This window comes from Acanthopagrus latus, chromosome 21 (genome assembly GCF_904848185.1).
Source record: "Acanthopagrus latus isolate v.2019 chromosome 21, fAcaLat1.1, whole genome shotgun sequence".
Lineage (NCBI taxonomy): Eukaryota > Metazoa > Chordata > Actinopteri > Spariformes > Sparidae > Acanthopagrus > Acanthopagrus latus.
The window spans coordinates 22,207,714-22,275,213 of record NC_051059.1 but is presented as its reverse complement, the minus strand read 5'-3'; the positions used below and the strand labels follow the sequence as shown (position 1 = coordinate 22,275,213).

Genomic DNA, 67,500 nt, shown 5'->3' with positions numbered 1-67,500 from the left:
TCCGGCCTGAGATAGAGTGACTCTACTTTTTACTGACTGAGACTTTGAGTTTGCGACGGTACAGCAGCGCCTGTTCAAGGCCGAGCTTACAGGACAGTAAACTGCCTGCTCTAATTCGCCCATCGGAAGAACCAAACTGCATTTTTCACTCAGCCGGTGTCTCTCCGCGACTTTTACTCTTGTTCACGCTGCTTCGTGAAGGCAGCCCGATAATAACGGCCGTCGGCGGAGTGTAACATTAACTGCAGTTTGTTTCGGACTGTTTATTTTTCTGCTTCCTGCTGTTGACCGAGAAACCTTATTAGGATGAAGTGAGGTGTCGCAGAAGCAGGAAGGCAAACAGAGTGTCTGTGAGCAATTAAATATGACACGTTCTCATGTTTGCATTTGACGGAGAAGCCCCTTCAAATCCAGTCGCTCAAGACTGTTTTTATGACTTCTAAATGAATCCATACCCGGCGGAGCGGTCTGTGGTCACAGTGACGACGAACCCTCAAAACAGGAAAATGGGACGGACAAACCTTCAAGGACTTTGTATCCATCAGCAGGTAAGATTTTTAGCCATTTAAAAAGGAAGAGATTCAATCATGGCAGAATTCAATTTGAGAGTTTATTTTGAAGAGATTGAGAGAACGACTCCAGGGATGACTGCGCCAGACTCAATAATGAGGCAAAGCTAAACGCTTATTCATTATGAGTGTTAGTCCTATCAGACGCAGGCAGCTGAGACAGAGAGCGAGACGGGAAGTGAAGCAGAAGGACCGACACCGCGAGCGGAGGAATGAACAACAGGCGGGGGGGGTCACATCTGAGGAAACACGGCCGGGTAAAGTAAATTAAAGCAAGCCAAATGGAAAGTGAAAGGCCAGGATGAGGAAAACGGGGAAAGTGTGAGACAGAATAATTTATCGAGAGAGAGAGAGAGCGAGAGGTGGAGGAGGTGGTGAGGAGGCCGGGAGGTCGTAGTAGAGCGGCGGAGGAGGCCGAGACTGCGGAGGAGTTCTCACCCGCTGGTTGTTTGCCCTGAGATAGAGGCGCACTCGTCTATTATTGACTGGGATCGCGCCCTTTATTTTACGACGCACATGTGCAACAAGACCGGCGGCCGGCATCTTATAAGCCTTTGATAACCTCTGTGGACACATGAACGCACGCGGCAGCGATATTACACACTCGCTCGTGCTGTTTTAGCCGAACGGTACTGGAAGCAACACCATTAAATTCAGCCTCTGACGCAACGACAAAGCTCTGGTCTGTAACTCCACGCTTTATTAAAGACTGGCGTTTTATTGAGTGTGTGTATTAACATTGAGTTGTGTATGTACTGTGTGTAGATGGCTGTGGGCGTCGTGCCCTTGTCCATCCGAGCACCTCAATCACCATCAGGCAATCTAATCGTGGCAACCCCCCCGAACAGGACATCCTTAACAACCCAAGGTGCATTTTTCAAGGTCAACCATCATCCACGCACACACACACTGCACACACACACACACACACACACACACACACACACACTGCACACACTGAGATCAAAAGCTCCTTCAGCACGCCCACATACCTCCGGTCACCTTCCCAATCAAATCCTCTCACCACACAGCCCATCGTAGCTCCTTCTCTCCTCTCACACTGTCTCCTCCAGCAGAAACATCACACTCACATTTTGCCTCCCTGAAGCTCGACCCGGAGCGCTTCACAAACTCCCATGTCTCCTGAACTCCTCACTGCGCCGACGGTTTAAAGCCCCAAAGGGGGAATCTCTGGTTTCATAAAACGCGCTTCTTATTTTCCACAGCTTTGACCGCCGTTGCCTCTCGGTTTTAATAAAACAGCACACAAGAATTCAGACCGGGCAAGAATGAGGAGCGCTCAGATGATCATACACGTTCTGAATAAATGTAATATATGTAGGTGATTTTGTGCACTTGAGACAGCAGCAGACTTGAACTTGAACAGTTTCCAAGGTTATAGAGACCTTTGAGCTCATTTGATGGGTCACATGTTGCTCATACAGTCAAATAAGGTAACACTCAGATACATATAAACATTTGTGTGTGGCATTGAATGTTTCTTTGAGCCTGAATTAATTACTCGACGTTTCACAAGGCTGGTTGTTGTGTATTTTCACATCCAGCTGACAATCGTTATCATTCATTTCTGTTCGCCGCCAGATGAATGCAATATTTGCTCACCTCCACCAACTCAGGAGGGAAATATCTGGCTCTGCAGCTGCTGACCGCTGCAAAATGTTCACCAGCTAGTCGCAAACTGTGTACGGCTAATGTTTTTGTGCTATACAGGAAGTACACAGTCCAGTGTTTCCCACACGTATACTTTAAACGAGCTTGAGCGCAAAGTGTGTTTTTAAGTCTGTTTATGAGAGTTATTTCACCGGCTGTAACTCGAAACAAGGCTATCAAATGGACGAAACTGACCTGGAGGACGATTGATGCACATGACATGACACGACAAATGGTTCGTTACACAGAACCATCTGAGAAGTCGCTCCTAGAAAACTGTTTAGAAAAGGGCAGGCACCTTAAAAATATACTTGGTAGGGGATTGGACGAACCATCCGTCTTTCAGCGTCTACCACGGGCCAACTTCAACCAATCAGGTCAACAGCAGGAGGGCCTGTTTGCTCTGACCGAAGCCAAGTCAAGAGAAGAGCGAAAACTTCTCGTCCACCTTCCATTCTTTGCTCTTAGTTCAATATAATATACTCATCGGATCTGATGAAGCAGCTACACAAACCTCTCGAGGAGCAGCCGTTGGTGTTCGAGCATCACTCGCGTCTCTTGCATGTCGTCACGACTAAACCACACCTGCAAGTACTTCGTCAAAGGATGATGATTTGTTCAACACCAGAGACCACACCACTGTACTGAAATGAAAGGCATATTGTCGCAATAAATGGTTAAAACCTCAAAATTAAGATAATCTAGCTACTCTACTGTCGGTACTGTATCGTGCCTCTTCAGACTTTTCAGTGTAAATGACGCCAAGGTCTCTGGTAAGAACCCATAACACTGATGACCGGAATCACAGGAATACGACCTGTAATGAGCAGAAATGATTTTCCTAAGCGGTGCAGCACAAACTTTCATACAGAAATCAAACACCCCTCTGCTTCCTGTGCTGATCTATGACTCTACCTCTCCCTGTCTCTCTCTTCATCTTCTCTCCTCACGGGTGGCTGAAAGCTCATCACTTCGCCGCTGCGTCCATCCGCTGGAAAAAGACATCAGCAATCAGCAGCTGTCAACGCGGAGGCCAAACATCTTCCCCCCACATGTTCTATCACCTCCGTCCCATCCATCCCTTTTGACTCATCGCCTCCTTCCATTATCACCTCAATCTTCTTTTTATTTAATCTTACGTCACTATTCCCATCTTCCCCTCTCGGTTAATTACGTCCTCTTCCTTGTTATCCTTCTTCCTCAGTGATCCTACAATGTCTTATTTTCAGTCTCTGACTCCACGGCTGTCTCTTCGCAACTATTTTACAAGCCTGGCAGCAGAACGGACAGTGATGCTACGCTTCAGGTAGCTGTCACACTTCTGTGCTAAAAGGGTTATGCTGGTGGTGGGAGTGTGTGCATGTTATTATGTAAATGTGAGTGTGTCTGTGGGAGTCGTACCGTTGTAATAAAGAGGTTACACGGTAGGATCACCACCAGCTTTAAGGATGAGGGGTAAGATACAGGGAGTGATAGCTGGACCAGGACTCTGTGGGGAGGAGAGGTTGTGATCGGGAGGCTTCAGCTTTCTCTGGCGAGGGTTTCGTCTCTCAGACACAGACAGCGAGTTCGCCCGTACGTTGGGAGCAATCTGCCCGCCAGCTCTGTGGGCTGAGCTCTTGTTTTCGAGTCGCCGAGACTGTGAACAGCGATAAAGTTAGAAACCCAAACAAGTTAATGAGGCGCAGGAAATAATGAGCTGATTGCATGATCAGAGGCATAATTCTTCAGTACGCTGAGAAGCCCCCACAGCCATTTCCGATTTACATATCGGCTGCTCTGTTCGGGCTCCACTGAGGTTGCTCTTTGCTGAAGGATCAGGCGACTGTAGTAAAATGGCCATGAATTCCCCGCCCATTGCTCACTTTGATTGTTGAGAGGGCAGACAGGAAACTAACCAGCCATGCTGTCCAGAGGGGCAGAGTCAGGTAAAGGTAATTGCTTAGCAAGAGAATGAAACAGGAGATACGATCAGGAGGAAAGGGAGCGAGGTGACAGGCTATAATTGGAAACGGAGAAAAGGAGGAAGATGGTGGAGAAAGAGGAAGGCTTGGCTGCTGCACCTCATGCAAACCTGCTGTCAGAAGCCATATGCACTCTGCCATAACGTGACATAACACATGGCCACACATGTCAGGTTACCACACATGGCAGTGCAGCACGGGGGTAAGCAGAGCTATACATGTCTCGGACCGAAGGGGCACAAACAAGTGTTCAGCTTCTCACGGTCGCCACGCAAGTTTCCCCCCCACCTTCAGATTGTTTTAATGTTCACGATTTACAGCTGCAACACAAGACAAGTCGGGAGTCGATGTAGCAGCCAGGAAAACAAGTGTTCGGACGAGAGCGATGTTGATGGTTCAATTTGTCCGGCGACGTGGAACATGACAACATTCCAGCAGCGCAGGTTTTATTTACATGCCTCACTCTGACAGCTCACGAAAGCCATTATGAAATGTCGCTGGCGGTGTGCAATAATGTTACAAGAGGACGTGGATGGTGAGAAAAGCATGACCAGGCTGAGACACACACACACACACACACACACACACACACACACACACACATATAAAATCTCTCCTCCTCGTTCTCTCTCCTCTGCTGCAAGTATCTGAGGGCAAGTAGGGAGACCTGTCAGTGTGGGTAGTCGTCAAACCGTTGAGATCTGCGAACATGCACTGTACGTTTCAAGTGTTTCTGCACCCTATTGGTACAAATAAAAACACATCAGCCACTGAGGATTAAATACACATTGTACATCTGTGTGAGAGTGTGTGCAGTGTGAAGTGGACGTACCCAGGACTGAAGTGTGGTCCCTGATGCCTCCTCATCTGTCCAGCTGTGTGCGTATGTGAATCTATTTTTCCTCTCTCCTCTGGGTCCACAAGTTGCAGACACTGTTCCACACGTGCCGCTCCTCCTCCTCCCTCTCCACCTCCTCCTCCTCCTCCTCTTCCTCCTCGGGTCGCCCTCAGTCTGTCTCCGTCTCACTCTGACACCCTGGCATCAGCAGCTGTACCAAACCTGCCACTCATCCCCCTCTTTTTCTCGCCTTCGCCCACCCTCCCTTTCCCCGCCGACAGCCTCCCGTGTACACACCTCCCTTTCACTCCTTGTTGGTTTATTGTCCCAGGAAAAAAAAAAAAAAAAAGAAAAGAAAAGAAAAGAAAAGCAAAATGATCCGGTCGTTCACTGGAGGAGGTGGGGGCTCATGTAAGATTCTCTTCTTCTCCTTCAGACAGTGCTCCCTCAGCGGGTCAGGGCGCCCTCCATCTCCCCCCCTCCACCCGGCGTGGATGTGAGATTATGAGGAAAATAACGGAGAGGGAGGATGGAGAAGGAGCGTGCTGTTGCTGTAGCTGTTGCCTCTGCCTCCTTCAGTATGAGCGCCTCTCTCTCGCTTGGCATGCTTTTCATCTCTCTGCTCTCTCTCTCCCCCACTCTCTCTCTCTCTGCTCTCTCTCTCCCTCCCCTCCCCTTTTTTTTTTCTCAGTCAGTGTCTATCTGCTGCTGCTCCAGCTGTTTGGATTCACAATTTCTGTGTGCTGCAGGGCGTTCGGCTTAGGGAGTCTCGCTAAACAGCCAGGCGGGAAGAAAAGCGAAGAGACCGAGAGCAGAGATTCAGGAAGCGGAAAGAAAGAGGACAGCGAATACGGTGATTTTAAAAAAACAAGTCATGGAGTGATCTACACAACACAAACCCAAGGAATGTTGAGATTACATTAAATTAAAAAACAATTTCTGAATATATAATTTAACAAATCAAATTCTAAAAATACTGCTATTATCCCAGCTTAACGCTGATATGCTGCTATTTAGCATCCATCCTTCTAGCAGTAAACAAAATCCTAGAGATCATTTGTGTTTTGCTGTACGGAGCAGAGAACTGGAGAACAAGTGACACGAATACAATTCAGACATTTACCAACAACTGCCTCGAATCCGCTGGCCAGTTATTATCAGCGACCAGGAGACAGATCCTGCAGTGCAGAAGATCCAAATGTTGGACTGGCGACACTGTGTGTAAGGTTGCAACATGAACCGCAAGATGTGGAATCCAGGAAAAAAAAAAAAAAGGAAAAGAGGCAGACCAGGAAACACCTGATACTCTGACCTGGTGGCAGACATGAGGATTGACTGGTTTAACACGTGGACAGCTGGAGACATTGGCCCAAGCCCGGCTGTCTTTAGAGCCTTTTGTTGGTGGGCTGTGTCCAAAGTGGGGCCACAGGCAATTGACCCTATTGACACAGTGGACATTTTTCTTTGACATTGTGCTCAGGGCAACTGAAATGTTATCTGACAACGAAAATGAGGAGGGAATTCGGCCCAAAACCATTATTTGATTACCCATTCGCTAAAGTTAGCACTGAACCACGTCCCAACGTGTGTTTCACTTCCAGGCTTAAATAAATTAGTCCAACATATGTGTAGATATATTACAGCTTAACATCACCAGACAGTAATGTTAGCTATGAAGTTGTTGAATGCTAACAGAACCAAAAGGTAATCAAATATTCTGGTTTGTATTTTTGTGAAAAATGGCCCAAATATGAGGAAACGCTGAACATGAAGTGTAGCTGAATAATGATGTCATTAGTTTCGTAGGTAAAGAAGTTAAATTAAAAGCTTGACGTGACTCTATAGAAGAGGAGTTCATCCCGAGGGAGACATGACTGTGTGTACTACATTTTATAGTAATCCATCCAGTAGTTGTTCACACATTTCAGCATTTCATCTGCAAATGTTAATGTCACGGTGGCACTAGATGAAAAGTCATAAAGTGATAAGTCACGGATGTCATTTTAACGGTAATAAATTTATTATGTGTTGAGATATTTCAATCAGGTCCAAAGCAAAGTACAGACGGACCAGCAGACTCTAAGAGAAGAATACATTCATCTTCCGTCAATAAGGAGAAGAAAAAAGTCTCCTGCATCAATGTTACATGTATTTGTCTGTATCGATGTTGATTTAAGGTGCATTGACACAGAAATAATGTTTCTTATTTTGCATTCTGGGAAGCGGTTAAACTGTGCCACAGAGGAAGTATTCTTTCATCCCAACGTTTGGAAACGTCTTTGAGGATTGTGGAAATACCTTCAGAACAGCAGTAAGTGCTGTTGAACTTGAAACCTTTAGGGTTTATCAATGATTTCCAAGGATTTAGCTCTCAGAAAAAAAAAAAAAAAAACAGAAGCTCGGCTCTGTGACCTGAATATAATGACAATACGTGAGATGGGGAAGAAAATGGGGACTGAGGAATGAGCAGAAACAGTGAAAATGTGATTCAGATGAAGAGGAAGCATCAACCCGATGGGAGCCTGAAAGGAGATCAATTAAAAATCATACAAAATCCTGCGACAAGCGCCGGCTATCGATCCAGAAGTGCAAACATTTCGGTTACATTCATTCAGCTCTGGAGTCTTGTGGGGTAGCCTCGCTGCAGCATCCTGAACCAAACGGCATCACACCGCTCCTGACGTAGTACTCGTGAGTGTGACATACAAAAAAGGGGATTAAGGATCCAGAAATTGCTCTTTGGGGATGTCATTCCTCCAGTAGGTTTGTTCTGTTTAATCACCTCCCCCATTCTGCCTGGAGCACACAGGGAGAGAGGGAGCAAACGAGAGAGAGAGAGAGAGAGAGAGAGAGAAAATAGACATTTTTATTGTTCGGTCCTGTTGCCTTGTCAGGGTAAATCAGATCACAGGCTGCCGAGGTCCAAACACACACACGGAGACACACACGGAGGAAACACACTCTTCTAGCCCGACTGACTGCCCCCGAGGTCAGTTAACAGCTCATCGCAGGAAAGGAGAAGTCTGGCCTGCGACCCTGAGGGCCAGGGGTCGGTCACGTCACAACGCCTGGTGAAGACCAAGTCCAGCAGACACCCACCGCTCTGACCCGTCCGTACGACATCACGTGGTTTTCATCTGAGCGTCCGCACGGTTTCAAACACACACCTGTGAATCTTTCCTCTCTCGCTACAATAGGGACTCGATATTAACACCCGGACACTCCTCCGCTCCACTCGCACGTTACTAAAATATGTCTAAATGCTCTGATTTCATCTCAGTCCTGACAAACAGCGGGCAGGTGTTAATATTAATGACGGCTCTGTTCTATTAAAGGGAGCCAGCGTGAGTAATACCAGGACCCTGAAACTGAAGCAGCTAAATGGAACCCAGCCATCATTCATTTTATTATTACCACATGTGCTTTCCCTGCTCTCCTCATCGTAATCCAGTGCAGTCATTACTCATTGTTCTTTATTATATTTCATTTTTTCCCATTACGGTGACTGTTTTCTCACAAGCTCTTTGTACTCAATTCACGATGGCCTTAAATAAACTGCACTGTGTGACTCTGACCTCTTCGCTCCTGCCAGTTGTCTTTGTTGGCAGCTTGGATACGTTTCATTACATTAACCTTACAATAATACTGACCTGGCTCTAAGCAGGAACAAAGAGTACACTGGGTCCCAAAAGTGAAATACTCCCCAACTATACATAGTCGTAGTCGTACATAAGGATATTACTAAAATATCCGTATCTGCATCGCGCAGCGCTTAAACCAGAAGAAGTGGTTTGGATTTACTTGGGAGTTGTTAAGTCCTCTACCCAGTAAAGTTTTCCTTCACGCAAATAACATGGTACTAACTCAACTCCAGTTAAAACTGACATGTTGTGAATGTCAGAAATATCTCCTGGTATCTTTAAATCAGACTGTCATACTTAATGATTCATTGATACAAATGTTTCTTTACTTTTACTTATGAATAAACAGCAGAAACAATTAGTTTCTGTACGCACATTTAGCCTACTCTGTATTTAACGCTTTTAGACACAAAATACTGTGGCTTAATAAGCAGCCAGTCAACAATTTGAACTGTATTTACAACCATGACTCAAAGTTAGCATCAGTGACTGCAGTGCTAAGAGAAACCTAGGTCGATTCTGAATGTCGGAAATTACCAGAAACTTTGTTATATATTTATACTTTACTATTCTGGTACGACAACAAAACACCTCTCAAACTGGGTTAGCTTGCTTAAAGTCAAGGATAATAAGTTAATTTAAAATCATGATTTTTTCCCTGTCTAATCCTGCTCCAGACCAACGATCGAACCGTTCAGTTAGATTTGTGTTCATGCTGATAAGATTTAATACTTTGATTCATGAGCAGCAGGAAGGATCAGTGAGCCTCCCCTGCCTTTAAATGAGAGACGGGAAGAAGTGAGTGGCACACAAACACGTTTATCAATTAGAGGTGTTTTATCGATGGATAAATCCACTGCGGCGGCGGCAGTCGCGACCCAGTCGGATCAGGGCTGCTCTTATCTGATGACAGTGACACCGCTGTGCTTTGAATGAACGGTGCGTGTCTGGCCTGTTGTTGCCCAGTTGAGGAAGCAAAATTCAAAAATACAAGGAGCTTTTTGCTGGTTATTAGATGGGCTCATTTTAGTACTGATGCATCTATGACCTGCGTTATCAAACAAGACCATCAGCGACATGACTAGCTATATTATAATTATCGTCATTATCTTAGACAGCCACAAATACATGGATAACATCATCACTTTGCATCCTGCAAACAGAAGGGTTTTAAAAAGAAAAATAATATAAAACAAACACTTTCTGCGTCTTTCTTTTACTTACTTCAAAAAAAAAACCTACATGTGCAAAGATCTTTGGACCTCAGGCGATGGTGCTATTCTGCTTTTGTCCACAGGGGGCGCCAGAATAAATGCAAAAACAAAAGTTCCTTGTAGCTGCTTTAACTTTCTCACCTGGAGATAAGAAAGTAGGTGTTGGTTAAGTATTTATGCGCTCCTAAACAGATAAGAGAGCCTGATGCATCAGTTGCTGCAACATTTGTCAGCCGTGCCGTTTTTATTTTTTAATATTTCTGAATTATTTTAGTGTTATTGATGGGATGCCATCTGACTGGAACACCGGAGGAGCAGGTGGTGTTTTCCCTCTGCTGCTTACTTTATGAACAACCCTTCCACTGACAGCACATGATTAATGAAGTACCGAAGGAACAAACAAATCACGAGCATAACTTCCTCGGTAAACCACATTCTTAAATTTAATAAATGCACTTTTGTCTCGGCTCTTTAACGAGACGGATGCATCTGTTCATTCACACAAATTGTTCTGAAATCCCCGATCTTCCTGCGACCGCACCTTCTGCTTCAAGGTCGATAAAATAATTTATGTCGCCCAGGTCCGCAGAGAATTCTTTTATTTGTTTCGTGGCTCCAACTTGAAGGAAGGCGAAGATATCCTGGTGGATGTGCAGATGCCTTCACAGCGTGCGCACCCAGTGAAGATTACGGCTGCACATGTAAGAGTTTGATACCAGCGTTGGGTCACACATGGCAGCCAAGTGACAGTCTCCTTTTTTCCATAAGCCTCACTTTTCGGGAGGACTTTCATTTGCACTGACATTTAGGACAGAATGGGATGACATTTGAGTTGTGAGCGTATGTGGGACGTGGGTCAGACATTAATGTATCAGATGTAACAGATGGAATACAGCAGGAACGTCCCTCCGGTGCAAATCAGCCCGCTTTAAGGGAGCTGAATGTGGAACAACTGCTTAATGGTTTCATCAAGAATCCAATTTATTCATTAGAGAAGCAAATATATGAAAATGATAAATGAAGCGACTGAGTCTGTTTTGTTTTTTTTTGTTTTTTTTTTTAAATCAACAAGATTTTATTTCAATCAGGGGAATGATTCATGCTCACACTTACCTTTCACTGTAGTCTCCTGCTCAAGTGCCAAAATATATGCAAATCGATTCCATAATAAGAGCAACTACTCAGCGATGAAACGGGAAATCTGATTTAAACATGCATACATTACGGATGGCTTTCTTTCTCCTCCAGCCCACACCCTCTCTGTCAGTGTTCGGCAGACTAATCACAGCCTTGTTCATTACTGTTGTGTTCGGCAACTTCTCTGTGCATTTCAGCCTGTTGAGAAAAAAGTCAGACGGCAGAGAGCCGAGTGGAATGACGACTCTGACCGCGGTCACACTCACAAAAATACCGCCCGCTTCTCATGTGACCTGAGCTGTGAACCCGCAGGTAACTCTATACCGAGGACGTGGCACTCTGTATACGTGTGATATTAAAGGGTCAGTAAGAGCTTTCAGCAATTTCTGATTGAGAATAGGTTCAGATTCTGTCATGTAAACACTGAAATCATCTTGTCGGTTGCTGTAATCGTCTCTTTTGTTTATGTCTAGTCCTCGTCCTGTACAGAGCTCGTTCTACAGCAGATATCTCCAGCGTTATTACAGCACTACAATGACAATTTTAAAATGAACACTGTTACTTAACTTTTGAACATCTGTGAATATTGGATGTTGTATGCATCAGTTTTAAGAGTCACCCAGAAACGCAATGAGATGCAATATAATACGTAGCCCACTATAATGATGCTGCAATAATGGATACGTTACAAGATGATTAAGGCAAAAGTTTATTCACTGCATGGTGAGTTCAACATTAAGTGAAGTGGAGCGTCTTATCTTAGTGCCTCTATATCACACGCACCTTCATAGACAATGTGATCAATATAAACGCAGATGGTTTCATTACTCTCCATCCATTACATCATGCAATCAATATCTAAGTAATATGTTGAAGCAGACCAGTTTTGTATTTGCAGGTTTTTTCTTCAAAATTTGACATACGTGCGGTCAAAGGGGGGAAAGAAGTTTTCGTCATTCGCTTTTGTTTTATCTGTCTCCATGAGTTGAGTGCGTTCAGCTCCACCGATGTAGCTCACAGCCTCATACTGCCTCAGCTGAACAAGGACGCCGCTGTCCAACATCTCTTACATGGGAGATGAGTCAAGATTGAATCTCTGAAATCAGAAAATTAAATCTAGACTATACACAGTAGCTGTAGTGTATATATATATATATATATATATATATATATATATATATATATATATATATATATATACAGTATATATATATATATATATATATATATATATATATATATATATATATATATATATATATCGTTTGTGTGGGTCAGACAGAAACACTTCATCTGTGTCTGACAACAAACCGACTTCCCTGTAGTTCAACCTCTGGTCTCACAACGAGCGCCTTATTCACCGCTGCCCCCACCTGAGCCGGCCATGACATGTCGAGTAATAACTTTTTGTTTTTTGGTTCAGCCCCAAACAAAACGGATTTGCCAAAAAAAAAAGAAAAGAAAAGCCTTTTCTTCCTCTCCTGCCAACCTTCTCCCTCACTACATCTCTCTTTCTCACGCGGCTCGGGGAGAAAGATCACTTACAACACATTCATTAGTGATGTCATTAGGGGGAAAGAGGAATCACAGTTAGCTGTGATGCTAACTATGTTGGCAATGCAACATCGTTATCTCTTCCTCTGTGTGTGTGTGTGTGTGTGTGTTACCAAGAGTCTTATCAGTGGAAACAGACCTGGACGTGAGCAGGGTGGTGAGCAGGGGAAGGATGTGGAGGGTTGGGGGTGGTGGAGGAAGGGTAGGTGGGGGTGTCGAAAGAGCAACAGTGAAATTGAAGGATAAGAAAAGAAATAGGCGACTGGGAGCAGGCTGAGACTGGGAGATGGACGATAGACACGTAGAGGATATATAAAAAAGGTATAATACGGCGTGAACGAGGAAAAAGGGAGATAAAAGACAGAAAAAAAGGAGGAGAGTAGGAGGGGAACGGGGGAGCAAATGGGACGTGAGTCGGGTGGAAAGTGGGAACGGTGGGGGGGGACTGGGAGAAGGAGGACATCTGAGGCTGGGTGAGAGAAAAGATGCCTAAATGGTGATAAGGAAGTCTGCTCAGGTGAGAGGAGATGGGACTCAGAAATGTGGTTTTTGATGGACTAATCTTTGGCGCAGGTGGCCCAAGGGTGGACAGAGGCCGGTTATCTCTCGTGTTCGGCTCAGGTTATTACCTGAAGACAATGATGTGTGATGTCCAGCATACTTTGAATCGAGATATTCGACAGTGGTGGCAGATTGACATTACAGGGTGCTGTTTTCCCTTTCTATTTGACTTACTTCTTGCCATTTTATTTAAAAGTCCAAATTGATGGCAGAAATGAACACAATATTCATAATCATGCTTTTAATTTGTGCAGAATCACCTAAAACTAAGAACTGCCGTGTGTTCGTTAACTGAGAATGAGCCTTTTATATGTCCTCTTTCCGTTAATAAGTTCCACCATGTTTCTACAGTAGCCCAGTATGGACAAATAGAGGGCTTGGGTGAAATGAGCGTTGTTAAGTAGGTTCTACAAGGTCCTAAACACTTCACCTGTACTCATTTTAATCCAAAAGTGCCATCAGATTCTTACTAATCAGCAAAAGAAACATAGCCTCCACTGTGCAGTTCAAAACCAGAGACAGCAGTTTCCCACTGGAAGACATCTTTAACTTAATCTGTACTCACAGCACTGGTACCTCACTCACCTCTGTGGGCCACTGAACAGGTTCACGACTTCGTTTTTGAACAGCCTGCGAGTCAGAACATGTTTGCGAGCACCGCGCGCAGGCAAGTGTTCTGCTTCAACCAACCCTGTGTGAAAAAACATCTTGTCCAGGTGCTGAGTCAAAAAAAAACAACAACAAAAAAACTGTAACTTGTGATTTATATCTCCCGCTGGGCTCCTAACGCCGCCGTCTGCTCCCGGGGAAATTTACTCTCTATTATATGGAGAAAAGCATGATTCTTTATGAGAACAGATTGGAGTCGTGACAAACAAATGAATGTGTGAGCTGGTAAGAAACCATTAAGTGTTGTTACAGCCAGGTGGATAAGTGCTGAAAACTGTGAGATACAAAGAACGACTAAAACTACTCGTGAAACTAATGTAGAAATGTCTGCTGGACCATCCTGCCCAGTAAACATGACTGTATACAGCGTCTTTGCAAGCTGCTTATGGTTACCAGTTTCTATGTTCGTTGTTAAGCAGAGACCTCTAGTGGCCGCACAGCTTGTGACAGGAGCAAAGGAGGAAGTCAGGTGACCTTTCCACAGTGTTAACCACACGTATGTCCACTTCAGCCGTCGCTGATTTTCTGCGACGGTTGTGAGGAAATGTTGAACAAACTGGCACACTCAAGGCCACTTTTACCATGTGTTGTAACGTGGAGTCAATAAAACCTTCTACACTCAGTATTTACTTACCTTTGGATTTTTTGTCAATATCCCAAGGTCTCCATTAACAGATGAGGTTTGTTCAGTTGTCACTGACTTAAAATGTGCTATTATTCTGAGACACATCAAGGACTTCTCATACGCATACGTGAGGATTTCTTTGGTCTGTAGGTTACTTTGTTAATTGACCTGTTGGATTTATTAGATTCTTTGTGTACTCTCTGCACAGTGCGATACAACCAAGGTTTATCGCTGCCGCTGGGTGCCTGGTGGTCAAAGACGTGGGCCTTTGTTACATGTGGTCTTCTTGTCCTCTCTTCCTGTGTTAATCATTATCATTAAAGGGCATAAAGAAGAAATACAGGCATAAAAAGCTGTGCCCGAGCATGAAAGGTATTATCACAGGACAAGGAGAATATATATCAGATATATATCAGAATATATATCAGTTTTTTTGACATATACCAGATTGAGGCTGCACATGACCTGTAGCTGAATAATTGAGATTCTGACGGCGTATGTGTCAGCTCCTCTGCGAGCATGTGCCATCCAAATCCCTGTTTCCTGCGTCCCCGTGCAACAGTGTTGTTATATCTTTGCTGAAACATGTTTCAGCCTCGACAAGGTCTTACACCATCACTGCAGGTGGGATTGTGGGTCTACATGTGACTCCTGTGAAGTGTTTCTCTCCTTTACCTCCACAGCAACAGCTCGGTCACACCAACCAGCAGCTACGAGTGGTGAAAAAAACTCCCTCTGAACTGGATGTAAAGCTTTAGCATGGCAGGGGCTCGCGTTGTGTTTTTCTCTGTGTTACCATCAGAGAGAAAAGGGCATTATCAGCGTTTTGCCCTACAAACACTCTGCTGCTATGCAGCGCCCTGAAGGCACTACAAACACACATCGCCTCGCTCAGAAAGCCCCAGCAGGCAGCCAGGGCAAGTGTGTGTGAAGTCCAGCAGAGAGCTCGGACATAAAAGCAGAGGTGAGGAGAGGGGAGATGAAAAGGAGCGTCGGAAAAATTCATAAAGTGAGTGGGACACATGAGGAGGGAGGTGGAGAGGCTCTTCATGTTTAAATGAGGATTGACAGCAAAGTAGGAAAAGGAGATTAATAACAGTAATCATATCTGGAAGGGAAACAACGGTGTGTGTGCCTGAAGGAGATAGCTGGAGATGATAGAGAGGGAGAGATGGTGTGTGTGTGTGTGTGGATATGGAAACAACGCTGCAAGGTGGAGAGAGATGGAGTGAGTGTGGGAATTAAGAGATATGGAGATATGACAGGAGAGGCCTCGCGAAAATCAATACGGCATTGACTGGAGAGAGAGATAAAGTGGACCGGGGGAGAGTTGGGAGCAGGGGAGGAGAGAGACGACGGTGACAGCACAGCTGAAAAGGAGGGTAAAGGAGGCAGAGGGGGAGAGAGGGAACGAGAGGGTGATAAGGAGAAAAAGAGAAGGAGAGGAGAGGGTGTGATGAATGTAAGAGAGAGCAAGATGATGTGAGAGGAGCTGTTGTTTGTCCTCAGGCTGCTCTCTTCGAGGAAGGACAAGGATGTGGGGGTGGTTTGCAACGTTTACTGACACAAACTGTGAGTGTGTGTGTGTGTGTGTGTGTGTGTGTGTGTGTGTGTGTGTTCATTTTTCACAGCAACCAGCCACCAATAACATTATATAAGAATGATCAAAACAGAAGAAACCATGGCAACTGTAATCCAACAGCCACTAGCTTCTCACACACACACACACACACACACACACACACACACACACACACACACACACACACACGGCGGGAACACATAATATGAGGTGTGACAGTACAATTACAGATGCAGATTCTTTTCAGATCTCCAAAAACACACGGCTGATGTTATGTTATTTTATTTTTTTTTACCGTGAGGAGAGAAGAGCACGCAGCCGAACAGGAAGGAGATGTTTTTTTTGTTTTTTTTTTTCCGTTATCGTGCCGCTGCAGACCACGAGGCTCTTAGTCAGAGAAATTCCTGACGGGAGCCCAGACAGTGACGGGCATAGCTGCCGGGAGACGAGCGTATTTCGGGCCTGAAACGGAGGCGTGATGGACAGAAAGATAAGGGCATCTGGGTCGGCGTCCCAAATGACTCCCCTCGCTTCCAAAAACTCAGGCACGAGCCTCCGATGGCTGTCTGGATCCCCAGCTTAGGAGAGGATGAGGGGGGATAAATGAGGTAGCTCCAGAGAATGCCGTTTCACCAAGCCACGGCTTAAAAGCTCATTTACATCTGTTTCACCCGAACGTGGAGCTAAACTGGGCCTCAGATGGCCTACATACCAGTTACCCCACCTGTCTTTACTCTTCGACCCACAGGCCAGCACACTGGTTTTCTTTTTCTTGTGGCTTCACTACATGTCTGAGTGTCTCTGCTTTCTGTAACTACGATTCTTAGAGTAGATGCAGATGCAAAAAGGATTGTTTTCACCCTATGCCTCCAAGAGTCGATTACTAAGGGAGATGAGGACAAATCGCTTTCAGCGTCCAATCTGGAATCACTGCGTCTCATTCTCAATTCATCAACCACTCGCGCTATGGGGCGGTAGATCACGCCAGCCGCAAACCCAAAGCATCAATATCGAACAGCCCGGGAATGAGACGCAACAATCAGCTAGCTTACAAATTGGATGTTTAACTGAGACTTCTACTTCTTCTAAAGACTTCTGCAGCTCACGCCAGCAGCTCTGTGGGGATTTAGATGGGCGACGTGTTTCCACTTCCGCCTACTACATAAAAACAAAGCAAAACATGACGGATACGAACTCTGCCGTCTTACGCTGGAGATATGATGGAGTTGGAGTGATATGATCCTCAGAATCAAGGTCCCATCTCTTCCACAGTCCGACTCAACGGCGAGCAGGACTCAACCGTCAGTCATGATGTCACATCTTCTTTATAGCATCAAATAGTCATCAGAAATATAAATTCTATGGAAGCCCTAAAGTTCCCATCACTCCGTTTTCCCATGATAACGAGTTAATTTCATTTGTTATCTCGAGTTATTATCTCGAAATAACAACTGTAGTTTTCCCAAGATAAAGAGATAAAGAGATAAAGAGATAACAAGATAAAGAGATAAAGAGATAAAGAGATAAAGAGATAACAAGATAAAGAGATAAAGAGATAACGAGATAAGGAGATAAAGAGATAACGAGATAAAGAGATAACGAGATAAAGAGATAAAGAGATAATGAGATAATGAGATAAAGAGATAATGATAACGAAAAATGAAAATTTGTGTTCTTGAGTTAATGATGAAATTCTTTCGAGATCTTGAGATAATGATGGTGATATGATACACCTGAGATTTTCCTTCACACACAAGTGGCATGGCATGCTGACTGACGGGCCAGCTACAAGGTCCTGGGCATCCGGTATCCATGGAGTCTTTTTAGATCATGCACACTAATGTGTATATTATCTGTAATAGCAAGGCACAATCCTATTTCAGCCTGTGTCAGGCCTTGATTGAAAAGATATGTGACACGGTGATCGATAAGCTCCTGCTACTCTGACATTGCTACACTGAATGATGTTTCCTGCAATGATTTAATATACTACACTATTGTTTTGTTTTCTCAAGATCTCAAATTAATCATATCGTTATCTTGGGAAAACAAAACTTTGTTATCTCAAGATCTCAACAAAATTATCCTGTTACCTCGGCCGTGATAACGAGTTAATTTGATTGTTATCTCGAGTAATTATCTCGAAATAACAACTGCAGTTTTCTCAAGATAACAAGAGAGAGAGATAACGAGATAACAAAACTTTGTTTTCTTGAGTTAGGGATAAGATTCATTCGAGATCTCGAGATAATGATAGTGATATGATAGTCCCGAGATTTAATAAACTACACTATCGTTTTGCTTTCTCAATAACTCGAATTAATCATATAGTTTTCTCAGGAAAACAAAGCTTCGTTATCTCGATACATCGAGAAAATGATCCCATTATCTCGGCAAAACGGAGGAAATAAAATGTATGAATGCATGTAACGTATGCAGGATATATATTTTTGGATCAGCGATACCGCCCCCCCGAAATGAAACATTTTCACTATAAAGATTTTGAGGCATTCGGTCTGACAACATATGGAAAGTCTGGAAAAGACTTCATTCACATTCAAGTTAGCTGCTCAAGAAGTCTCTAGTGCACACACGCTCTCACTGGGCAGTACAATGTGGAAGCTATGCAGAAGATGTTTCAGCCAAGTGTGGTCGAACCTTTTGGCTTCACGCACCACTGAGCAGCTCCCCCTCCGACACAGTATCCAAATTTCCCTTATTAGATCCATGCTGCTAACATGGAGGGGCAGAGTCTATGACTGCCAACTACCAGGGGGGCGATCAATATATTATGGCTTCACTTTTGGTCAGCTGTGATGTCGGTTATCATTATTTATAGTCAATGGTCTGGACCACAGAGATGGGCGATGTTTAGAGCTATGCCGCTAGAATGGCTAAAATCTCTGTGTTTGCTCGTAAGCGTTGAATGCGAGGCTGAATGGCTGTCTGTGTTTATGTGTTTTGACAGATGGCAACCTGTCTGTGGTGGACCCCGCCACAGGGGGCTGACCGTATCACAGATAACCAGCCTCACTGTGAGCTGGAACATGGTCAACCCCCCCCGTGACCCAGGATAAACAAGTATGGATATTGTCAGTGAATTCACGGTGAATTCACAGTATTAACAAACAAAAAACAACCAGAAAAAAAACAGAGATTTAACATAGGAAACTGTATGAAGTGCTGTCGAACATCTTCAGCGCCATTTCTTCTCTTGCAATCCGAGAACACAATGTAATGAAATGCTCCGTCAGACAGTCAGAATTTGCCTATAACCCATATGGCCCATGAGCCACAGTGACAGATGCCCTGTTATTGACTCTGAATGGAAACTGTTGCTTCATCGGGCAGACGCCTCCCGTCTTCTGTTTGTTCCACACACATTTCAGATAACATTACATCAGCAGGTGATGCTGAGAGGTAGGCAGTCGGCCACGGCCTCCACGACGACTCACCAACTCACACTCAATAACATTCACACCAGAGTCTGCGGCGTTAATGAGGTAGTGCGTAGCTCAAACTGAGAACTGAGATGTGGAAGGTGGGACGGACACCAGATTGATTCTCCTTTGACTCCACCTGTGTCCTTCTGCGGATGTATAAACACGAATCAGACAGCGATCTGCCGCTCTCCTCTCTGCAGTGGCCTCGAGCGAGTTCAGATTTGATAGTTAAGGTTTAATTAACGCATAAAAGGCCTCGCTGGGTCTGAGTCCATTTTAAAGCTGCTACTTCCTCGGATCCCCCTCAGGACTCCTGACCATTAAAGCTGACAAGAAAATCAAGAAGCAGCCAAGACTTCCTTTTTTAAGGTCTGAAACTAAAAGAACCTTTAAATCTCTGACTGTGTTCGAGGCCAAATGACCTCATGGATTCATCTCTCATCTAACGGCTGCTGTTTCACATGATACACCTCACATTGGTTTATAACGTGGCTACAGTGAAATGTTGTTCTCATTCCAGTTAAAGAAAACTGCACCAATTTATAGTGATGCAGCACATCAGTGTATTTGCTATCCGGCAATAAACGCCTTTTTCACAGAACACACTCTGACATGTCACATTCATAGAAGAGCAGGTGTGAATACTTTCAGGGTCACTGTCTCACTGTCATGGTCTGCTGGAACAGAGCTGTTGTCAGTGTTAATAGTTACACCTGTGTGTTTCGTCGGCTGTGACAAAGGTCTGCTTCCGCTACAGCTAAGTGGCGATACTGCTAAGTGGACCAATCACAGACGTTTCTGAGGAGCTCATGTACCCATGTAGACCTTGCTCCATAGGAACGCTGTAGATTCAATGCAGAAGCATAAATCAAATTTAACAAGATGTTTCCCATCTTGTACTTGCACCGGTCTTTACACAGACGTCGATAACTACCTCCTCAGCCGGCTTACAGGTGGAATAACAACGCTCCCATTCTGTGTTTCTGTTTACAGAACTGTGAGGCAGAATACTGGCACATTTCCACAGTGAACAGGTTGTGTAAAACGAGCTCAAGGTTAGTTTTAATCAGCAGATGTTAGCATGGTTTCAGGTTAAACACAGTAAACATCATGCCTGCTTGTCCACGTTGATTGTGTTTGTCACTGTGAGAATGTCAGTATGCTTATGTTAGCATTTAGCATTTAGCACAAAGCACCCCTGCACCTTAGGACAAACCTCACAGAGCTACTGCTGTTTAATAAACCAATACTAAGAAGTTTGTTTGTTCTAGTTCCATGGGATTGAAAGCTTTTGTTACACACAACTGGTTTGATTATGCTGTGTGATACTATGTGCCGGCCCATCGTACAAATATTAATTATTCCATCATACTGAGAAGACAGTGGAGCAATTGTTGAACACGTCTCCGTTATAAGAGCTCGTTATAAGAACCTTATATTATATGATCCCAGCTTCACTGGATGAAAAGCTGCTGGTCCAAATCTTTCCTTTCAGACACTTTGGACTTAATTTTCCAATTCATGAACGCCTCACATAAGGCAGTATTGTTTATGCACACATTCATCTTAATTTCTTTCCTTTTCTCAGGTCCTGAATAATGTTGCAGAAAATCCTGCAGTCCTTGAACACGCTGGCTGGAGATGAAATGAAAGAAGGATGAGTCAATTAATGTGAAGCAACAAGAATAATGTCTTTTGACATGTGGAATGAAGTGTGAGGATCGCATATTGTCACTGCAGATGCCCAAACACAAAAACACAATTATTGAGGCTGTGGGTCTCTGCAGTGTGTTTTCGTACTCTGCTGCGTACATGTGTGTGTGTGTGTGTGTGTGTGTGTGTGTGTGTGTGTTTGCGCCTCGCGTCTGACGATCTTTGGAAATGGTTTGTGACATGTGGCGGGCCAGAGGACACAACACTGAATCATATTGATTGCTCCTCATATTACATTCTCTTGTTTCATTTTTTTTTTTCTTGTCACGTGACAAGACACTTTCTCCCACCTGAAGGCTGCGCTCGCCTTCCTGTTATTGTGGCGTTTCGTTCCTTGCAGCATCGATCTGAGATGGGCTGCATGATGTGGAGGAGGAAGAGAGAGGAAGGAGGGAGAGCTGTTGATTTTCTTTGAGTCTGAGTGTGGAAGCATTATCTGCTTTTTAGAGGGTGTTGTTCAGAAGCAGCCGGCTGGAGAGCCCTGCCTGCTGTACCTAATCGGAACTGAGAGCGTGACGCCCTGATTAAAAAAACCCAATGAAAGCACTCAACACACACAAACACACACAAACACACACTCTCTCTTTCCACGTCTGCTTTGAAAACCCACTCTTTCTCTTCACCTCATTCACACACTTGGTTGAAAGCACATTACTTTGGGGGCGCACAGAAAAAGAAACTGCTATATCACAATAATCAATATGTGTGGGTGTGCACTGGATCTCGCGTACCATGAACCGTGTCTGGGGGAAGGTATACACTGTAAATACAAGAGCGATACACAATCTTCAACTGTGAAGGGGTAGCACAGCCTCACATTAGCACATGATGTGGCTCCAGCTTGACTCTGGGATTAGCGGTGTGAATCCAACAACGCCTGGGAAAATCTTTAAATTTTCTGCAGAGAGGAACTGATATGTAACTGTAAATTCACAGGACGGTTCCTGGAAAGGACTACTGTATGTTATTTGGCATTAATCGTGGGGGGAAAAAATGGAGACGCTGTTCAGTTCAGTGACGCCACCAGTTAGTTAAATCCAATTAATATCTAGCGTAACCTCCAGGGTATTTTAATCAGTGTGCAGAACGTCAGCTGATCATGACAAAATGTGAAATTTCTCTCCGAGCAAGAATACTGTTCATTCGACAAATCCTCCACATTAAAACGTTGGCTGTCTATGCCCATTGGAAATGTTCAAAATGGAATCAGTTTTTTGATGAGACAAAGCTGTGTTTAAGCTTCAGGCACAAAAGCGACTGGATTAGTTTGAGGGGAAGAGAGCGTGGTTTGGTTTAAATCAAGTGCTTTGTTAAGGTTGGGGGAGCGTCACTGTAAATCAACAGGTCCTCATTCCATTATGACTGAGTGGGTCGTTTGTCAGCGTGTCCAACAGTGACATATATCACCATAAAAACATGGCCACTGCAGTGTTACAGCAACCGATACCAGACCTTCATTTGAATGGAGCAATCTTTTCTTTATTAAATTCCTTTATCCTTGTTCCAGAGCTCAATGTTTTCAGTTTTCCTTAAAGTCACAAATGTTTCTGTAAATAATAAACAGGTGAAATTCTTCAGGTGCCATTCATTAAATCTTTAACATTCAAAAACTTGACAGACCGGCAAATGGCCAAAGACACGCTAGGCAGCTGTGAGCATGCTCCGTTCAGTCAGCCTGAGCTAGCTAGTGTGCAGGTTAGCATGGTTGCTAATGCCAAAATAAGTCTAGTCTTATTTGAGCTGCACAAGTTTTAGCTACACAAAATTAAGTAACATGACCTTTTTTTGAGCAAAAACAACACAGCTCTTCTTATTCACAAAAACGGAACGACTTTGTCTAAAAGTTCAATGTTAAAATAAAGTATTATGACTCATAAAAAAAAGCTGATTGATGGAATGTGTCTCCGGGGCCGAAGGTAATTATAGACACATTAAATAAAGAGTTACCAAAATACTTTCTCCTCTGTTAATGACTGCAGTTGATGATCCAAAAAACAAAGCTCGTTGGCTGATGGTGGATGTACTGGGCAGCTTCCAGGCGTAAAGATGAAGCAGATGTCTCCCTGGATGAAGAAAGGTTCAATAAATGCCAACACACACACGCACACACACACACACACACTGATGGCTACGGCTATAACAACATTTAGTGGCCTGTTAGCGAAGGACTAGGCGATTATTAATCTTTCACTCTCATCACTCTGCCTCAGTATATACCTCCATCCAGACTCTAACCTCTCATTCTCCGGCCTCCTCCCACTTCTGCAGCTCTTAACCCTGTGGTCATGAGCACCGAGTGGTTATGTATGCATAAAGGAGACGGGGCGGAGAGGGAGAATTTTAATTAATTTCCGTGTGTCTCCGTATCTCCCTCCATCCACCTGCTCTAAAGTCCTAGCAGGCAGAGACTAACCTGGAGTCAAGCCCAAGTCTCCGTGATGGGAGAATTGCAATTATTTCTTTAATGCCCTTATCACACTTCATAACCACGACCATCCACACATAGTCTCTCTTTTAAAGAACTCACGGAGAAAATGTAGGGCTGAGTGCAGATACACCTATCCACCAATGTTTCAGCTTAAATGTCCACAAGTAAATATGTGAACACTTCAACGTAACACTAAACAATAAGCGACATGAAATCTTGAGTTGTTACCAGGGAACAAATGAGGAACTAACTGCAAATTAATCATTAGTTAATGAGTAACTCATAATCAAATATTATAGCATAACTAACAGTTTGTTAAAAATGATGTTAACAAGTGAGGAACAAAACACGATTTGCTTCTGATAGAAGCATCTGCCAGTTGTTGCCAGTATCCTGAGGAATTAGATGATTTGCATCCAATTCTAATATTCAGTGTCAAGAATTAGTGTTCAGCCTGTCTTTTTTCTCACATCAGCTGCATTGTAGTTGCACAGATATTTTGCAATGTATGAACATTTTGGCAGACGACCTAATCCGGGATTTTTGCAGAATTGTCTGATCGTAACATCAAATAAATAAATAAATCTGACGAAATGTGATGAATTAGCCAACTGTAGCCGTACAAGAATGTCATGATTAGATGATTGTGCAAAAAAAACACCTAAAAACTCAGGTGGATGCTCAGCTGAATCATGATATTGATAAAGGAAACCAGTTGCTGTCTGGTGGGATAAAAATGTATATGTAGTTTAAAGTTTACAGGCTATCAAATATAAAACTTCTGGTTCTGACCTCAAGAACTGTACAAACTGCTGCCAGAGCGAGAAGTTGTCGTTATTCGACTCTGCCGCCCACACTTTCCAGACAGTTCGAGGAGTCTCTCACCTTTCCAGCTCCACTGCTGCCCTGCATTCACTTTCACACCTTTTCTGCAGAAAGAAAAGAAAAGAAAAAGCACCTGAAGAAGAACAAACATTAACTGGCTTCGTTTTTCCTGCCGCCCCACTTCCTGTCCTTGCGTTGCCTTTCGCCTTCCCAGGATGTCCGATCTGCATGAGGGAAGAAAAGACGGCGCATTAATCACCACTGGTACTGTTCATAACTCCCCCGGCAGTCTTTGAAACACACACACACACACACACACACACACACACAAACATTTAAGATATTAAACCTCACACACCCTCGAGCTCTCCGAGCCTTCAGAAAAGCAGCACAGATTCATGCTGTTTAAACGCTTGGGGCGTCTCACAGGCGTCTCGCAAGGGTTTAAAGAAGAAAGGCTCAGAGCCAGGTTGAGAGAGGTCAGCGAGAAGGGCACAGAGGGATGGAGCAGAGGAAGAGGAGAAAATCCTGGAAAGAAGGAGAGTGAAAGGTGGGGACTGGAGCGGCAGAGGGAGAGATTAACCGACCTGAAAGAGGGAGGTCTAAATGAGAATATCTAACGCTTGAAGTCGAGGAGGATTGACAAGTGAGTGGGTAGAAGTGAAGGGAAAATGGAGGCTTTGGCAGAAATACAGTATGAAATTGGTTGCAGAATTAGAGTGCATTTGGAGACGCGGTTGCAGAGAGGCCAGAAAATGAAAGGATTGTGCAAAGAGGATCAGGGAGAGGGAAGGTGGGAGACTGTTTTTTTTTTTTTTTTGACTGGCTCCGTTCACCTCAGACTGAAAAATCTATCCTCTGCTAAATAAGCAAAACAACACACCCACGTGCACGCTCTCTCTCCTTCTCGGCCACAAACGCTAAGACACACGCACACACACGAGGTAGGATGCTGATCCCTGGACCTTTTGACTCTGACGTGGAGCCACCACACTCTCTCTTTGGCTCTGTGTCCTCGCTCTGTGACTGAAGTGAAATCAGGCCTGAAATACGGAGAGATTATTCCAGCACACTGCAGTTTATTACACCAGAACCACGCTCCGCTGCAGACATATCCAGGGACGAGCTCGGCCTGTACACCACACAGGCCTTCGCTCGCTTGTCTCACCGCTGCTTCCGCTTTCGTAATGATTTTCTATAAAGATTTTGGAGTGGAAGACTGATCAGAGAGGGCCGGGGCCCTCGGCCAAGTAGAGCTCTAGTCAGCCTACGACCAGCATGCCTTTCCACAAACAGAGGCAGGTAGTAACAGCTGGTGCACTGTGCATTTGAGTGCATTGTGAACTCAGTGATGTGATGTAATGCAGCATTACAGTTTCTATAGTCTTTAAATAGCCGGCTGCAGCCTTGCAGGAATACAGTGACGGGATGTATGGCTCCTATAAGCACATGTACAGCGAGAGCTTAAGTACATTAATAGCACTCTGAACCAAAAGGCACTCAGACGGTTACAAAACAAGCCTGTAGTGACAAATAATGAAAACTTACATTAGATATATCTAAAATATATCATGAAAAGGGTCTAAATATACTATGAATATGTTATAATAAATGGTCAAGAATATATTATAAAACATAATGAATCTACAGTTTGATGATATGTTGATAATACAAAAAGATCTATGACTTCGATTTTTAATATAATATAAATGATGTTTTAAGTATTTGGTACATTTGTAAATATATAATAGATATGTTGAGGTATCATTTGGTATTTACAATAATAAATAGCAAGTACATTGTCATTTTGAAGTACAATTTTGAGGTACTTCTACTTTACTTTTTCTTTACTGTTACTGTTACAATATAATTACAGGGTGAAAATATTGTCATAACACTGTTAAACTGACACATAATGAATTATATGATGATGATTATACTGTATTGAATCTATACCAGCTACATACAGTACACTGAAAATATATTAATGTTGCACAAAGATAGTATTGCACGTCCGTACGGCTGGAGACCTGTGAGAGGCATATTAATAAAAGAATGATAATGAAAAAAAGAAAATGAAAGCAGAGGAGGTCGACGTTTTCGTCCCTGGGGTTTTAAGCCGCAGCACTTCCCATAATGCAACTCATCATCATGTTTTTGTTAAGCCCTTGCAGTCACACATTTCAAATTTGCAGTGCAGGCGTTCTGTTATAAATTCTTATTCTCCAAGTTGAGATGACATCACCCAGTTTATCATGAGGACATTATGTAACTGAGGGCTCACCAGCACCAATCATGACCAGGAAACTGACTTTGACATTTAAAGTTGGTGCATTTAACATGAACTTTAGCATCAAACTACATTCTTTAACTATTCAAACCTGGAGGTGGTATTGATGATGACAGTGTTATAAGTATTAATATTAAAATATTAGTGCTGTATCGTGGGCGTGTTTCACTTTCTTGGAGACGCTTCACCTCTCAGCCAAGAGGCCTCTTCAGTGCTGACTAACTGGAGGGGAGTTGCAGACTTTTAAACCCTGTGTGGGAGTGTCCTTACAGAGTCGTTATGGACACGCGTGAACTCTGAGTTACAGAGTCGTTAGGGCCTTCGTGTGGGTTGTCACGGCTACGATAATATTGTGTGAATAACTCTTGGAATTTTTGTCGATCAGTCCATCTTGTTTTTCACTTTTCATTAAGCACAATTGTCCTTTTTGTGCACTTTCTTCTAGTTTTGGTTACAACTGTCTGCGCTTAAATTTTGAGTGTAATTTATTTGCCAAAAAAAAAGGGACAAAACATGCAGTAAAAGCACAATTTAAAGGTGAATCTGACTGGTGGGTCATGATGATATCATGATGCAGAGGCATCATTATTCCACTGCGGTGTCCTCAAGATGCTTGTGTCTTGTTCTGGTGTGTGTGTGTGTGTGTGCAGCCGTGTGCATCCACATTCAAGTAATGCCTGCGTCCAGCCAGGCTATTACAACTGACAGAGACAGAAAAGGTGTTATCCTTTTTATATTCCTTGATGTGTGTGTTTGTGTAGCTAGTGCGTGTGTGTGTGTGTGTACAGGGGTTCATAAGTTTTTATTCGCGTGGAAGCTTCGATGTGTGCAGTGATGCATGGCCCACTCTTGGTCTGTGCAGGACATAATAAGCCAATCACCGGCGCTGATGGAGAGGGATGAGTGATGAGAGCTCTGTCTCCCAGCGGAGGATGAGACTGAGGGGGGATAGATGATGTGTGAGCTGATGCAGGCTGAGCTGCTTTCTGCCTGGCATGACCACCTAACACCTGAGACCGAGGCCGCGGCAGCACAGCGAGCCACAGCTGATGCGGGCCTCATTGTTACAGCGAGCACATCCGCAGTGAATTATTGTCTCAGCACAGGGCTTGCCAAAGTAATGGCAGAAAAACACACAGTTTGTTTTCTAATGCATCACATCCGCAGGGACGCTGATAGCTCTGGCACAACTTGTGCTAAGTCGGAGCTCTGTTTACTTTCACATCGGGCACCAATTACCTTGTGATACATTAAGACGCACTAACAAGCACTTGGTCAAGCGTTATGGCGTTTCGTGCATACGGAGGAGAAAGCGTTGATAAATGAGGGCTCAGGTTTGCATTAATTACTGCGCCATGACTGCATTGAAAAAAAAGAAATGCTAATTTTATTTCTGTTTTGGCACCTGGCGCGGGACTCCCATGGAAACAGTCTTGGAATATTATTACGAGGCACGCATTGATCAGCCTCTTATCAGCAGCTGCAGGTCCACAGAAACAGAAACACAATCAAGCAAACGCTTCATTATACATACAGTGTACAAGCAGCATGTCACACATCAACCACCTGTATTGATCGCATATTGATTCTTCCTCGCAGCAGTGCTGTGTTGAACTCGGCTCTGTATGGCTCCCTGGATTACTGTAAATGCCTAATGCACGCAAATAAAAGTGAAAGTCCAGAGCACAGAGGCTTCATGAAGAATCACCCAAATTTTTAGATGATGTGTGATGGCATTCCAGGGTCACAATCATGCAAACAGCCCAGGGGAGGGAGGGAGGAATCAAAGGAGGCGGCAGCAAACATCCTTCTCATCTATGCAGCCATTCACACACACAGAAGAATAAACTCGTCTGAACGGGGGGGTGAACATTTGGCTGAAAGCGTCCTCGCTGCGTGAATGCTCAGAAATGACTGCAGCTTCCTGGTGTTGTGCAGAGGCATATACAATGTGCACACACACACACACACACATACACACACACACTCAGCAAACAGGCAATAAGAAATGTGCTGTCAGGTGCCAGCAAACACTCAACGGGCATAACAATCACATACGGAGCCGGCATGTGAAATCAGAGGGGTTTGTCTGAGTGCCTGCAGTGGTGAGATAAACCGAAAGCAAGGCCCCATTTATCAGTGTGTGTGTGTGTGTGTGTGTGTGTGTGTGTGTGTGTTCTACCTTCCAGGACGACACAAGCCTGAAGGAGACCAGGGGTGCAGTTCAGTTCAATAATCGTATACTTACTGCCATTCTTCCCTCCACAGTTCCTTTGTCTCCTGCTCTTCCTCTGACCGCCTCATTTCACAGCACATAAATACAAACTGAGAGCAGCGATGAGGCAGCGAGGAAGGGAGGAAAACATCCCATCAGGACACACACAAAAGCACCTATTTGGTATTCTTGTTAGCTTGTCATAATGTGAGTGCTGTCGCATAACAACCAAATATCTGCCAGGCCGGTAGTGAGTTGTATTCTGTGTTTTTTTTTTTAATAAGTGTAATACAATTTTACAGAGCATGAAGAGAAATCCTACAAGTGTTTCTTTTTTCATGTCTGTCATTAAAAAATTCTAAGATGTTGGATTTTGTCCCTCATCTTTCACACTGGAGTCACAGTAGGAAGGGTTCATACAAAGAGAGATTTACATGCCTTTATTTTATCATAAAGCAGTTCAGGCATTAAATAAACGCCGAGGCGGTTCCTGCTCAGGCCTGTGAGAGCTGACCAATCAGAGCAGAGACTTTTCTTAAAGAGACAGGCACTAAAACTGAGTGTAAAAAAAGAGAGAGAATATAGATGCTGCAGCAATGGACAGAATAATTAAAATAATGTGTTTGGGTTTTTTTGCACATAAACATTCTCAAGTTAGACGCCCAAAATAAAAGTATGACCTACAAAATGCACCTGACAGAGGACCTAAAGGTGTTTAATCATATAAGCCAACGCGTCAGGTAGCCCACATCGAGATACACGTAACCTATCAAATGCATAACAGTGTTTCCCACACATACACTTTACTTGGGTGGGTCCAAGTATGATTGGCAGCCCATCGCATCTCCTGCTTTTATGAGATCGATTGAATTGTGGACAATCTGTCTTCACTCTCCAGTCTCTGATATTACATTTCTAGCCAATGCACATGCATCAAGGTTGACAATTTAAGCAACGCTATATAACGTAGACAAACTATTAAAACGATTCTATAGAAATGTGGTGACACTTGAGTCTCGTTCTCAGGTCCTTAAATACAAATGAATGTAAAATAAGCCAGTTGGTTAAAAAAAATCAACAGATGTGCACAAAGTGTTTGTAACAATGTAGCTTAATTGCCAGTAAAAGTTCTGCAAATCACAAGAAAAGTATGGATACAGATGTATGGAGTTCTTTGTGTTATTGTGATGGATTTCTAACCTTCAATTTAAAAGGGGAACTTCTGTGTTGTGTTACTTTACGTTTGCAGACCCTTATTTTTCTAAACTAACGTTAGATACTGTTGCTCCCTGTTAGCAGAGAAGAGAGAATGTGGAGACAGTCGAATCCTTTGGACTGGAGCGGAAAATCCGACCTGATACCTTCACGAAGAAATCCACATTCCCGCAGCATTAAACAACTTCAACAGCTCATCCACAGACTGGTATAGACGACGAGGGAGAGAGACGGGGAACGTGTCATTTTATCGTCAGGTTACAGTCCGCTCACACACAACCACTTAAAAAGTGATAAACACAGGCTGCAAATTGCCGCAGAGCCTCTTCAAATTCAACTTGTAGAAGAGTTACAACTCCTGTGAGTTGCTCCTTCATGTCCTCATCATTGTATGCTTCCAACTTCTATCAACCCTGCAACTCCTTTCATCACGGGGACAATGTTTGATGCAGTCTAATAAATCATTCACAATCAAAAAAACACAAAAAGAAGTTGTTGCTTTGAACTTTTGGGTCCACTGGGAAAGACCTCAAATATGTCAAGAGGGAGAGAGGGGGAGACAGTTTGTGTGGGAGACAGAGAGATGGGAGGTAAAAAGCACATGTGCGCGCGTGTGTTATCTTTTCCCACTTTGATCTCGCTCGCTGTTATCCGCTTTCGCCTGCGGTCAAGTGTGCAGCTGTCATGACTCCCCCCCCCCCGAAACAGGGAGACAGACAGAAGGGGGGTTCCCGTTAAGTGAGGGGCCGTGATGAGTCCTCCAGTCTCCGCTGTCACTGCACTCTTCAGGCTTATGTAAGCAGGAGACGGAGGGGGAGGGAGGGGAGGAGAAGGAAGGAAGGAGCAGAAGACAATGAGCACAGAAAAGAGAGAGAGAGAGAAGGGGGAGAGAGAAAAGTGTCAGGCACAGTGAGAGAGAGAGAGAGAGGGGGAGACAGAGAAAGACGGGGAGAGCTGTCATCATAAAGAGCCTGACTCATTCCTACTGTTCTGGATATAGCACTGAGCTGAGAGGCATGTAGCTAATGTACGACAGCTCGAGAACAATTATAATCCTTCAAACCAGGATTAGTCTGATAATATGTGAGAGAACGGGCCGGTCCATATAAAAACCACTCCGAGAGAGAGAGAGAGAGAGAGAGAGAGAGAGAGAGAGAGAGAGAGAGAGAACTCCATTCCCACTGAAACCGCCACCAAATAACATGTAGTTTTAAGTTACATTGAGACATTCGTAGACATTTTTGGTTACATTTCAAAGAACATTTTGTATAATTTTCTGCTTTGACGGTTCTCGGATCTGGACCATCTCTGCAGCACTTAATGTATAGAGAGATAATAACGCAGCAAATTGGCTGTTTCTTCCATAAGTCTAACAGATAAATGTGTGTTTCTGCTGTTTTAGACGTCGATGGTCCCTCGAAATCCATGCAGGAGAACATTTTCCCACGAGTAGCCGACCAGCACCAGCAGCGTCAGTCAGATATATGATTTGCATTCTATTATATCCACTCTGCCATTGTGTCTGTAGTTATCCGCAGAGGCAGTCAAGGGCCTCAGCTTGGCATGTTCTCCCTCCGTAAGTGCCCACAGAAAGGACTGGCTGTGAAAGCTGCCATCAAATTGCTGTAATTATCTACAATCAGTTGACAACCAGGGGCCGGCTGAAAGGCTGCTCACACACAAACACGGGGAGGAGAGAGAAAAGGCACCGAGGGGCTCGGGAGGGTAAAATATCACGGGGAAAAAGAAAAGAAAAAATGGCAGCCGTGTTGGTTCTGAAATCCGCCAGCAAGGCTGTGAAAGAAAAACACGTGATGTAAAATAAAGATGCTGCAGATGGACTGACAGCCTTCTGTCTGTAACACATGTTACGTCGACACATATATGTCGCTCCGTCTCAGTGTGCGACTTGACCACGTGGCTCTTCACGTGCAAAGCTGATGCTAGAGGGGTCAGTGGTGCGTCAAGGCTGGACACTGAAGGCCACTGACCAAGCTGCTGTATTTGACAAGCTGGACGAGAGAGAGAGAGAATGTGATCTCGCACTTTGGGTTTTCAAAACGTTTGTGATGTCATGAATCATGCTCGCAGACAGGCCTCTTAAAAATTCGATTTTCATTGAGTAAGGAGACGATTTACACAAAATGTGAAAAAACAACCTTCTAGAGTCAAACTCTGCTTAAACATCAGCCTACACAGTGAAGCTCATTTTACTGCAGGAACAAGAAGAACAATACAACTAAACATGACTAATCTCTAATATTTTGTTTGTACTATCTGATCAATTTTATAATACAATAAAGGAAAACTGATTCTGATTCTAAAGAACAATTTGACTGGACAGGGACTATAATACTCTGCGTACATGTGACAGGACACTTAAACTGTGACCCTGGCTTCTGATCACACATACACACCCACACACACATACACACACACACTGCTGCAGTTTACAGTCTTTCAACTGAGGCTTGTGAGAGAAAAAAAAAAGAAGTCAAGTGAGAGGAGCACATCGATCAGACAAACCTCCCTCGAGAAATAAGTTCATAGAGCGGCTCTGGAGCCTTCAGTCATATTGCACGGTCCTTATTGACAGATGGAGTTTGCCCAGTTGTAATGAGATTGTAGATGTTGGGAAAATATGTGATATGATCAGAAGCTCTGAAAAAAAACAGCCTAATGGACCTTATGGTGAGATTATTTTCTCGAGTGGTATATAAGGTCAAGAACAGACCCTGAACCTCAAGATAAAATGAAATTATAAGGTCAGATTAATCTCCAAAGGCACGCGCGCTGTGTGTGTGTGTGTGTGTGTGTGTGTGTGCACTAACAGTGAACACACAGTAACCTCTACACTAACATCTACTTTAAGGCATCAACATGGACACAGTCTCTCTTAAACAGTGTTTGACTCCTGCTCTAGTAAAACTGTCAAAAGACTGCCACTTGTGCAGAGTGTTTGGTTACACATTGTGCTCATAAAGCCTGAGAGGATTATATTCTTAATGCACAGGTCAGACACTGATGGCTCAGACAGGCAGAGGGAAACTAAGTGCATGTAGGCTGCTTGATTAGGCAGAGAGGAAGGCTGATGGGTGAGTAAGAGGACGGTTTAAGGATGCTGTCATGCAGCAGTCACTCCTCTGCACAGGAGCAGGACGGCAGAGGAGAGGCAACGTTTTTTTTTTTTCCAGCATGATGAAACTGAGCTCCAATTCTGCAAGAGAACGGTGCAACTGTGCTGGTGTTGGATGTCCAGCTAACAGGTATAAAACTCCAGTGAATATCAGAGGGAACACAGAGTAAGCACACTGGAGATAATGAGATCTGTATGCGTTTCATTTCGCCTCCCCTTCCTCGTGGGTTTAATTATTTATCCGTCTTTGGAAAACAAAAATCACCCCCCCTCGCCTTTTTCTCTCCCCCGTCTCCATCTTCCTGTCTCACTCTCGCTGTGTGCAAATGAAAGCTTCATCTGAAACTGATTAGCAGCTTTCGCAAATTCAATCTGGGTTCAGAACTCAGAAATTAGTTATTGATCACAGACCTGTGTGCGCACAGCTCGTATGAAAGAACGGGGATTTGGGGCACATCATTACAGCAGAGAGAGTGAGAATATATATATTTTCTCAAATGATGCTCATGAAGTGCAATTTTTTAGGTACTTGTACTTCACTTGATTATTCCCAGTTTCTGTGGTTTTCTTTTCCTTCAGAAGCTCCTCTCTCCCGCAGAAAACTCTGCTCCTTAAACACCCCGACAGTAGTCTCCCCTTTAACTCTGTGACTTTGTGACATCACAACACATCACCGTGTAACTAATTATAACTTTATTCACAGTAGACATGAAGCCAACTGGAAGATGAACACACAACAGAGCTGACTGGAGGCACAGTGAGCGTTGCTTGCTCAGGTGTGTGCGAGCTGACCAATCAGAGCAGACTGAGTATCCAGGAGGCGGGACCTTAAAGAGACAGGAGCTAAAACAGGTACATTTTTATGTAATGTCACAGGAAAAGATAAGGCTTGATGCCCAGGGGGAAATTCCCAAGCTACCCAGCAGAGTGTAAAGTATTTTTAATCAGCTCCACCTACCAGCTGTAATATGAACACGATGTCTATAAACAATGAACAATAACTATAATCCAGTTTATTATTCTAAACTGTCTAACATGAAGGATTTAGGATCAACTTCTTCAAGTTCTAAGCGTAAAAATAAATATGTGTAAAAATAAGTGGTATTAAGTAATAACTGATGATTTGTGATGGACCGGCTGTCTGTTTTGGGGCTTTATGTCCTGTTGATTGCAGGAGTTTGTTATTTATGTGACACTTTGGATGCAACAACGGAGGCTGTTACTCTCCAGGCGGCGAACATTAGTTCAGCCTAGATTCAGTGTTTCACTGGCTCAAGTTGGGTTCTGATGTAAAAACAGACAGCCTGTCGAGTTCTGGTGCTGCTCGTTACTACTCTCCTGAACTCTGCTGGGTTCAGAATAGTAAAATGTGGCCTGTGGTGCACTCGAGGGGCTGCTGGAAACATGAAAAATGTGAAGGGCCCTCTCTAGAGCAGGGTTTGGTTCGTCTGTTCTGGGCTGTGCAACATGCTGGACTCCCTCAGGAGATACAAAAACCTCATTATAAAGTGATGAAACCATAACCATGGTTAGTTTCGGGAGACCAAAATGACATAATTATGAACACCGACATTCCATCTCTGCTCCTGAATCCTGCACACCGGACCTACAGGTGAAATATCTCCCTCCACGACTCCTCACGTGTGTTCTGCCACTTCCAGGTGTCCGTATATAACGTGGCGATCTCCGAGCAGCAGCGACAATAAATCACACTCATCCGCGGTGCATGAGGGTTTCACATTACTCGCCTCCCACAGGCACACACTCACACACACTTCTGCCGGAGCGTTAGGGCTGTGACAGAAGCTGTGAAGCATTGGCCTGGAACCACTGCACTGGAGCACGCTGAAAGGCTGAACAGCCTCAGATGAATAGATGGTAATTAATACACATAGCACCCGGGAGACTGCAGTACAATCTCAGAGCAAATTACCCTATCAATAAAATGGCCAACAGACACAATGAGAGACAGGGGAGGAGGAGGACGAGGAGGTGGTGGAGGAGGAGGAGGAGGAGGAGGAGGAGGAGGAGGAGGGGGAAGGACTGCATATTAAGGCCAAGCAACTCTCAGGTGTTTAACGATGAAAGTCAAGTGGTTCATTTCTTAAAAGGAGTCCATCACTCGGTGTTGCCTCCCCGATGAGACAAACAGAAAAAAAATAAATGTCACGCTGGTATTAAAAGGTTAAGACTGGGAGAGGAAAAGTAATGAAGGAGAATGAAACCAAAGCAAAGATATCAGCGTTGTGACACCTTTGGATCTGTCACATATGAACAAAAGCAGAAGATGAGACTGCTGAACTCACTCTTCACGATCAGATGGCAGCGATTGGATTTCCTTTTGTCTTTTAAGAAATCCAATATCTCCAACCAATTACTCTCCTTCTCCTCTCTCATCTTCCCTCGATCTCTCGTCCCATAATGGCGAAACGAGGCTTCAAGATATTTAGAGGAAAAGATCAATGCGAGGAAAGGCCCATGATGAAAATCTTTTCCCCTTAATCTTCCTCTAAGATCATCCCGTTCCCCGCGGCGGACTCACACACGAGCGCATCCCGCCGTTTTCCTCCCGGCCGGCTTCTCACTCCAGCTCCTCTCTCAGTCGAATCTCTCTGGACGTTACACCTCTGCCTCCCCCTCATCCCTCGAACGGGGGAGAGGGAAAAGTGAGGGACAGATTACCACATTGTTTTGGACATTTGTACATTTTTCTGCTCGAGGGCACGGTCCCCCCGTGAACCCCAGCAGGATTCAAACTCATGATCCGGTCAGTTACATGTTGTGGTCTCAGAGAGATCAAAGTGCCGAGCGAGCTGCCTGAGGAGATACAGAGAAACACACAGGGTCCCCACAGCGGCTCCCAGAGAACATGAAGGCTTTGGTGGGAGATTCAAAGTGAAAGGCGAGCAGCTCTGAGACATAGGACCGAATCCTCGCGGATCCAGTGTCACTCCTCCTCTTGGAAAATGCAGCATTCACACTGTCAGCACATCTGAGAAGGAGGATGTTAAACTCACAGGCAGATATCAGCGGCAGGTCGTCTTCTGAGGCTGACTGGCGAATGAAGGGGTTGCTGGTTCAGTCCCACTGACAGCTGCTGCTTCCTCTGTCCATAATGAGTCTGGATGCAATTTAAAAAAAAAAAAAAAAAAGGGAATAAAGTTAATGGAGCAAATGCAGGAAAAGTTCAAATTAGTGGAAAACAGTTTGAAGTCTGTTTCATAGGAGAAATAAAAGATATAAATGTTCCCTGCACGAAAGCATTTGTCAGTGTGTGTTAAGAGATTTACAATCACACAACGCTCACACACACGGCAGAGGCACAATGTATGCTAAACACTAACATATATTACCTCTATATATGCAAATAAACTGTCATGTAAATAAACTCAATTCCATATCCCCCATTTGAACACTCAACATACAACCTTTCGTTGCCTTGCATCTGAGTAATTGGAGTTGGAAGTTGCTGACGGCGCTCCGACGAGGGGCGAGTCAATGAAGCACAGCACATCAGAGAGAGGGAGAGCAGGACGGAGGGGTTTGTGCTTTATCATTAAAGAAGAAGAACTCTGTGTGCAAGAAAGATCCAGACGGGATTAATCTTTTGTTTTTTTTTTTTTTTTGCACTTCTGTGAGGCAGCTTGGCAGCTTCATCTTCATCTCCACCGGCGTCCATTTATCCCCCAAACTCGGCAACTTCTCCCTTCTAAATTTATCTTGATCCGCCTCGATAAAGTGGTAAAAATCCAGAACTGTGATTGCATTTTATGGCAGTCATTCAAATTATGACTTTTAGCATTGCTTTTCAAAGCTGCGTCAATACTTTACGGACACACTTCATGCTGTTGGCTCGTGTTGGGACTGACGTTGAGCGTCTGCGGCCCGAGTTGTTGTGTTGTTGACTTGAGTTGGCAGCGGTGCCCACTGGTGAGTAAAATTGTAAAAAACATATACAAAATGAAATCAGTAAAATCAACAACTTGGACCGGAACCACTGTTAGTGATGTTGGAAAGTTGTGAGGAGAAGAGGTTCTGTCAGTGTCGAAGCACGCTGAGGCCTTCAGTCTGCACCTTTTTGGACACATCATCTCTCAGCTTTATAAGGACTCGTCAGCTCTTCCATTTACAATGACTGCAGATTAAACACAATCATTAAACCCAATATTAATTCAAGTCCCCGTAAGTCATTCATGCCTGTCAGCTCCCGACAGACTACACAGTTAATGTTGTTTCACGCTCCACTATACTCCTCAGTGAGGGCGGGCACAGAGCTGCTCCCGCTGGGTTCCGGGGTAGTCAGAGTGTCCTCTGAGCATAGTCCCCATTATGTAAGGACAAACGGGGACGGAGCGCCTCACCCGGCTCCGATCCCTCCAGTGCCTGGATCTGGAACGTGGATGTCCGCGGGCGATGTTTGCTCACCTTAATGGGCACAGTGAGTCCATGGGGGGGGGGAGACCGTGTCGCCCTTGAACTCTTTAAGACTTTGGCCCAAACTTTGCAGAATTTCCCTTCTAGACCTAGAAAATAAGGTAAAAAAAAAAAGAAAAGAAATGCGCATAGATTACTTACTGACAGTACGCTTGAAATCTGTCAGTCTTCAGGCTCAGTATGACATTGGAAGACTTGATTTTGGAATAATTAATTTATCTGAATCAGACGCCCTTTCCAATCACGACCGTTGACACAGATGATGCACTCTAACTAGCGGTGAAGCTTTTCTCCTTGGAACTAATCAGCACTGACAAATCAGCGCGATGAGAGTGTGCATTTGGTCAATTAAGTCTGCAGACGAGCTCATTACAAGCAAGAATAAGACTAAGTGAACACATGATGACGCTCTAATGCTCCGCCTGTATTCTGCACTGCAGTGTGAGCTACTCCATCAATCACACACGTGTTTAAAAATATGGTACACTTTGCATATTGTGTGCACAGCATTCAACTCGGCACTGGAATTAAACCTGAAGCCAGAGTATTTGAGCTAAATGCTAACATCAGCATGCTAATACACTCACAGTGACAATGCTAACATGCTGATGTTGAGCAGGTATGATGTTTGCTGATTTTAGTTTAGTGTGTTAGCATGCTAGCATTTGCTTAGCAGCACTAAACACAGCTTTTGCAGGTAGATGGTCATAAAAAAAAGGAAAAATTGACATTTGACCCGATGATTGTGCTTAATGAAAAATGAGTGGTTCACCAGTTGTTACAATTCGTCCTGAGGGGACAATAAATGTCCGAATCAAATTTAACAGCAATCCATCCAACAGTCGTTGAGACGCGGACCAGCCGACATTACCATCCATAAAGCCGCGCCACTAGCTTGGCTTAAGCACTCCTAATTAGATGATGGTAATGTCTTCTATACTTTAGTATCTATGGTGATTTATAAGTCACATGAATGGGTCGATCACGATTGGTGGGCTGTATCAGGAAACCGGTCACAGCCTCAGCACCAAGATGAGGGTAAGACAGCCAACCACGTTTCCTGAATTATTTAGTTTAGACATGAGTTGTTTTTCATGTTTAATTTTGACTAAATAACAAACAAACACCTCCACTGACAGAGAGGTTGTGTCAGTTTTTGCACATTATGTCACAGGCAGCTCTGGGTACCGTTGGAGACCCGGGCCTCCTCTCTGCGAGTTCCACCCGCGGCAAAGGTTACGGAGCTTATGTCCAATTCAAAGCGATGGGAATAGCATCGTGTGATTCAGCTGGAATTGGGCAGAGTCCCAGCAAAGGTATGAGTCATCAACATTGCCACAAGTCTGTTTACCAACACTTCCTCTCCCACATAAAGGTGGCCTGCAACCACCTCACCCTGATACAACCCGGTCGTCTTTACATCTGTTTACACTGCTTCTTGTTCGCGGCCTCACCCGTCACGTAAAGAGGGCGAATTTGCCCGACAGCCTCACACCACAGTCGCACACAAACACAAACACGGCACGATGATATTAACTTCATCCAGCTGATGAGATTGCAGCAGAAAGATGGAATGAGGCAACACACACAGAGAACAAAATGATTTACAGATTGGTCGTGTGGGTCTATCAAGTGTTTGATGTGGAGGACACAGCTGATGGTCAGCTCAGTCAAAGGAAATGTGCCATCGGCCCTTCTGTTAGTCTTTGTGTCGACCAGTCGCTTTGCAAAGCAGAGCAGCCACAGAGCGTCTTCTCAGCACAGCGGTGCTCTCTGCTGGTGAAACACAGAAGGGTCCAAATGTCCAGATAAAACAGTGGTACCTAAGAGGTTCTGCATTAGCTGAGGGGTATTTGGGGCAATAGAAGAGAAGATTAACTAATTTGTGTGTGTATATGGAACACTATAGTTTACAGTCAGGCAGATAAGTCTATAGGTAACAAGTAGTGGGAAAATGGTTGAAAAAGGTTCATGTAATTGAGAAATGGTAGCAAATATTCTACCTGAAACCATTTATCCATAACTTGTAATGCTTAAATAGTTAAATATGTGGCTAAAAATAATTGAAAAATGGTTATAAATGAGCCCTGCGATAGACTGGCGACCTGTCCAGGGTGTCCCCTGCCTTCGCCCTAAGTCAGCTGGGATAGGCTCCAGCCCCCCCGCGACCCTGCAGAGGATTAAGCGGCGTACATATAATGTGTACAGATGATGGATGGATGGATGGATGGATGGTTATAAATGATCTCCAAGAAGCCTAACTAACAGGGTAACATACACACACTAAAACATATATTTTCTAAACGTAGCTATTAAATGGTGAAAAAGCCAAAAGTAGTGGATGCATTTTTTGGGATGTAAGCTGGTTACCTTAAACTTTAAGATAACGGTTCCATCCATTTATCTGTCACTTTTAGCGAACTAGCTTATTACAACTGTTTATTCATTACTTTAAGCCCCAATGTAATATAAAAACAGACAGACACAATCATTAAATATCTGAAGGAGCCGATAAACTGTTGGAAATGATGAATACATCTGGATTTTTGAAAAAGTTAGCTTAAAGTAGGCTAATAGTTAAATAGCTGAAATGTCCAGTTTCTGCTGCTCCTCAAGTGGTAGAATGATAAACGGGACCAAACTGAACAGAACATTTACAATTCAAATGTCTTTACAACTTCCAGCTTAGAATAAATTAAAATGGTGAAAATCTTAAAGTAGTGGATACATGTACAAGTAAGCTAGCAGAGTTAGCTAAAAGTCTTTTATGGTGATAACTGAAAAAGCTAAGAGAAGCTAGTGGCTGAATGTTGAAGACATAATAAATAAACTAAAAGTTAAATACACAATTGTGAATTATCTAAAAGTAATGGACAAACTAACATAACACAGTTAGTTTAAAGTCGGCTGATCTCTACCTAAAACATATTTTAGTTATCGGCGTCCTAATTGTGCTACATGTGCAGGATTGTTGAGCTGTTCCTGCCTTGATACCACACGAAATCAAATGTAATAAGATTTCGAATCAATTATTCAGCGTTCAGCGTTTTCCAAAACATAACCTGTGGGTCCCTCCTGCCCCTCCGAGAACCCTCTCCTGGGATCTGACAGCTGTACGGCACATGTCAATGTCAACGCCGCCTCAGTTTGACTGACACTCAATTCTTTTTGTTTTTTCATTCTCCGGCAGCACCTGTGCTCAGCTGTCAGACGGTTCAGAGTGCGACGCTGCTGCCATCTCTGCAGAGGAACAACAGGCTCTGTGACAAAAGGTTCCCACGACGCTGCCCGAGGGACCCCAAATGTCGAGGCAGGTAGGCCAAGTCCTTCTATTCAATCAGGGGTCAGAGGTTAGGCTTCATCACCAGAGAGGCCAGCCAGGGGTATAATGGAAAACATCGGCCACTTTCTTTTTTGTGTATTTATATGCAGTGTGTATCCGTCTGTCCCTCCAGTGGCATTGCCTCGTCTATTTATAGTGCTGCCGGGACATTAGCTCAATGTCCTGTGTAGAAATGTCATGTAAGACATAAGGGCCGCGCAGCATTCATCTGTAAATGTGAAGGTCAGGAAACAGCCTCGGTTTTATTCATAAACTGGAGACGTTGACCTTTTACTTGAATCATTTTGTGGAGCCAAAGTAAAAATGCTGATGAGACAATGGAAATAACTTTTTTTTTTTGTTCGTCTATCGTACACAGTGAGGAATACTGATAAGAACAACTGCAGTGACATTGTGATCCGTTGAATCCTCTTGTTTGTTTGGTTTTTTTTGGAGGTAACAACTGGCAAGGAATAGCATTTCTATAAATACAAACAATCCCACAGACTGGATCGGCCTCTGACAACAGTCAGGATCACATGCACAGCTTTGTGTGATATGTACTGTAGAGATCCGCTCAATCTTTTATAAACAAACTCAGAGTCACTTCCATCGTCTTCCTCTCTCTGTCTCTCTCTCTCAGGCAGGGGATGGAAGAAAGCTATGAGACATTTGAAGAGGAGTTAGGGCCACCAAGAGCAGATCCTCCTCCACAGAAGCCTGTTCGACAGATCCGCAGACCAGGTGGCGACACACACAAAGGCACACACACACTCACGCACACAGAATCAGTAATGCCTGCACATAAAAGCCTTTATCCATTGTACATATATTGTACCGCTCTATAAATACTTGGGAGCAGCAGCACAGGGAGCCACTGAAATGTGACTCCTGGTCAGAGGCTTCAGAGTGATAATGCTGCACTGAACGGATGGCGGGTGTAATAAGCCCCAATCTCTCCAAGCTCACAAAATCCTCCTTGTCAGACAGAGCTCTTAAAAAGACCTTAAAGGACGAATGCAATTTTATTTGCCAGCACTTTGGTACAGACTTAAATCCCGTTGTAGAGCCTTTATGGTCCCCAGAGGATGAACCCTAATGACCCTGGTGATCGCCTGACTTGTCATGTAGCACCACCGTGAAGTTGGTGTGAGGCTTTGAGTGAAATACCAAAAACATTTCACTAACAGTGTCAGCAGAACGTGAAAATGCAGCAGTGTTGACTTTAGACTGAATTTAGCATGCTAACAAGCTAGAACCAGCCGTCCTGGATTATGATATTGTTTTTCGTGAGTTTCAGCAGGGAGACATGTACCAGTGGCAGTCGCTATACATTTCACAAGCTTTCTTTCATTTAAGATAAACTCACAAAATGTCAAGAAAGGAGGTACTCAGATCTATTTACCTTTATAAACAGAAAGACACCGACAGTACACCTTCTGAAATCAAGTTTCTATATCTATTGTCTCATTAACTCATTGTTAAACACATTAATTCAAACTCAACATTAACTAAATAAAACTCACCAAAACAGTCTTGGTTTGTCATTCCTCAATCCCTGCTAATGAGCTCATGGCTAATTAGCTAGAGCCAAAGATAGCTAGTAAAGAGCAGCAGCTGTTAGTTGGAGCTAACTTTGACTTTGCCTTATTTCACAAAATGCACCTTTAATTCTCCAAGTCTCAGGTTTATGACAAAATACCTACATGATTATTGACATTGGTAAATCGCAAATGTTAGCATGCTAACACATGAAACTAAGATGACAAATGTTGTTTAAATATGACGTTAGCATTGTCACTGTGAGTATGAGGATGTTAGCATGAAGCTCACTAGCACGATTGTAAATCCTCCATGTCTGTCTGATAAATAAAGTTTGGCAGAGTAGATTTGTGTTCTGTTGAAACGAGAGGTTAATAAAATGGAGCATATGTCAGCCAACAAAAATGTCTGAATATACATCTGATTAATGTGGATAAATAAAGTCCAGATTGAGAGGATGGCTGTCACGGCTTCAGTTTGTTGTTTATGGTTTGTGAGGCCGCCCCTCAGTAAATCTCCATCTGTCTGTTTCAGAAATGTACGCCACAAGGAAAGTCAGAGAGGTTAGTTGGAAAACGGCCAACATAAACAATTATTCACTCTGGTGACATCTCTGATTTGTCTTTTCTTCTGAACTATTTGTTGGTCTCTGATAGGAAATGCCTCCAGTTCCACAGCAACCAAGAGCAGAACCCAGGACTTTACCCAGAGAGCCCAGCTTCCCCAGACAAAGCAAGTCTTCACACTCTCTCCTCTAAATCCTTGTCAGCTTTTGTTGTTTTCTCAATTTACCAGATTACAATAAAAGCAATCATGTATTTCCTTCAGCGTCCATTCCCAAAGCCTCATCCATCCAAAACCCGGTGCAGATTGAGACGCCGTGGGAGAACGTCACCCTCAACCGCTGCCTGTTTGTGGCGATCACCATACTGGTGCTCACCTCAGGCTGTCAGAGGCTCAACGGCAAGTAAACATGCATAAATAGGACCGCAGACAAAATGACGTACTTGCTGTGGCTGAGTCTTCTCTTTTGAAAACACAGAAACTCTGCGGGGTCAGCCGGCAGCAGAGGAGGAGGAGGAATATGGACTGACAGCGAGGCGGTCGGGCGCATTACGACACAGAGTCCAGCCAGCAGAGGTAAAGAGGCCGTTCTAAAACAGTCGTTCATCCACCTCAGCTTGTTCTGTGTCGACTTCTTCACGTGTTCTCCCCCTTCTAGCCCGAGACGTCTCTGTGGGAAGTCATGCTGTGGTGGCTGCCAGACCTCGATGATGATGAAGACGATGAGGAGGAAGGCGAAGATGGAGAAGTCAAAAGAGGAAAGTCAAAGAGAGGAGCAGCGGCACAAACATCAAGAGGTCTCAGAAATAAGCCACTGCCAGTGAAAAACCTCATGAGGAAAAGAGAGGGGAAATTGAAGCACAGGCGAGCCAAGAAAGGCAAGGACGAAGAAATCAAAGACAAGAAAGAAAAAGATAAAACGGAGGAACCCAAAGAAGCAGCAGACGATGAAGAGGAGGAGGAAGGAAACGAGGAGGCTGTGCCCAAGAAGAACAAAAAGTTGGAGGAACAGAAAGAGAAGAAAAAGACTCAGACGGGATGAGTGGAGTCTTTGTACTGTGGCAGACCGATTCATTTTTGAACAGTTCAACTGAAATGATTTGATAGCATTCATTAAAAGGCGGCCATGTTGAATTCAGTGTCAAACGCCGAGTCACTGATTTGAAATTGTCTGATTTGGTGAAATGGAGCTTTATGTTTCAAGTAAAGACATTTTCATTTTCACTGAATTTACTTTGTCAACTGCTTAATTGTAAACGCCCATTTAATGATTTGATTCATTTTGTTTTTGGCATAACTGGAACATCTCTGTCATCTGTCATACACAACTGGACATCGACAAGTATCCACAGCTACTCAGTAGTCAGGGCGTCCACAGGTATCAGACATTTAAAGCACCATTATGTAACTTTTTGAAGACAGATGGTGAGATGGGTGATTGCTTAGGTCCCAAACTAAACCAAAATGTCTGTATTTGACATGCTGTGCAGATCTCCAGTAGGTTCTCAGTAGTAAAATGTGAAACTGTATCTACTAGAATGACACTGAGTACAGCACATACCTACGTCAAGGCCCAACAGTCTCTTTTAAATCAATCAAGTCTTCCAGTATCAAATAAAACACACTTACATCTGCTGGACCTGGATTTTCATTTGGATCCACACCAAAATTGTACTCACTCATAGATACCAGCCATCTAAATACGTCTGATTATTCTGCGTGATTCCCTAAGACGTTAACAAAAGACACTCGATGACAAAGTGTTATAGGAAATGATAAACATTCCAGCATCTTATCCAACCACTCTGGGCCGAAACCAATCAACCATCCAAGCTTACTGTAAAATGTGTTTGATAGTTTTTTTGAAATCCTGCTTGACAAACTAACCGACCAGGTAATAGATCTTCCAATGTGTGACGTCTTTGTGAAAACAGACTTTTGAGACTCAAATGTTTTTCTCCACAGAATTTAATTACAAAAACATCTTAAAAGATGAGCTATGTTCAATCATAGCTCCATGTCCAGGATGTAAGTATTTATACAAAACAGTGTGATCAAACGGGCAGCCGTATACATTTGCATAAACCAAACAAATGTATAAAAGTCTACTAAATGTGGACATCATTTGTAGAAATAACAAAAAAAAAACCTGAATGTATCTGAAGGGAGACACTGTAGACCGGCAGAGTGACAGCACACCACCGAAGGAGGTGATCATGAAACGCTGGTAGAGGATCAATTATTAGATAATGAGATGCCCTCAGGTGGAGGTGGCCTCATTGGCATGGGGGGCATGGGCATCTGAGGGGGCATGTGGGGGGCACCTGGGGCACCAGGTGGTAGAGGGGGGACTGACATCCCTCCTGGAGGGGGAGGGGGAAGAGAATCATTTGGTGGGCGAGGTCCGACTCCGCTCATGAGAGGAGGGGGGCGCTTCACACCTGCAGCAGGTGGCGGACCGCTGGACTGAGGAGCAGCTTTCTCCATTTTGAAGTGGAACTGAAGGAAGAACTGTGAGGGAAAAATAACAAAGAAGGTTAAACCACACCTTTCCTGTCTCTAATCAAATGAACAGTTTGGCTTTGTGTGAGAAATGCTGATCAGTACCTGTTTAGTTTCTCTGTTCCAGTGGGTCCAGAAGCGATTTTCTGCTTTATCAATTTCTCTACTCGGGACCTTAAAGAGCAAAGATGTTTATTTTATAACACAGCAGGAAGAAAACTATTATCAAGATCACAACAGAAGTGCAGCTTTCACTCACCTTAAAAGCAATAGTCTCATAAGGTTCTGCAGCCAGAAGCAGATACTGCCAGCGACGATCGGGCGGCTCGATGCGCTGTTCATACGCAGACATGAAACGATGCCTGGGTCCGATTCCCTCAGCGATTTCTGGGTAGTCAATCTGGTGAGCAGAGCAAAATTAAACAGGTATTGAGGCGTGGAATGTAGAGGAAATTATGTTTTTGTCATACTGCAAGCTGATCCATAAATAAGACATGCTAATAAACTTCTTTTGAGTTTACCATATGGCTCTGTATCAGACAGCTGTTTCTTGAGGGAGAAAAACTAAACTGCCAGCTGTGGGTGATTAAGAGTCTTGAACATAACCTGTAACTGCGGTGTCAGCTGTCTTTGGTGCAGAGCGAGGTTACAAAAGCCAAAGAAAAAAAATCATGATAACTTTACAGCATCTCTCGAGTTGACCTTTAATATAAGTTTGCTTTGTTTGAGAACCCTCCCAAAACAACAAGTTATATACAGGGATCAAAACCAAAAGCACCAACCTGGAAAAGTAAGGACTGCTGTCCGGTCTCTGGGTCCCTCTGTTTGGTTACTATTGACAAAGAAGAAACACATGTCCCATATATTAAAACACAAAACATTTACAGTTAAACCGACATCAGGGTAAAGTACAAAGAGAACTGCACTAATTATCAACCATGCAGCCAGCTTACCTTTGTATCCTGGTCGACCAATTTTGACAAACTTCTTGACTTCAACTTTAACTTTGGCTGGAGCTGGCTGAGCAGGAGCTTCTTTGGCCTCCTTGGCTGCTCTCCGTGCTCTAAGACAAACAAAACATGGTGTGATTTTATTCATCTACACACTGAACCCAATGGGTTATTTCTCTTCGAAGCAACCAGGAAATTGTTTAAAAGTCATGCAAAGGTGTAGTGAATTTCATCAGTTACAGTAAACACGACATAAACCATCAAAAAGTCCTGTCACGGTTTTTCCCATACTCATTCTAACAGTGCAATATATCTGAACACAGCAACTGGCCGTGTGCTGACCTAAATACCAGTTTAAGTGAAACAAAGAAACAACAGCAGACTTTAAGGTGTAGACAAGATGTGGACTTACAAGTTGGTCTGATGCTTCTTTCCTTGTGTGTGAGCCAAGTAGCTGCCCTGTAAATGCAAACGAAAGCAGCTTGTGATTTGTCGGTTTCAAACACAATACCAAGCGATTGCACCAAGTTCAGACAACGTTTTATCATTCTTCTCCTCACCTCGTTGTTATGAAGCGTCAGACAAAGTTTACACTCATAGGATCCCAAATGATTCTTCATAAAATAGGGGTCCTTGTTGATGTCGATGGTCTCCAGGGCCAGCTGACGTAACCGCTCTCGCCGATCGCGGTTACTCTCAGAGGCAGAGGCCACCCCGCCGCTCCCGGTCTTCCCTCCAGCTCGATGCTGGAAATCCATGTTTGCGTGGTGGTGATGGGCTCAATCACACAGACACCCACACCTGTTCACCTCACCCACAATAAAAAGGTTCCCAACGTAGATCCTGCCTGATTATCTGAGGACAAATAAAGCAGATGTTTTACATTACATTTTAGGATGAAACTAAAGAACAATATGTGCTATTAACTTGCTATATATACCTGGATTGTGGTTACACTACCTCTTAACCAACAACAAACTGCATTTTCCATATTGATAATTTTCTTAAATCTAATATTTACCTTTATATTTAGGATTGATGTTACCACAGCTACACCCGTTATTAATCAGAGTTGCATTTCAAGTGTTATAAAACAGTACAATGGCTCCTCAGAGCCCTCTTGACTGATGTGCTTGATGCTAATTTCCCATGCAAGAGGTACCAACTACTGGGAAGTAAGTAAAACAGTAACAGCAGAGTGACTTAGCCACATATATCTGTCATTTTTTCGATAATGTATCTCAATTAAATGCTGTCTATTTAGTGAGCTCAACAAAACCCAGCTAACTGAAGAGTGTTGGTGTAACGTAACGCTAGCTACTGAATGGATTCTGACAAAGCTAGTGCTAAGCTAACAGGGTTACCAACAAGTAATTCTAGGATATTAACGAATCGGAACAATCGAGAGATAACAGAAGCGTAGAAAGCTCCACACAGGCTGTAAAAGATTGTTAGTTACACGACAAACGATCCGTAGATGTGGCGGGATATTTTAAAACACTTATCTTTGTCCAAAACACTCACCTACTTCACGACGTTATGATCATGCCGACGTAGATTTGCAGTGCGCATGCTCAAGCGGCAGTTTCTTCTTCGGTGTTTGGTGGTTTGCAAACGGCTTCCGCTGCATTACCGCCGCCTCGTGGACCGGAACGGCTGTCAGCTTGGTTTTCTTAACAAAGTGACGATTACTCACAGGTTTACCTGCAAGTTACACGTTACCTAGAGCTAAAACCGCAACAATTGTTCAATTAATCACTTATTTGATCAAAAGAAAATGAATTGCCTACTATTAAGAGAATAGGCTGGACTAAATAAGCTATTTGAAGACGTCGCCTTAGACTCAGTCTAATTGTGGTGAGCATTTTTCAGTTTTGGGACATTTTGTTGACTAATAGATTCATTTAAATTAATCATGGACACAATCTGCAGAATAAATAACGAAAATATTTGTTTGTTTGTCTATCTGTGTATCTTACTTAAAAAAGATGTAGAGAAAATGGTTAGAAAAACCAATACTGAAGTACATTTACAGCAATTCACATGATGCCAGTGTGGTTTTGGACATGCAGCATATTAGGCTGTATGGGAAGCTAAGTTACTCAAGTGTGCCTTCTGTACTTAATCACAAATTTGAGGTACTTGTGCCATGCTTGAATTTTATTTTTTACTTCCACCTTTTATTTCTACCCCACTGCATTCCACAGGCAAATAGTGTATGCTACTTATAACTTAACAGCATTTTTTAATAGCTGTAGTTTCTAGTTACTTTACAAATTAAAATGGCACCACACTAAACTGTGACTAATACACTTATAAAAGAGGATATTTTGTTACAAATCAAACTATTACAGTTTTTGCAGGACTGCAGCTGAAACACTTGGCCAATTAATCAATTAGTGGATCGACATAAAATGGATTACATTTTTTAAGTCTTTCTTTCTCATTCAAAAACCTTTCATGGTTCCAGTGTAACACATATGATGATTTGAACTTGGGTTACTTTAACATTATTCAGTTGCAGCATGTTTATCTTTTTACAGTGTGGTATCTTATATAACACTTTCACTCACTATCTAGGATCTGATAACTTTACTACTTCACTTCCACCGCTGGGCTGCAGCCTTGAAAGTATTTCTGGTTTATAACGCGCGTTTCGCCTGATTTGACCTTCACCGGCTACCGTACTACCAGTGAGGAGTGTCGCTGCCAAACCAAGAGGAGTGAGTGTGTGTGTGTGTGTGTGTGTGTGTGTCCGGTGTGTGGCGTGAAGGAGAAGTCCGACACCGCGAAGTTAGCTTGACTGCAGAAATGACCAAACACACTCCGTCACTTTCAGACGACAGCGGACAACGAGTCGGGGACGTTTAGTCGACGGGTAACTCGTTAACTTCCTCTGACTACTCTCCTTGTCCGTGGTTGTGTCCTCGGTCCTGGGAATGTCTCCGCCGCAGTGAAAGTGTGTGGACCGTGTTTTTACTGCGTCAGTGGACCGTGATGCGTTTCAACGAGAAGGAGCTGGTGTCTCTGAGCCGCCAGCCGTCAGAGAAGGCGGCCGAGCTGGGGATGAGAGGACCGAAGAAGGGAGATGGTAACACACCGACTCATACCACTCTCACTTCCGTTTCATGTTACCTGGGCAGCAGATAGTGCTTGGGTCCTACCACAGACTACACACGCTGTGGAGACAACTGTACTGTACTGTCTGCTGTGTGTGTGTGTGTGTGTGTGTGTTGATAAGTTTAATCTCAGTTCCTGTTTGATGTCACACAGTTGTGAAGAAGAGGCTGGTTAAACTCATCGTTAACTTCCTCTTTTACTTCCGGACTGATGAGGAAGAGGTCAGTTGAATCCTTATTTGAACACCTGCTGGATTTACTGCATCTGTTCTCACAGCATGCACACACTGCCACACCTTTGTGCACACATACAAACACATGTATGTAAATTATGTCATGTTTATTTGACAGCCAATTGGAGCTTTGCTGCTGGAGCAGTGTCGGGTGGAGAGGGAGGACAGCCAGACCTTCTCTATTGGTGAATTACATTTCACATTAACATGAACAGCTTACATTTCCTGACATAGTGACTGGCTTCACATTCAGGTGTTCACATGTCACTGTAGAGGAAAAGACTAAATGTATTCTTAAAAACAGAGTGAGACATCTCCCCTCTGTGAGAGTTGCACATGTGCATTACTTAAGGATGTAGCCAATCAGAGGCAGAGTAGGGCTTGTCATGCCGAGCAAGGTAGTGTGATCTAAAATAACGCCACTACATTAGTAGCAACTGTGTATATTTCATAATAAATATATATATTTATGTAACGGCTGTTAGATATATTGACTCACATACGTTACAGAAGTAAAGGCTCGACTCAAAATCAGGCAGTGCAGGAGCAGACTTTTCTGTGTTTACTCCTTTAGGTGTGGACTTTTTCACTTTGCAGACCTTTTACATGCACAGAAATGCTTCATGACACAATGCAGGAAAGGCAAAAAAGCCTAGTCCATCGTGTCTCTACTGTCTGTGTTTCTGCATCATGTATTTCTGAGTAAACCTTTGTGTTTCTTTTGTAGCATTTCTAGATGAAGCAGAGAGGAAGTATCAGTTTGAGTGTGACTCTGAAGAGCAGTGTGGCGAGTGGGTCGACGCCATTATCAAGGCCAGGTAGGACTGTGTCTTTACCGTCTAATTAACAGACACAGATTGTCAGAAAATGTGATTTGAGTCAATTGTTGAGACAATTCACAATTTTTTAAATGTTAGCATTAAGTGCCATATCACAGGCAGTTTCTTTAAGACGTTTCACCTCTCATCCAAGAGACTTCTTCAGTTCTAACACGAGAGGAGTTGCTGGATTTCAAACTCTGTGAAACTCTCAGTTTCAGCTGTTAGGGCCACTTGTGGGCGGTGAACCAGCTGGCCTTTAATGTGGGTTTCTAGGGATACCTCTGTCTTTCCAGTTTGACATAGATGGATACTTTTACTCCTCTTTCAAACGTAGTTAGTCATCAAAAAACTGAAACACATTGAGTTGCCTGGGATATAGCACATAGAGTTACCATGACCTGGATGACTGAGAGCCTTCTTCAACATATTCAATATGTACAAAACGATGGTCTTATGAATGATCGTAATTAGAACACTTACTATAAGAGCTGTGTTTGTTATAACTCGATGATGGTAACATATCTGCAGCAAGAAACATTGCTTAGGTGCTGGTATTTGCTTTTGCTGGTCTTAATGTGCAGTGAGACATTATTTTAACAACTTGCACCTCAGTGTGTTTTATTGTTCTCTAGTAATAGACTTACATGGGCGAAACCATCACAAATGAATGATGCAGCTGTTTCCAGAGACACAATGTCCACATCGTGACTTGTGCTGAACCAGCTGGTCAATTGTGACTTGACACTGACCTGTTTTAAAGTTTGGTGGGTTGCTATCAAACAGAAAACGATCTTAGGACACCAGTTTCTAAGTGTGTGTGTTACAAAGCTTCCCGTGTGTTCTCTGGTTGAAAAGGCACTTTGAGACTAAAAAAGCTGCAATGATTTGCTTGATAGGATGCACTGAACTAAAATAGTTTATCACAAATATACTACACATCAAGGTGCAGCTCTGATATTTCCTGTATTCTTTTGAACATTGGTTCCTTCTCAAATATCAAATTAACTTGCTGTCTCATCTCTCATAGTTACGAGTTCATGAGGAAGAACCTGATATTCTATCGAACTGAAATCCACAGGCTCACTGGCAAGGTAACAACCTTCACATCTGCATGTTATTACACCAAATGCCACACAGATGGTGCTCCTATCAAAGAAGAATTTAAGAGCATTTGTGCCACACAAGACCCAATGACATGCACAGTATCATCAATATCAGAAAAAGATAGATGCATAGATCAATTTATGACGATTAAATAATTATAGTTCTGTGAAAACATAGTTGTTGAGGTTATTTTGGATGAAGTAAGAACAGCTTATTAAATTCCACTCACTGACACTGTTTTAATGGAGACTGAAGTCTCAAAGGTTTCAAAACCTCAATGAATCAAACGCAGACTACCTGCTGAAACACACTATTGATAGACAATGTTTGTGTCTTTGTGTGTTTTCTGTAAACTAACCAATTTAATATGACGTTTGATCCTGCTTCAATAACACTGAGCTTTTGTGTTCTTTCTTCCTCCTCATCTCGTCTCTCCTCAGGACCCTCTGGAGCAGTATGGTATATCAGATGAAACTCGCTTCCAGGTGAGCAACGGCCTGCAGCTCGTGGCTAGAGATACCTCCTCCCTGTAGTCCTGCATCCAGTGTCCAGATGTACTTTATTTCATTTTAGTTCAACCTGCCATTCCAACATTCACTCCTCACTGGTTTGAAAAAGTTACTTTAAGCGCTCAAGCTTGTTAGATCTCTCACTGCGCTGAATGTATTTGCGTACCTCTTGATATTCTTATGCTGACGCCATGTAAAAGTGATGGCTCTGATTATTTCCTCCATGTCATTGTCAATCATTACAGGTAACGTAGGGCTGTAGTGGAAAACTCAACAACATTGTCTTATTTTCACTTTGCTTGGTTAATTAGTTGTATAAAACATGTTTTATACTGTTTTTTTTTTCTACTAGACATACTGTTCTTTTTAGACAATGTAATTTTTAGAGCCTTTGATTTTACTTGTGCTGTAGAGTGCGGCTGTGACTTTCTTTCAGGACTATTTTAATATCAAGATGACTTTGTTTAAAGAAAATCAACCCAAGACATCTGAATATTTCATGTAAACCACTGTTATGAAACAGGTGAACAGACAGGATTTGAAGAAGTTCATTGTTATCACACACCTTGCCCAAATCAGAAAACCTTCAGCAGCATTCACTGTTCTGATTTTAACTGCATGGGCCCTTCAATCTGCTGAGTTGAGCCTCTCGTTTCACTTTTTTTATGTGAAAACAAAAAAAATGTTTAGCTACTATTAATATGCATTCATCATGTAGCCCATTTAGTTTAAAAAACTATACATTTGCACATTACTGGTTGTTGAGGGTTGTTTTTTTGTTATTATAATTTCAACAATGTACTTGAACATACTGTACCTTTTTCTGTGGCACTTTCCTTTAGCTAAACTGTTGGACCATGTTGAGATACCAGACTCCTGATGGGATTTATTAAAAAATACGTTAATATTAATATACAGTGTGGCATTGCTGGATGCTGCTTATTTGTCAAAATGTTTTTTTTCCGGCAGTCGGGAGTCTATAACCACAAAGAGGATATGCCACTGAATGTGTTTTATTTTAACCTGCTGCACATCAAATGTGTTGAGTCTGTTTTTACTTCGTGTTAGATTATACTTGTTTCACTGGCATCCTATTTTTTTTTTAACTAATAAAACCATTTGAAAAATACAAATAAGTGTGTGTCATCTGTTAACTTGAATGAAATGTATCGTAGTTGTGTACTGAATCATGGTCATTCAATACTTGTCAATAGCTGGAAATAAATCTGCAGCTTGTGTCCGTTGCATCGTTTGAATATTACACTGTCAATAACATCTCCTCTGTGCCCAGTCTATTGTGAAAAACATGTATATGTGGTTGAAAATAGATACATATATCATCATCAATACTTGAAAATACATTTTTATATCATCACAAAAAGGTAACTGATAACTAGCTATATTTTGATTAGTCAAATTCCTTTTTCTAATGTTGCCCTCTGTCATTGACTCACACTGGTTGTCCGTGTGCCACATCAGCTTAGTTGGCATGTTAATCATTTGTGATTCACATGATTTATATTCACCCTGCAGGAGATGTGGGAGGTATTGTTGTCTCAGAGAGGAGGCACTGTGACTGTGGCACGGTTCCTTAGCAACGCAAGATGTGTGATTCAAAAACAGCGACGTCACTGCCTACCCGTGATGCTTTGCGAGACAAAATTGAACGCTCGGCAAAAGAAAACATTTGTATCTCGCAAGCTCTGTTTTTTAAGAGTGAAAGACACAAAACAAGACATTTAAACTGGAATTGACACGGATAAGAAGAACATTTCAACGGCGCGAAACGGGGAGATTTTATCGGGGCACGGTAGGTGTTAATTCAACTGTAGATGGTGAAAAGACAATGTAGCTAATGCATTAGCCCGACAGCAGCTAGCGGGCTAGCTAACGTATCTCACTGTACGTTAGCCAGCTGAGCTAGCGTTAGCATCAGGATAGCTCTGTGTGTTTGGTGGTTAAATTATTTTGATTCTGAATCGTTTTGTATCGTGATTACCGATCAGCGGTAATAAGCGCAACGGGTTTGTTTTGTCTCCGGGAACTAGCGAGCAAATACATGCTGTTAAAGTGTTTTAAGTTAAAGTTATACATTTCTGGTTTTCACAAAGATAATTTGTTGTTAGCAGAAGGCTGATACCAACCGCAGCTTACCGTGTAAGCTTACACTAACTAATGTCATTGTCAGTTTCGAATAGATTTGCCTCAAGTAAGCTAATTTAAACTAGATTTAAACTAAAGCTCTGTCGACCAGCTCTTTGTTCGCTTTGTATTCGCATCGGTGGATTCTTTATACCATCAACCCCAATAGACATTTTGTTGCCAAGCTCCGTTATCACTACGAAGCAGTCTGCTTTTTCAAGATTTCCTCCGAGAGTGTCTTTAGGAACACTTCCTCAAGGCGACTGTAAAGTTGGTACATTGATGACGTCATTTATGTCATTTATTTTACTGATTACCGATTTCGTGTCTCTGATTAGTGTGACATTCATTGTCCTCTAATGAGCAAAGCACCCTCCAGTTGTGTGATTGGATTTGGGGTGTTGGTCTTTATCAGTGAGTTGTTCTATACAAAGTAAATAACAGTGCTTTGGTAATGCAGTCCTTTATAAAATGATTTATAAAGCTTAACATCTGGTGAACATTTGAAGGTCCCCGTATTTTAACTGTGAACACTTGCTTCGTTTTCCGTTTTTCTGTTGTTAAAATTGAATGTTAGAACTTTGGACTGTTGGTTTGACAAAATAAGCATTTTGAAGACATCATCATTGACAATGGAAACTGAGTTGAATGGGTCCCGTCGTCCCGTGTGAAACTGTGAAATATCGTAATATCCCTAACTAATTTTGAGAACAAGAACAATATGCAGTGCTACACAGCTTGTCATGTTTTATCATATCATGATTCATATGAGCTAATTTGGCTCAGCTGCGATTAGAGCACACTTTCATTTTCCTATAAATGTATATTATTGTGGCAGACATCCTCCCTCTTTTCAAACACGTGCCAGAAGTCAGGAACTTGTAACAATGAGAGTGTTTTCATGATTGTGTTCATCAGTCTCTTATCCTGTTTTCAGGCACCATGGATCAGGACTATGAGTGCAGGCTGCTCAGGCAGATCAATATCCAAAATGAGAATGCAAGCCCCATAGTAAGTAAACAATACACACACTTGTAGTTCCATATGCACATGGGGGCTGTATTTCATCTTCAATCATTACTTCGTAAAAAGACTTAACATAAATCTCCTCATCGAGCCAAGGCTAACAGTATTGATTAGCACGATTTCTATGACTTCATTATTTTGATCCTACCATGATGATCCCTTCAGCCTCAGCCCGCCTGAAGAAGATTGTTAACAAGCAAAGGACATAAGATGGGCAGAGAGGGTGTTACTCCCAATGTGTTGGAAGAATTAACAGTTTAACAGGCCAGTATCTTTCATCCAACAGTGCCACTAGTGTTGAGTGCTAACAAGACCTCAGCAGCCAAATGACTGGGTTTCGTGAATGTAGCCTTCTGCTGTTAACACGTCAAACAAATGCACCATCTGCCTCCTAAATTGTATTCCTGTTTCATTTTCATTTTTTTAAATCACTGTCCAAGGTTTGTTTGTGTGTTTGGCCTCCAGTCATAAAATGCTCTCCCCTCCTCTGTCCTTGTGCAGAAAGCTGTAGGAGCTGTGCGAGCTCTGACACCTACCAGCTCCCCCCTGTCATCCCCCAGCAAGCATGGTGATCGCTTTATTCCCTCCCGGGCTGGAGCCAACTGGAGTGTCAACTTCCACCGCATCAATGTGAGTGTGCTGCATTACACCGCGGACTTGACGGTCTGTCCTGTCAAAAGAACAGTGTTCTCAAGTTCAAAGTGTCGATTATGGCTTAGAAGGAAACATATTATCTATTAGCATTATTTTTTAAAATTTGGCTGTAAATACTTGTACACGACATGTTTAAAGATGCGATTCAGACTTGTCATTTATTTATTTTTAAATGTTCTGGCACAGGAAATTGAAAAGTCGCACAATCAGAACAGGAAAACCAAAGACGGCACAACCGACAGCAACAAAGGTAATCAGTCCACATTTATACAAAGAGACTGGAGATGGGAAGGATATTATATTGTAATAGAGTGTCTGTAATATTTACATATTATACATAAAGTTAAAGGGCTGCAACTAACAGTCATTATCATCATAGTTTCATCTTCTAATAGATTTATTTTATTAATCAGCTGATTAGGCAATTGATTTGACTACCAAATCAAAGTAATTTTTTTTTTGATCCACTTCGTCATTATAAAGCTCATCATCGTCACTCATAATTAGATTGTTGTCGTTTCGTGAAAAAACAAAAATCTAAGAATTGTTCTACAGCATAATGTACTGCCCTAATGTTAGTTACATGGCTTTAGCAATGTCAGCGTAAGCTAGCGTTAATGTTAATGTTTACTAGCATTAGCACAGTTAGCTGGTGCCTAAACTGGCAACCACTTGAGGGGGCAGATGATTCGAACAACAGCCCTGATGTCATGTGAATGCAATATAAAGGGGGGGAGATGGAATGTTTAGTATATTCAATAACGCCACCCAATAATATTACTAATATGCTGAAATATCAGCCAAATTAATTTGATCATTTTTATAGAAACACACCATACAAACATACATTTTTGGAATAAGGATCTTTTTATATATGCAGTTGAAAAAGAAATGCCAGTGCACTCTGGTGGACAAACTGCGTTATAGAGACACTAACTGAAATTGAATCTTTGACATTTCTGTACATCAGCTTCTTGTAACTTATCTGGCGACCTATATCTCAGTATCAGTACATCCGTAATGATTAATTGGGCTCTGATTACAAAAACACCCAGATCATAATTTACATTACATACTCTTTACCTTGCAGCATATTGTGTAATGCAGAATCGTCTGTATGATGATACGACACCTTCCTTATCACAGAGAAATGATCATGATAGTAATTCATCAGAGTTGTCCTGTGATTATCAGCCCCAAAGACAGACGTGCTTCTCTCCCGTAGCTGCATGTTTCCTTAGAGTTTTATTCCTCGTTCAGCTTGTTTCCACAGTTATCTGTCTGCTCCAGTCAAACTGGATAATTTGACCTTCTCTTGTTTACTACGTCGTCTGGGCAAGCTCATGGAAACCAGAGATAAAGACTAGACAAAGCTCAGTGAAAAATTCCCCCTGATCTTTACAGATGTGAGAGAGGGATAAGAAATTGCAAAGGGGCCACAGTGTTTGAACTTAATCATTTCGACAGACTGGTTTGATTTCCCTTCTGTCTCCTCCTTCAGCGGATGGCCTGGCTTACTCGGCTCTGCTGAAGAACGAGCTGCTGGGAGCGGGCATCGAGAAAGTCCAGGACCCGCAGTCAGAAGACCGCCGTCTGCAGCCATCTACCCCTGCCAAGAGGAGCCTTTTTAGTGTAAAGAAACAAGTTAACATTACTTTTAATTATTTTTGGTAAATTATTTTCCCTGCATCTCTAATCATCTTGTTTTGTATTTTGTAGTATTCTGTAAGCGCTAAGAGGGCTCTGCCAGAAGAGGATGGAAACACAGTCTCTCCATATTCTCTGTCGCCTGTCAGCAGCAACAGGTAAACATCTCCTCGCCATTTCTTCAATATTATCCCCTTCATTTGTTGAGAGGAGGCATTGTATTCTGACCAAATTGTGTTGTGCATTGCAGCCAGAAACTGCTGCGATCACCTAGGAAACCGACGCGCAAAATATCCAAAATTCCTTTCAAAGTTCTGGACGCTCCCGAGCTCCAGGATGACTTCTACCTCAACTTAGTGGACTGGTCCTCTCTGAACGTGCTCAGTGTTGGACTGGGTACCTGCGTCTACTTGTGGAGTGCCTGCACGAGCCAGGTGGGTGTGATCTGATTGCCGACAGTAAGCAGAAGTATTCAGTGTCTCTTGGATGTCCATGCTAATGTTTGTTATTTTTCCTCTCCGTCTTTTTAGGTGACACGTCTGTGTGACCTTTCTGTAGAAGGCGACTCAGTAACTTCAGTGGGCTGGTCAGAGAGGGTGGGTCTCTCTGTCCCCTTCTGTCATCTTTTCAAAACATTGTTGGGTTACATGAAACAAAACCTTAAAGATGTCCTCTTTTAAAGCTTCTCTGTGCACTGTGTCTATTTTTAGGGTAACCTGGTGGCGGTTGGGACTCATAAAGGCTACGTACAGATCTGGGATGCCGCAGCAGGAAAGAAGCTCTCTGTGCTAGAAGGACACACAGCCAGAGTGGGTGAGTTTAGAGGCTGGAGGGATGGAGGGGGAGACCATCGCAGGAGTACAATTTTAATAACATCAGTTAATTTTCACACAGTTGTTTAGCAACATCCCTCATTCCCAGTCGGTCAATCACCTTCCTTTCAACCTGCCTTTCATCCTCTGCTGCCAGGTGCGTTGGCATGGAACGCGGACCAGCTGTCGTCTGGGAGTCGCGATCGGGTGATCCTGCAACGCGACATCAGAGCTCCGCCTCTCCAGTCTGAGCGCCGTCTCCAAGGACACAGACAGGAAGTGTGCGGGCTCAAGTGGAGCACAGACCACCAGCTGCTCGCCTCGGGGGGAAACGATAACAAGGTTTGCAAGACACAGAATCTCACCTGTTAGTATCAGGGCCCCCTTTTCCATGAAACATCACAGACTCACTTCTCCACCCCCTGCTGTCTGTAGCTACTTGTGTGGAACCACTCGAGCGTCCTCCCGGTGCAGCAGTACACGGAGCACTTGGCTGCAGTGAAGGCCATCGCCTGGTCTCCCCACCAGCACGGCCTGCTGGCCTCCGGAGGCGGCACCGCCGACCGCTGCATCCGCTTCTGGAACACGCTGACCGGCCAGCCCTTACAGTGCACAGACACCGGATCTCAGGTCTGCAACCTGGCCTGGTCCAAGCACACTAATGAACTGGTGAGTCAGCGGAAAGGTTTGATTTAAACAGCTGCTGTTGTGAAGTGGTTTTGTTCATGTTTAGGTGCAGTACTGTAATGTACAAGGAACTGTTTTTTAGTAGTGTGCATTCTCCTGGATGCGTTGTTGACTCTCCCGCTGCACAACACAACGTTACTGTTTTAATGTTAATTGACTCCAGGAAACCCAGTTTCAGTGTTTTGAGGTAGGCTACTGATATAAACCCTCTGTACTGGAGGCAGAGATGTAGTTGTTATTCATTTTAATTTGCACTACACAGTCACAGGCCTCGAACTGACACTGTTCCTTTTAAGAAAGACACAAATATAATACTGTGTCTGTGTCCTGCAGGTCAGCACACACGGTTATTCTCAGAACCAGATCCTGGTGTGGAAGTATCCCTCTCTCACTCAAGTGGCCAAACTTACTGGACATTCCTACAGAGTGCTCTACCTGGTCAGTATATACTGTGTGTTTTCACATTATCTCTGTCTGCAGATGCTTGTTTCAGCTGTCCCAAGGTTATAACAGCAAGTTAAAACTGAAGGGAAAAAAATATGTCGCTAAAAAACTGCTGGAAAAGAATGTTAGCACTTGGTTTTAGAAGTATTTTGATTCGTCATCGTTATTTGTATGCGCAGGTAAATGAAATCTGAAACTAGAATCAACTGTGACCTTAACAATTCTGGATGCTTTTACTGAAGTGCTGCTTTGTAGAGCAACTTATTCAGCAGCCACCCACACTGGAAGGGAACTGAAACAAAAAGTACCCCTGATCATAAGGCTCCATATTCAGTGTGTAATAATGAGTTTATGTGCAGGCCATGTCCCCTGATGGAGAGGCCATTGTCACAGGAGCCGGAGATGAAACACTGCGGTTCTGGAACGTCTTTAGCAAGATGAGATCCACGAAGGTATGAAATCAGTTCCTTTCTTATGATGTGTTAGAGTGTTTGTTAAAAGGCAGCACACATACAAACACATAGGCCACATCTTCCTGCAGAATCTTTTGGCAACCAATAAAAAATGTTGGGTGACTTTCTGGCAGATCTCTGTGTGCATGTTCGACCAACACAGTGACACACCTGATTTACATCCACAATCCCATTCAAGGGCTCCAGGGTGCGACTATTTTGGTTGCACATGCACCAAAAAAAAAAAATGTCAAGTGCGACTGAGCATTTTCATTTTCACTGGTTGCATCAGCGCACCTGGGGTTTAAAAATGAGTGTATTTTGATAGAGATTATCAACGTGTATTTCCAACTTTTCCCTCCATTTACATCCTGTGTTAACAGAAGTTAAAATGTATTATTGGGATACACCTAGATTATGTGCTAGTGCACCTAAAGGAAAAAGTGTGGAGCCCTGCGTTTGCTGCTTTGCTCGGTCCGTTCCATCCGTCACATTCCCACATCTGACTGCAACTGTGTGACTCTCACCTCCTTCTCTTAGGAGTCAGTGTCAGTGCTGAACCTCTTCACCAGGATCCGGTAGTCAGCGCACCTCTGTACTACGAGGGAATAAAGCCAGGAGGGGAGTTTTTCTTTGCATGTGTCCATCTGTGAACGGGCCCCTTCTTTGAGTATTCTCCTCAGTAGTCTACAGAGGGCCCCCCTCGATTGCCCTTAGTTATTTAGCCAAGTCGTAGCTGGAGGCGGGAGGGAGCTGGAGAGCTGCGCAGCCTCAGTTTCAAGGGCAGAGGAGACGCATACATGAATACATACATACATACATACATACATACATACATACATACATACATACATCCATACGTACAGTATTCCACTTCCTCCTGAATGCTGGAGCCACTGCCTCCTCCAACAGACGAGCGATCTCTGATGATGAGGAGAATTCTGGGGGCGTTTCTCCCCCAACGTGATTATGTTTTGTTTACAGACTGATTTGTGCTCACCTGCCAAATATTAAGTTTGTTGTTTTGATTGTCTATTTATTTTTTTTTCTGTTTTGTTTTGTTTGTTGTTGTTTTTTTATGTATTTTTAACATTTTCTTACTCGTGTGTTTGTGACAAAGGCTGGTAGATTTCCTTTTATGTGTGTAACTGCAGGTTTCGGTCGTATCTGTGGAGGATGTTTTTTTGGGTTTGAGGAGAAAAGACTTGCTTGTCTTTCTGTATTTTATGAGAGGAAATAATGCTTCATGTACACTCGCAACAAACAAAATAACTCTGCTATTAATCGTGAGAGGGATTGGACAGATGATCCTGATCTCCTTGTTTTTTAATCTGACAAGCTTCATTTAAGTTGAACGTTAAAACTAATAATAACAGTGAGCAGTATTGACTCTTTGTGTCATAATCTCTGAAGAACAATCGTGTGATGGCACATCTAAGGAAACAATCGACTACACTGAACATTAGAGCGATTTGTAATTCACACGAAAACAAGGAGAGTTTAATGTGACTCGTGTTGAAGCTTTTCATTGATCTTTTGTTTCTCTAATTTCTTAAATGGAAATCAGCCGAGAAGGAGGTGAAATTAAAACACTTTGGTTTGTCAGTGTAGTTTGTTACAGCAACTAAAACATTTGGGATCAAATCAGAATTAAATGCTATTCTGTGCAGAGCTTCTTCTTTCTGCTGCATCTGCTAATATATTCAAGCTGGAGGCACTTTGTCTTCTGCTACTTCAGACCACTAAGCCTGTTTCCAGCAGCCGCGCTTTTCTCCTATTTTAATTTTTTTTAAAATCTGATTTCCTAACATCTGCACGTTCTACCCACCCCTCAATTTTTTTATTTTCTTTTGTTTCTGGTTGAATGTTTGAGTCAGCTCGTGTGCCACATCTAAATGAATGCTATTTATTTGTGTTGCGTGCACAAGTTCTTGTACAGGAAAAAAAAAGGCATGTTTGTTCACTGATGTTATCTGATGAGCAGGTTCACTGCTAAACTCTGGAAAACTTCTTTTAATGCCACTTGAAAATCGAGACAATGCTGCCAACTTGAATTACAGAAAGAATGTTAAAAAGAAAACAAATATTTCTGTACTGAGAGATAATCAACAATTAAAAGATCATATCTTGTACCATATGTTGTCGCTGTTTTATTGTCCAATAACTTGAAAACTGACATCATTACATCAGCCTGCTGCTGTGAAGTAAAATAGGCAATATTTAGATCTTCAGATCGGGTCTCAGCCCAGAACAGAACCGTTGGTGCCGAGATGCATTAAGAGAGTCCAGGAATTCTTTCTGGCTTAGGTGAAACAAATAAAACTCTGGATGTAGCGCATTTATATACATGATTTGATTTTGGATTAGGTTTGTTTGAATTAAACTTGTGGGCCTTGGTTGAGGAATGCACTCTGGTGTTTACTGTGAAGTGAAACCCTGATGTGCTTTATGTTATTCAAAGAGCTCCAAAACTGAAAAACACATGATTGATCCTCACAGCTGCACTGAGTGACGTGTTCCTTCACTACCATCAACACAGGCTCTGTAGTTTATTTTGGATTCTGTGTTAATTCACTAGAGAACTGGTTTCTCCACTTGAAAGAAGTCCTCAGAACATGCGCTGTTTATCAAAAACATTATCCAGGTATTTTTTTGTTTTGGGCTTTGGTTTGTTGACGATAAGAAAAATAGAAAATCATCACGCGGATCATTACATTTCTTTCTTCTTCTTTCTTTATTTTAGAGGTTAATCAAAATTAAAACACGCTTTCTGTTTTCAGGACATGTTAAGAGCTTCATGTTAATTCAAAACTAATGTAAAGTCAAAGATCATGGCAGCTTCTTGTGCTCTCACAAATGCCTTTATGTGTTCATTCTGAGCAGAATACTTCATTAGTATGTAGTGAAGTACACCTGATTAAACAACAGCAGGGTGATCACTTGTTAAGCAGTGCCCTCTCAGATGCCCCTCCAGTGGACAAAACATGGTGAAGTGACCTCTCCTCTCTATGAATATATAACAGCTTCCTGCGTGCTGGAGCCCCGCCTCATACATCCGCCCCTCAAACATCCTGTGTCCACCAGACTACATCCATATTTGCATTGTGGTTCAAGTAGAGCTACATTAAAAAAAAAATAAAAAATTGGGGCCATGAAAGACTTCATTTTGGGATCAATTGTACAATTGATTCTCTCCCACACAGACTGGCGGGGCATTTAATCTTTTGGTTTATCTATGAGCTGCACAAATTGAGACTTTTTGTCAAAAAATGAAGGGCATCTTTTGGCTTTTTTGTATCATATTTTCTTATAATTTCATCTCACATGTGCATCTTCAATTCGACCATTTTAATAAAAAGTTGCTTGAACCACTTCTCAAAGTAGCTTTAGTTACCAAAAACGTAGATTTCTCCTTGTCTCTGCCCTCGTTCACCTTCTCCTCTTTGTAAGAACCAGTAAAATTCTCAGTAGGTTCCTCGACACTGGAAACAGAACCACAGTTTTGGCGGAACGTCTTCTGTGGTTCTGTGCACAGATTCACCAGGTGTCTCAACTCCATCAGGGACAAGCACCGTTCTTCCAAACCGATGATGTACTCGTTCATTTAGGATACGACGAAAGACTCATCAGTTGTTCTCGAATAATTTATTCTGTGTAGAACTTGTCACCTGTCTGAACGCCGGTCAGCACATGTGGCCTCCGTGCTGTCCAAACTCAGTGAACACCAGAGGGCGCCATCCTATCTGCAGCTCCCAGTTCAGTGCTCCACTGCTTCTACCACACCCAAACAATCAACCTCACACATGTTACCTTGAAGGTGAGAATCAGATCTTGGACTCACTAAGAGACTAACCTGACAATAATGATGACATATACTTATAGGAGGGGTTGGAGGCTAAACACCCAGCTAACACGGTTTTGTTTCCCACCACATTTGTTAGAACGAGAAGCTTTCAACGGGCAAGAAAACACCCCGCGGCCTCACCTCGTTCCCTGGAAGTCTGCGAATTCTCATCATATTACCAGTCCAGCCCACACACGCATAGTTTTGACCCAGAGCATGAAAAATAATGAATGTTCGCCGCCTCCCAAAGCTCCCACACCTCTGCTTGTGCCCCGTGGCCTACCCAAACTCACTCATACACATTTAAACAGCAAATGGATTTTTATCAGCGTCAACAACAGCTGAAGGGTGTATACATGAAGGAATAATAATAAAAAAAAAAGATCTTAAATGATTCTGCGCCTGTGGTTTGGTTATAGTCAGAACATGGCTAATATTGCAAGGATTGTTGGAATTTGACCGCTAACAAAGTGTTTTTTTTTTTCTGTGTGATGAGGATCAGGTGGGTCTACGTGGTACAGAGCCTCCATCAGCACCAGAGAGCCTGAGCCCTTTCTCCCCATTCAGACTCCATTACAATGTCATCTAAATAACATGCATAAAGTCCATTATAGTGATCGGATAAATCATCTGAATGGAAGACATTCAACACGGTCTCCCAGCTCATCTGTGGCTCTCGGGTGGGCAGATGTTAACATTAAGCCCTGAAAGCGGAGGGGAGAAACGGAGGGGGACCACTAATATGAGTAATCCTGCCTCCTGATGTTTCTATCAAGAGGCGCTGAGTCTGATGTTCATTATACAACCAAAGCCTCACAACACAGCGAGTAGGATCTTCCCCCAGGTTCCTCCCTAAGCCCAACTCTCGAGTTGCATTGATACCCAGCCTGCAGGGATATCAAAGGAACAAGGCTTTTGTGAGTTCTAATAGCCGCGGCCGAGCCGGGCTTGTTTACGGTCATTCTGTCAGAGGCAGCGGAGCACAGAGAGGGTCACTCGTGTTCCTTGTTTATGAAAAAGACAGTCGTCACCCAACCCCCAGCAGCACCTTTGCATCTAAAGGTCACATTGATAACATTTGTATGTAGGACAGACAAATCATTCTTTAAAATAATGCATCTACAGAGCTTGTAGGAATCACTTCTCCTTAAATTCATTATTGTGATTGTGAATTTATCATTTTAAAATGTTTGTCAGGTCCAAAATGTTTGTTTTGTTTACCTCTGTGTAAGAATTCTGACAATTGGTTCCAGCTTTTAAACGACGTTCATCAGCCAATAGTTTAACGCCATTGGTCTCACGTGGTCTTTGTGTTTCATCAGTGACAAAAAAGTCAGTTTGTGGGGGAAAAACTACTTAAAAATGGCTGATTTCTTCACTGTGCACCTACCATACTGTACTGCACTAACGTGAGCTAGCTAGTGTTAGCAATTTTAACATTGGCTAGCTAGCTTAGCTAACGCTGCCAGGGTTTCTTCCTTTTTAGCTCGTGTTACCAACACAGACCGGCACCCTGTTGAGGGAGCAGATGATTTGAACGACAGCAGTGTTGTTGTAACGTTTCAGTAGCTTGCCGACCAAAAACGGGATAAATGAGTCGCTGTCAGATTCAGACGTGGCTGATTGCTTTTGTGGATTTTGCAGATTTTGGTCAAATGTCACACTCTCGAAACGTCCCTGTCACTGTGTCCTCGTGCTATGATGACTTCTCAGATCAACGGATTCATATGAAATAAATGGGTTCCGCTTTTGGTTCAGAGCAAATACAGATTGCTTCCTTTTCACTGAATGTCTGAATAACTGAATACTGACAACACATTTTTTTTTTTTAAATGTCTTACAGGGATTTGGTGAAATTATAAGAAAGATTTGGTATCTGTAAATATAATTCATGTTCACTGCATGTTGATAGCTCTCCAGGTAACATTTAACAATACGCTTCACAAAAAAACATGGGTGGCTACCAAGTAAGGAACGATTTGATAGTTAATCATTCGTTAATGAGTAACTCCTGATTAACTCTGATTTGAGAACTCAATAGTAGATAAAGACTTACAGGAGAACGGACTGGGAGACACCACGTTAATGAATCATTAGGTGATGATTGAGTCATTTCTGAACTGACACACTTTCTTCATGAGTTGCTCTTGATCGCCTGATTAACTAATGATTAAGTAATACCACTGGTTCAAGCTAATCAGCAGCTGGTTGAGAGTTAATCAGGAACAACTCATGAGGATGTTTATGATCTCATCGCGACCTAATGAAGTATTAGCGTAGTATCTTCCAGTCTGCTCTCCAGTAATTCATCGTTATTTACCATATAGTCCTGAAATCACAGTTATTGAGGAAGTATTCATTAACGATTCATTAACTATCGAGTCGTTCCTCATTAATTCCTAATTTTCTCCTTAGTAACTACACATATCTTTGTGTACCTTATTGTAAAGTGTCACCACTCTGTCTTTTCTCAATGAATCACTCCTCATACACTACTTTCGACATCTGATTACTGACAGAGCTTTTTAAATGCAGAGGTGTTCTTGCAAATATCACGGTTGTGAATTCAAATTCAGTCCACCAGGAGGTTTAATCCAATCCCTCCTTCGTTCTTTGTAAGGAAACACTCACCTCTGACAGGTCGTTGTTCGGCGGTCTCTCCCTTCTGGTTCAGACGGGATGAACGAGGAGCAGGCAGAGTCACAGAGCAGAACCACTCTGCCGAGTACGATAATGCTGCTCGGTTTTTAAATTCATCACACTACTAGAGGAAAAAAAAAATAAAAATCCAATAATATTACACCGTGAATGTTAAAACCCAAATGCTCGGCTTTTAAATGTACAATGATGGCACATTTAAATCACTCTCATGTGCCCCGTCAGCCTACAACTGCCGCTAAACTGTCGAGGAGGTCAGAAACAATGAGTAACAGTGTAATTTGACGATTATGTCATTTGAAGATAGCACTAATGCAGAAATGACTTGTGGTTGTTATTTCCCAACCCACTTATATTTGGGAACATCAGTTTTTAAGAGCCATCCCCTGCTGAAATCTACACCATTTATTCAACAAAAGCCTCCTCAGGACTCCTCGCAGCACATCCAACATCTGTTTTTAGCTTCTTTTCCTCTTTTAAAGACGGGTGTAATTGCCCAAAAAAGACACTGTAATGATATGTACGTATGCAACACGAGGGTGTACATCAGTTTATGCTGCTGATTACATTCCCACTGTCTTGTTTCCTCTTTTATTCTTGTCGTTTAGGTTTTAGAGATGATAATGGGAATATGATGACTGTATTCTGATGTTTTCTGTGAGTTGAACGCAAATTCAAATCAATTATGTGGAAATTCCCCTCCAGACATGATGGTTTATAATCCAGTTGTGAAAAAGCAAATTT

At 43.0% G+C, this 67,500-nt stretch overlaps 5 protein-coding genes across 8 annotated transcripts in view; 3 read left to right on the top strand and 2 right to left on the bottom strand.

The window, feature by feature from the left end:
- The window catches only part of LOC119011649 (leucine-rich repeat and immunoglobulin-like domain-containing nogo receptor-interacting protein 3), a 40,544-nt gene extending 34,895 nt beyond the window's left edge, over window positions 1–5,649 (bottom strand). The window contains exon 1 of the mRNA XM_037084959.1: window positions 5,037–5,649. The gene's annotated coding sequence lies outside the window, so the exon portion shown is untranslated. The remainder of the gene's footprint in view (window positions 1–5,036) is intronic.
- Window positions 5,650–38,663: 33,014 nt separating this feature from the next.
- On the top strand, window positions 38,664–44,297 carry LOC119011325. Of its 4 annotated transcripts, XM_037084348.1 has the most exons (9): window positions 38,664–38,762; window positions 38,878–39,040; window positions 40,915–41,038; window positions 41,690–41,790; window positions 43,123–43,151; window positions 43,245–43,320; window positions 43,417–43,551; window positions 43,631–43,728; window positions 43,811–44,297. In XM_037084348.1, exons 1-9 carry the CDS (start codon window positions 38,694–38,696, stop codon window positions 44,192–44,194), a joined length of 1,179 nt encoding a protein of 392 aa, XP_036940243.1. In that variant the 5' UTR covers window positions 38,664–38,693; the 3' UTR covers window positions 44,195–44,297. The 4 variants fall into 4 exon arrangements, with proteins under 4 accessions (XP_036940243.1, XP_036940245.1, XP_036940247.1 ...); XM_037084350.1 differs by lacking the exon at window positions 38,664–38,762 and having other exon boundaries at window positions 39,017–39,040; window positions 41,694–41,790; XM_037084352.1 differs by lacking the exons at window positions 38,664–38,762; window positions 38,878–39,040 and adding an exon at window positions 39,571–39,611 and having other exon boundaries at window positions 41,694–41,790.
- An 804-nt stretch (window positions 44,298–45,101) lies between these two features.
- On the bottom strand, window positions 45,102–48,281 carry sf3a2 (splicing factor 3a, subunit 2). The gene is made up of 8 exons (XM_037083464.1): window positions 48,129–48,281; window positions 47,165–47,459; window positions 47,017–47,063; window positions 46,608–46,717; window positions 46,437–46,486; window positions 45,914–46,054; window positions 45,760–45,828; window positions 45,102–45,663 (listed from the first exon to the last, which is right to left on the bottom strand). Exons 2-8 carry the CDS (start codon window positions 47,360–47,362, stop codon window positions 45,388–45,390), a joined length of 891 nt encoding a protein of 296 aa, XP_036939359.1. The 5' UTR covers window positions 47,363–47,459; window positions 48,129–48,281; the 3' UTR covers window positions 45,102–45,387.
- A 1,010-nt stretch (window positions 48,282–49,291) lies between these two features.
- On the top strand, window positions 49,292–53,526 carry plekhj1 (pleckstrin homology domain containing, family J member 1). Its single transcript, XM_037083465.1, has 6 exons — window positions 49,292–49,695; window positions 49,878–49,945; window positions 50,075–50,141; window positions 50,684–50,774; window positions 51,805–51,868; window positions 52,322–53,526. The coding sequence occupies exons 1-6, from the start codon at window positions 49,602–49,604 to the stop codon at window positions 52,412–52,414; spliced, it is 477 nt and encodes a 158-aa protein (XP_036939360.1). The 5' UTR covers window positions 49,292–49,601; the 3' UTR covers window positions 52,415–53,526.
- A 498-nt stretch (window positions 53,527–54,024) lies between these two features.
- Window positions 54,025–62,391, top strand: LOC119010889 (fizzy-related protein homolog). Its single transcript, XM_037083463.1, has 14 exons — window positions 54,025–54,200; window positions 55,470–55,543; window positions 56,060–56,188; window positions 56,399–56,462; window positions 57,714–57,844; window positions 57,932–58,017; window positions 58,110–58,293; window positions 58,390–58,455; window positions 58,570–58,672; window positions 58,829–59,013; window positions 59,107–59,340; window positions 59,692–59,796; window positions 60,162–60,254; window positions 60,795–62,391. Exons 2-14 carry the CDS (start codon window positions 55,475–55,477, stop codon window positions 60,834–60,836), a joined length of 1,491 nt encoding a protein of 496 aa, XP_036939358.1. The 5' UTR covers window positions 54,025–54,200; window positions 55,470–55,474; the 3' UTR covers window positions 60,837–62,391.
- The last annotated feature ends 5,109 nt before the right edge of the window (window positions 62,392–67,500 follow it).

What these genes read in the sequence shown, in the direction of transcription:
- LOC119011325 (XM_037084348.1), top strand. Translation starts at nt 38,694, where the DNA reads ATGAATGGGTCGATCACGATTGGTGGGCTGTATCAGGAAACCGGTCAC. An exon ending in GACCCCAAATGTCGAGGCAG is followed by an intron (nt 41,039 to 41,689) that starts GTAGGCCAAGTC and finishes TCTCTCTCTCAG; the next exon opens with GCAGGGGATGGAAGAAAGCT. An exon ending in AGGCTGTCAGAGGCTCAACG is followed by an intron (nt 43,552 to 43,630) that starts GCAAGTAAACAT and finishes TTGAAAACACAG; the next exon opens with AAACTCTGCGGGGTCAGCCG.
- sf3a2 (XM_037083464.1), bottom strand. Translation starts at nt 47,362, where the DNA reads ATGGATTTCCAGCATCGAGCTGGAGGGAAGACCGGGAGCGGCGGGGTG. An exon ending in AAGAAGCATCAGACCAACTT is followed by an intron (nt 46,718 to 47,016) that starts GTAAGTCCACAT and finishes TGTTTGTCTTAG; the next exon opens with AGCACGGAGAGCAGCCAAGG. An exon ending in ATGAGACTATTGCTTTTAAG is followed by an intron (nt 45,829 to 45,913) that starts GTGAGTGAAAGC and finishes TTGCTCTTTAAG; the next exon opens with GTCCCGAGTAGAGAAATTGA.
- plekhj1 (XM_037083465.1), top strand. Translation starts at nt 49,602, where the DNA reads ATGCGTTTCAACGAGAAGGAGCTGGTGTCTCTGAGCCGCCAGCCGTCA. An exon ending in AGGACCGAAGAAGGGAGATG is followed by an intron (nt 49,696 to 49,877) that starts GTAACACACCGA and finishes GATGTCACACAG; the next exon opens with TTGTGAAGAAGAGGCTGGTT. An exon ending in CAGCCAGACCTTCTCTATTG is followed by an intron (nt 50,142 to 50,683) that starts GTGAATTACATT and finishes TTTCTTTTGTAG; the next exon opens with CATTTCTAGATGAAGCAGAG.
- LOC119010889 (XM_037083463.1), top strand. Translation starts at nt 55,475, where the DNA reads ATGGATCAGGACTATGAGTGCAGGCTGCTCAGGCAGATCAATATCCAA. An exon ending in GGAGTGCCTGCACGAGCCAG is followed by an intron (nt 58,294 to 58,389) that starts GTGGGTGTGATC and finishes CCGTCTTTTTAG; the next exon opens with GTGACACGTCTGTGTGACCT. An exon ending in CCTACAGAGTGCTCTACCTG is followed by an intron (nt 59,797 to 60,161) that starts GTCAGTATATAC and finishes GTTTATGTGCAG; the next exon opens with GCCATGTCCCCTGATGGAGA.